Genomic DNA, 71,926 nt, shown 5'->3' on the forward strand with positions numbered 1-71,926 from the left:
TCTGCTGCACTGCCCACTCCCACCCACTGGACAACAGCCTCCACGGAAAGGCACCTTTATATATAGTCACCGATCCAGGGGACCACGTCCCAGGGTTGCATGCACTTGCCACAAACCGGCGAGGACTGGCGGGCACCTCACTCTACCGGGAAGCAACTCTAGAAAACCGAACCACAGGCCCGTTAGGTCTGAACTTAACTTCCGCGGTGATCTGAAGAGCTATTTTCCACAGGGAAAATTTTTAATAATTTATAAAAAGTGAAAATGGTAAAGACGTTTAAAAACAATCGTCACGGTGACATCAGAATGAACGCGCTCTGCTGATGAATTTAGAGGCTCCTCAAGATGAAAGCCAAACCAGCAACAGCGGTGAAGTTTGGAGTCAGTCCTTGGCCATTTGGGTTTTCGGGGTGATTCCTCCTATATTGCGGGGGTGATCACCGCCCCTCCCCATTGCGCAGCTGGGCCACAGACACTAGACTATGCGCGGCGGCGCGATTCCTGCAAACGTTGGACTCTTCACGGCTTCCCTGGTTGTTCCAGCTTCTGGGGCTCTGAAAGTGCTTTTTGCTTGAAATTTCACCAGATAAAAATAAGTTTCAATGAGTTAAAGGCAGAAAGGGAGGGGAGGGATGAAAGCGTCCAAGTTGAAGGAGGATCCCCACCCCTTCCGCGGCCAGTCCCGAGGTTACCCGCGGGTACCGGGGACTCCAGGGCGGCAGAGGGCCCGCCCCGCGCCCTGAGCGCCCGCTGGCGCCAGAGTCGGATGCGTTTCCCCGCAACCTCTTGGAAATGACTCGAAAGCCAGTGCTCCGTGGTCCCTTCCTTCCCCTTTTGGAACACAGGGACCCCCTGGCGTGGCGGGGAGGAGAGGAGCCAGGCCCGGTCGCAGGGGTGAATTCGTGGAACGGTCATCCTTTAATGTCGGGACTTGAGGGGTTCTTTAGCGGGTTGCGGAGAGCACGCTTCCCGCATCCTCCTCCCCAGGCCCTGATTCTTTGATCAGTCCTTAGGAGAGCACTGGTTCCGCAGACCCCGGTCCAGGATTGTGGTGTGAACACCAGGCTCCATCTGGTACACACGGGATTCAATAAACAGGTTGCTTTCCATCCTTCTCCGGCGCCCCTTCCCCTCCGGATTGCTCCAACTAGGTTAAGTGAGGTCGGAGGCTCAGGCCGGGGTTAGAGCCTGGATTCCGGGCAGAAGGACCCGGAGCCTCTGAGACTCTCATTAGCGCGCGCACACACGTGCCCCTTCTCGTCCTGCTCCCCACCCTCGCTCCGCTCCGGCCGGCCGGTCGGCTCCGCGCGGCGCTACCCCGCAGCCCGGCGCGCACCGATGTCTCCCCCCAGCGGCCGTGCGCGTGTCGCCGCAGGAGCCGGGCGGCTGGCGGGCGGCGGGGAAGCGGCGCGGCGCAGGCAGTCCCGCGGCTCCGCCCCGCGCCCCCCTCCCCGGCCGGCAGGACCGCCCCCTCCGCGCCGCGCTCGGCTCAGACTGAGCAGACGCCTTTGCAATGTCAGCAGCCGTGGCGGCGGCGGCGGTCGAGGCCCCGCGGTAGCGGCCAGCGCAGCACGGCCCGGCGGGCGCGCACGGCGCGAGCCCGCGGCCGCCTCGCTGCCTTCGGGGCGCTGCGGACGGCTCGGCGCGCCCTGAGGCGGCGCTCGGACTCGAAGCCAGCCCGGCTGCGGCCGCTCACAAAGGACCGCGGACACCAGGCTCCGGGGGGCTGCGCGCAGGGACTGGCCGGGGGACGGCCCGCCGCGGCGCGTCCCCTCCACGCTTCCCCTCCCCGGGCGGCTGGAGCCCGAGCCAGAGCGGGCCCCGTCATATGACAGCGGCGACCCAGCGGCCGGCGAGCGCGCGTGCTGCCCGCTCGGCTGCGCCACGGCCGCCGGCGCCAGGGGGGGCCCGCGCCGCGCCCCGCTGAGTGGTCGCCGGTCGCTGCCGCCCCGCGCCCCCCGCGCCCCGGCTCTCGGGCTCCGGGGGCAGGAGCCGAGGGGAACCCCGCGCCGGCGCCAAGCCTAAAATGGCCACGCTGCTCCGCAAAATCGGGCTCATCCGCCTGCACAACCGGGACACCGAGGACCCCAAGCATCACCACAACCACCGCGGCGGCGGCGGCGGCCAGCAGAGCGCGTCGCTGCGCGGCAAGGGCGGCGCCAAGAGCGGCGGCCACAAGCCGCAGCAGCAGCATCCCGCCGGGGGCGCGGGCGACACCAGCCCCGGACCCGGCAAGGGCAAGGGCAAGCGCGCGGCGGAGCTGGCCCAGCGCGACAAGCCGCCGCAGCCGGCGGCGGGGGCGGCGAGCGGCGGGGGCCCCCGGGAGCGCGCGGCGGGCGCCAGGGCGGGGCCGGGCCCGGCGGCGGCGGCGGCGGCGGCGGCGGGCGGCAGCCTGGTTCCCGCGGCGCGCCAGCAGCACTGCACGCAGGTGCGCAGCCGGCGGCTCATGAAGGAGCTGCAGGACATCGCGCGCCTCAGCGACCGCTTCATCTCCGTGGAGCTGGTGGACGAGAGCCTCTTCGACTGGAACGTGAAGCTGCACCAGGTGGACAAGGACTCGGTGCTGTGGCAGGACATGAAGGAGACCAACACCGAGTTCATCCTGCTCAACCTCACCTTCCCCGACAACTTCCCCTTCTCGCCGCCCTTCATGCGGGTGCTCAGCCCGCGCCTGGAGAACGGCTACGTGCTGGACGGCGGCGCCATCTGCATGGAGCTGCTCACGCCGCGCGGCTGGTCCAGCGCCTACACCGTGGAGGCCGTCATGCGCCAGTTCGCCGCCAGCCTGGTCAAGGGCCAGGTAAGCTGGGAGGAGGCCGGGGGCGCGCGGGGCTGGCCCCTCGGCGCTCTCGCTCCTGGTGCGCGCGGGGCTGTGTCTCTACCCCAGCCTGCCAAGGGGAGACGTTCCCGAGCGCCTCCGCTTCTCTTCCCTGAGCGTTTTCTTCTTTCCCTACTTTTCCATCCCGTCTCTGCGGGTCTCCCGCTTGTTCCCGGTCGGTCCCCATCGCTCTAGAATACGCTCTCTCCCTCTCCGCACACCCTCCTCTCTTTTCTCCTCTGCTGCTTCTCCCCTCTGGTTCTGCCCCTCTACCCTCTGCCCTGATCTCCCGACCCGCTGTCCCCATGTGCCCCTCCCTTTCCTCCTCCTCCGCCCCCGCCCCAGGCTTCCGCTCTCTCCCCCTCCCCCTCCCTCTCCCGTTTACCCCCTTCTCCTTTTCCTTGGCTTCTCTCCATCTCCTGACCCCACAGTCTCCCTGAGGGTGGAACTTCACGTGGACTTAGGAATCTAAGTATCCAGCCCAGTTTATTGCCCCCTTCCCTGCCACACACGCAAAGTCCCCCCCCCCGCAACAACAACTCGGGGGGGCTCTGCAGGTAGGGGGCTCTGCAGGGGGCCTGCTGCCTGCTGGTGAATCTGCTCCCCTGCTCTGCCCCCTCTTGACCAGCATGTAGCGCAAAGGTGAAAATTTTGCTCTTGAGAAATTTCACTGGAGAGGCAGAGGTGTGGTTTGAGTGTGACAAGGCCAGATGACCTCAAGGGAATGCATGGTACCTGGCTCCTTCCAGAACCATCACCTTCTGGGTAGTTGTTCAAGGTCTTGGTCTCTCTCAGACCTGTTTCTTCCTTCCGGGTTACCCCTGCCCCGGGGGGGTTAAATCCATTATCAGAACTAAAGATTTTTAACTAAATACTGAAATCAGGGGCCGGCGTGGTGCCTGAATCTTCTCACCTATTGCACCAGACGCAGCTTTACCAAAAGAAACCCCAGAGAACTTGAGAGCAGAGAATGAATGAATCTTCTGAGATTTGTCCCCCCCCCACCAGCTGCAGGCAGAGGCATGATGGTTTTATCTTCCCACATTATATGCTCCTGATCATGTTCAAGTTGGTTGATGTTTTCCCAAGTCGCTATTGAACATTACTTAATAAAATTATAATTTTATATGGGTGTCTTTTAGATTTATGAAGAATCCCTGTTTTGTTTAGGAGTCCCGAAATGACCTCGATTTGATCTTTCTACAGCTAGCATTTCAGAAGCCATCAGTCCCCCGTCACCTGCCTCTGTCCCTTTCACGGCAGGATCTTTCACACTAATCACATAATGCTTGTTCTGCCAATTTCACTAGAGGTGGAGCCCCTGGGATTCCAGGCAAATCGCATTGTGACTCCAGTGGAGAAAGGCACTTCATTCTTGACTGAGGTCTGTTGTTACCAAGTACTATCTGGCTAGTCCATCTTTTCTGGGGTTTAGCTTCCGCTTATTTCTCGCGTTCGAAATAGGAGGGACCTGGCGGCTCTAGAAAGGTGAGGTTTAATGCTTTAACATCAGAAATGCAGTCTGAAGCCTGTGGTTCAGCGCTGGCTCTGATGTGAAGAGCCTGTGATTCGATACAAGCCACGGGGGTGGGAGAGGGTCCCGGTTTATGTTATTATCAGGATTTATACAAATGATGGGGAAAAATATTTTGCAGAAATGCTTCTGTTATTTTTTCTGAAAGCACTGCTAATCAGAACTCTCTGGAACACTCTCTTACCTTCTTTCATTCTTCACAGAGATGACTTTGGGGATGAAGGGCAGAGGAATATCATTTTGCCTTATAATCACAGAATCATAGCATTTAGATTTGGAAGAGATCCTTAACCACAGCCTGCATTTTGAAAGATGTAGGAAAGTAAAGATTTCAAATGAGAAATAAGGACTTTTTTTAAGGAGAGATATATGTCAGTAAGTTAAGTGTTTTCCATGTTCACATGAATGCTGTGATTGACAGTTCTCTTGGTGCCCCTGCACTTCTATTAAATTAGGCAGGTCCTTGTGTATATATGTCTTTTCTTTGTAATCCAAATTGAGAGTCTTCATACAGTCAGCAAGTCAGAGACCTTATTGTTGAAAGTAATTATCAATATTTTTATTTCTTAATTTCAAAATCTTACTTAGTTGAACTTAGGGCCCTCCATGTAGCATATTGTGTTATATCACCTATTCTAAAGTCTAGTTATGAAATATCTGAAAGAGAGGTGAGTACTCAGCAATTTATAAAAATACCAGTTCAGTTTCTTTGCACTTTTCGTGCTGACTTCAACATCCAGAAGAGAGTCGTGTAGGATATACACAAACAACTTGAAATGCAGTGTAAGAACAGGAGGAATGAATGTTCATCAGTGTTTCAGGATGCTGTGCAGGAAAGGATCCTAATAGTGTCTCAGGGCCCTCAGCGTTATGGTGCCTTTCCTGCTTTTGTAAATTTCCTACCTACAGGTTGTTCATTGCACTTACTGCAGTTACCGAATTATTTCCGGTAGCTGAAGGTAGTTAAAGGACTTTGGGAAAGCAATCAAAATACCTGATTAGATATTCAAAGAGAACCAAGAGTGCTACCAAACCAATGATTACTTTAAAAGGCAGAACCGTTCCGTTCTAGTTACATTCCTCCATCTGTTGGCCCTTTCGTTTTTCTTAAGCAATGGGATTAGAAAAGGCTCGTTTTCCTCTTTCGTAACTACTAAGCGTAACTTTCTGAATTGGGGATATCCTAAGTTGATTTTGTTTCTCTACCTTTAGAGAAATCATAAAATACTTTTAAGGGTTTCATTGGTAATATTAAGAAAAGATCTGCTTAACCATTTTGTGTATAGTATTAATGTTTGCGTTTATCTCACGGTGTGACAGATTCAGTCATTTCACGAGACCTTTACCTGACTTTTGGGGCCCATGTTATCAAAATCTCTCTTGTGCTACCTTATGGATTGTGGTTGTTTAAAATTAACTTAAAACTTTCTTGTAGGATATATTCTTTGTAGAGATAATGACATACATACCTCGCCTATTTGTTTATTACCGAATCGTCTTCTGACTACAAAGAGACATTTTAGGTAACTCTTGGATCCTGCAATTAAATGAAAACTCCCCGTACCTGGGAGGGTCCTGCCCAGGCTGGGCCTCGGCGTTCACTGGCATGTGTACCAGGTCTCGCACCTGGGATGATTGATGATGCAACAGAGACCCTCTCCTTGCAGCTGTGTGAGCAGAAGGCACCCAAGAGTAGCTTGAGGGCGCACTAACTCAGGGTTCTACTTTCACATCAGCTCGCCTCCTGAGTGCCCCCTTTTTAATTAGTTAGACATCGCCAGGGGCAGGGAACCAGACGGCACTTGGAAGACAGTTCCTTACTCCTCCTCTGTCCGCTCAGTGCCAACCATGCGCCTCAACCCAGCATGAGGACGATGTGGCAATAATAGCAGTGGCGTTTACTGTTTGCTCCATGCCAAGCTCTGGGCCAGCAAAGCACTTAGGGTGTTAACCTTACCTGATTCTACTGTTTCCGTGGTCACTGTACAGGTGAGGACACCTCAGCTCCACACGGTCAGGTGAAATTAATGCAGCCTCGTGTTCTAACACTAGCAATGAGTGCGAGCCTCTGAATACCAGTCCACATTAGTAAAAGTCAGCGACGGCAGAGTCACACCCAGGCCACCTGAGCCCCTGGCCGTCTCCAGCCAGTGGTTGGCGGTGACCGGTGTGATCATCATTTGTGTCCACAGAAGACAGGTACACAGTCAGCTGTCAGCAGAAGAATGAAAACAACAGGACTAAAACACCTTCAGTTCTTAGTGTTTGAATTTAAAATTGCTAAGCGATTCCGGAACAGTTATGTTTCCTGACAGCACTAGTTTCTGGAATTTTTGAACACAGAAAACTGGTAGATGTTGCCACGTGTCAGTGTGTGATGAAGAAGTAACAGGCTCTGCAGATCAGCTCTGTTTGACGATAAAGTGCATCTCTGAGGTCGACTTTAGGGCTTAAAGTGTTCTGCACCATGGGTGTCACTGAGAATCTTGCACACACACACGCACACACACACACACACACACACACAGCCTGTCTTCAGAACCTCTTCCAAAGTACTAGGCCTGGAAATAGCTTTTTACTTATGGGTACACAATCTCCAGGTCTTATCAGGAAAAAGTAATGAAGATAAACAGCCTTGTGGGTTCCTAAGGTTTATTGGCTTCTGAACTATTATAATTCACACAACATTTTTGAAAGCCCTGTGTGAGTGTGCTAGGGCTACTGTCACAGAGTCCCACAGACTGGCGGGCTTCAACAACAGACATTTACTTCTCACAGTTCCGGAGGCCAGAAGTCTGAGCTCAGGGTGAGAGCAGGGTTGGGTCCTTCTGAGGGTGTGCAGAGGATGAGCTCCAGGCCTCTGCCCTTGGCTTGCAGACGGCTATCTTCTCCCTGTGTCCTCACGTGGTCTTCCCTCTGTGCCTGTCTGTGTCCTAATCTCCCCTTCTGGTGAGGACACCAGTCGTATTGGATCAGGGCTCCATCCTAATGACCTCAGTTTAACATGATCACCTCTGTAAACACCCTGTCTCCAAATACAGTCACCTTCTGAGGTGCTTGGGAATAGAACGCCAACATATCAATTTTGAGGGATCACAGTGCAGCCTATAACAAGCCCAAACAGGAATTTCTTAACCAATCCAACCTCTCATTTCTCTAGAGGCTATTACTGGTTTGCAAAGTAACATAAATGATGCCCATCCGTGTGAACACAGGACCACACCGAGGAGGCCCCAGGAGGGCCTACGTGGAATAGAGAGATGGTGGCCGCTTTAAAGGGAAGCTGGGAGAACCTAGCGTGTGAACCGTGACAGCCAGGGGGTGGGTCCTGCCGTGTGACTCACCGAGGAGAGTGGATTTGTGGAGGAGTCTTATGAGTCAACCGTGTCGTTGTGTCCTGTGCCCATGTGTAGGTGAGGGAGGTCATTACCACCCAGGATGACTCTGCAGCTTGAGGTCTCCATGTACTCGATGGATCGGAGAAAAAAATAGCTTGTTCTGGTATCAAGTGGGACGGGGCAGGAGGACGCAGACAGGACTCTGCATCCTAAAAATAGTGCCGCGCCAACTTGGCAAGCTCCCACGTGCCCGCTCCCTGGCGAGTCTGCTCATCCCAGGGTTGACGGTGCAGTTAATAATAGTAGTGGCTTACTTTACCCAGAGTTGTAAACTTTTGAGAATCTAAAGTTGCAAAAAGAGGATGCAAATGCATTTGTGTTTACTTTTCTGATTTATAGTGAAGGGTGTGAGAGGATTGTTTTCCTATTTAAGGGTCAGGAGAGTTTGGGGGGGGGTTGTTTGTTTGTTTAATGGAAAGTACCAACATGAACACTAAGTTGAAGTTTGTTTTAACCCAGAATCCTGCCCTTTCTCATCCTCACGAACAGGCGTGTGTGAGTCCAGGTTTAGAAGGAAGGCAGCCTCAGTGGTACCACTCTGGGGACAGCTAAGGAACCAGCCAAATGGCTTTCATGGCTTTTTTTTTAAGCAGCCACTAATAGTGGGTTCTTTGAGCCACATTTCAAGTCTCCTGAATCCTAGATTTTTGCTGTGTTGATAGGGTTGTGGGGAGATGGGGCAGAGGATGGGGACGAGGTAACTCCTTTTCTCTCTTTCCTTTACTTATGGCTACACAATGGCCGGTGGTCCTCAGCCCCAGGTTAATTAGATGCTTCCGGGAACCTTTAAATTATTCCAATGCCAGGCCCTTTCCTCGAAGATTCACACTTCTCGAGGCTAAGATGAGGCCCTAGTAGAGGCCCGTTGGAAAATCTCCTACATTGATTCTAACGGACAAACCGGGGTTGGAAAAACCACCCTGGACCAGAATTACTCATCACGTCTACCATCGTCGGTACATCCTCCCACCAACAGCCAGAACAGGGAGCTTCAGGTGATGGTGGCTGTAACGAACCCCTTGCCTTCCCCCCTCCCACCTTGATTGGACTCACTGTCCTGTGTCCACCCCGACTAGCCCTCTGGAAGCCCTGCTTTTGTAGAGGAGCTCATCATACAACCCAGTCCTTCCTCCCTGGACCGAGAGGGAGTGTAAACCCTGAAAACAGAAATGTGTTCAAGAGAGTTGCTCACCCCCGGATCAGACACTGTTGTGAGGGCTCGGTGCGCGGGCCGCCCAGAACTGTGGATAATTAGCTAGTTCGCACAGCACAGGTACTGAGCGTCCACTCTGTATCAGGCACACACTGGGCACACGTTGGTGCATCAGATTCACGGAGAGCACCAGCCACGGAGAACTGACTGTCTAGTGGGGATGAAGTGCAACCCACTCACATTTGTCTGTGATGTACCAGGCAGCTCCGCAGGTACCGCTTGCTTAGTGTTTGGGTGAGCGCCCATTCACTGGTGCAAGTGGCCTGTGGGTGCGCCAGGGACTTGAGAGAGATGGGGTCCTGGGCTCAGCAGCGTCTTCCAAACTTCTGGGTGACGTTCCCAGAAGGAACGCTCATTGTTACGTGATTGTCACACTGAGGGTTAGCCTGTTTCTCTGAACATAGTTTCCCTGCTAATAAATGGGACGGTCAGGCATTTCCCAAAACAGACAAAGGAGTCATTGTAATGGCAGAAATATTTCCAATAGCATCTACGCTTTCCTACCCAAGGAGTCAGCAAACTAAGATAAGGTTTAATTGTTTAATGCCCCATCATCACACACTTCATTCCTTCTTTCCTTCCTTCATTCGGGACCCGTTTGCTGAGGGTCTACCATGACTTGGGCACTGAAGATGCATGGTCTTCAGCACTCCCGTGGCGACCTTCCCCCATTCTGTGGGTCGCCCCTGGTCCTCTCCGCTAAGGACAGGAGGACCAAGGCCCCCAGATCGAGAACCTCTGGGGAGGAAGCGGAATTGGGACCAACCAGGTGGCAAAGCCTTGGGAGAGGAGGGCGGGGCGGGAGCGGGGAGCCGGGAGTAGCGCCAGAAGGTGCCCTTCCCCACCCGGCAGACCTAGGTGTGGTCAGGCAGCAGACTAACCGGGCCTCCTCGGTCACGTTCCCAAGCCTGGCTTTTCCTCTCCTCCCTGCCCTCCTGTCTCCTTAGAGGCTTGTCATCCCCTGCTTGGATTCCTGGGATGCCCCCGTCCAACCTCTCCGTCCCTTTCCATCCTCCCTGCCGCCACCTTCCTGGGTCCTCTAAGACGCACACCTGGTTTTCTCACACCCTTGGTTAGACGGGGACAGAATACATCCAAGCGCCCCATCGCTGCCCAGCCTGGGTGCAACTCTTCCACCTTCCACAGCCCCCAGGAAGCCCTTCTCCCACCAGCCCCGCCAGCCACGGCACACCAGCAGGTCTCCACGTTTGCTGAGCTCACAGGTCCGCCCCCATCGGGAAAGCACCCCCTCGTGCATCAGTCGAGCCCTGCCATCCCTCAGAACCCTGCCGAGACGTCTTAACTCCTGCAGAAGGCCCCGCAATCCCTCCTCCAGTAAGGGCATCGGCTCCCTCCTCTAAACACCTCTGCATTGTCTGGAAGGTGTTCATTTCTACTCTCATCCTGCTAGACCACGTGTACCTATTTCCAGCTCTGTTTCCCCTTCCCCTCGCCCAATGCCCAATACATTGTATGTGCCGAATAAATGTGTCCACTGTGCAACTTGCACAACTGCACACACACCCCATCCCCTGCCCTCGCCCCTATTTGGAATACGGTAAGATTGTGAACTTACCAGGTGCTTGCCGTGGGCCAGCTGCTGTGCAAAACGCTTTAGTGGGTCATGTGATTAAATGCTTTCAGCAGCCTATGGGGTGAGCGCTGCTGTTATTCCCATTTTACAGAGGAGGAAACCAAGGCTCACTTAGCCTGGGGAAGGCAGAGCCCTGCAAATCTGCGGGTTGGGGTCTTTGGGAAGCCCCTTCCTCCAGTGAATGCCTGAAACTAACCCAGATGAGCTGCCCGCAGTGGCCACTGTGATCCCTCCCCTCACAGAAGTGCTTGTTTTTCCTTTGATCACCTTTATAATGTATCCTATGAAGTATCACAATCTTAGAGAGCTCATGAAAGACAAAGCTTCTCTAACTGTAGGATCAACCAGTAAAATTACATAAAGCTGAAAGGAGGTTGGTTTAATTCATAACTAAAACTAAGCTAATAAAACGTGACTTTGAATTCTGCTGGATTGAATTACAGTGATTTTTGTTTTAGTAATTTTATTTAAAAGGGGATCCCGGCATCTGCCTTTTCACTGACAAGAGAGATGGATGCCTCTTGGTTATTCTCTCAGATCCGAGAAGAACCAGAGGCCCCTTCCTGCCACCTCTGACCCCAAAGGCCACCCCCAGCATCTGGGGACATCTGAAGACCGCTCCTCAGAATAATGCTTTTAAACGCACAAAATAATATTCATAGGCTTTCAAAGGAAAACAGTCATGCTTAGAAATAGTTATTGCTATTTTAAAAAAATGATGAACTAAAATATGAAATTAAAAAGCATGTCTTTATTAACACATTTAATATCAAGGTCTAGTTACTGTCCTAACTGGACATAGGAAGGAGAACTGATGACGTTTCAAGTTGTCTACAACAACTGTCATATGATTTTTAAATGTCTGGGGTTTCTGTTGGTGATAAAATCAAGGCAATGCTAAATCTCTGCTTTGTTACTTCCAATCGCAGTTAAATGAAGTGCTGGACTACAGTTAGAGTTAATGAAAAGAAAGACATTTTTTTCCATCCAAGTTTGTGTTCCCTGGGGATGCACGGCCCCAAGAACCCCAAGGTGGTAGATGGCTCTAAGTGTTGACAGCTGTCTTCGGAAAGAACTTAAAGTTTATCATGCAGCTCATGGCCAGAACCTCTGGGAACGAGGTTTAGGATCCCAACATATAGCTCAGTCCTGCCGTGATCTTGTTGGGTGGTCACAAAAATCACAGGGTAGCCTCCTCTTTGCCCTCTCAGAACTGCCACCTCTCCTTGTGGACTCTTGTCATCACCTCTGTGGACTCTCCATCATCAAGTCATTTTGCACCATCAGGTGTCAGTTTCAGATAAGAACCATGATCATGTTATTGACCAAGCACAGATCTGAGAGCTGTGTTTTCACCTCCACAGCCTTGCTCTCTAAGAATCCTATTTGTTAGCAGTATCTTTAAATTAGCTTATATTTTTGCTGCCGCTAAGTTAGAAAATTACATAGAAGAATGTAATTATTTCAAACATTTACCTTTATCAACGCACACATTGATACTGTTCCATATTGTTGAGATTCTTTCTATATTACAGAACACGATGTTCACTTGAAAACTTTTGAGCCACCATTTTGTTTCAAGATGAAAAGCCGGTTCAGAAATCAAACGTAAAATTTTTTTCAAATGCTGTGGGTTCCATCAGTTATCACAGGTCACACAGAATGAACACAGATTGCCTCAGTACAACTGAAAGAGAATTTCACTGAGTCAGTGATCCTTTGCCTGACTGAGACCTTTAGGAAAGGCTTTTTTCTGTAATGAAATTCAAGAGAAATCTAGTTGAAATGTTTGACCTACATACGTATATGTGATATTTTGACAATTGGAGACTAATCAACAAAGAACACCAATCTTCTCTTATTGCTTAGCAGTTAAGGCCCTGAGCATCTAGGGTAAGTCTTCCTGCATTTGGTAGGAAAGTGACTAGATGTCTCCAGGGTTCTTTCCAACTCTTAAGAGTGAGATGAATGCAGCCAGCATTCTCACAGGGAGCGGGAACAGTATACGGTTCATTGGTCCTCCAGGATTTTTATGCTGTTTTTGTTGTACACTCACTGATTTCCCCATAGTTTAGCAATATTGAAGTCTGAAATTCGACCTCTGAGATCACTAGAGACATGAAGCATCCTCCTGTCCCCCGGGGTTCTCAGCCTGCAGTGTGTATCATTCTGAGAAGGGGTGTTATCTTCTTCGTGGAAGTGGAGTCTGTAACAATATCTAAATCAGTGCGTGGGCCTGGGTGGTGTTGCCATAACTACCACGTTAGGTTGGTAAAGTTTTCAGCATCATAGTCAGCAAATAGAAACGGTTCTACCCAGCACTGCTCAGGTTGGTTTTTTCACATTTACGTATGTCTCTTTTTCCCACCTGTAAACTAATTATTTGGCTATCATCAAATCTTTTGACTGAGGTCATTTCAGTCGCCCTACCCTAAGAAAAACATCCATCTGCAGCTTGGCCCTGACCATGTACCACTTAGAGTCTCAGAGGCTGGCTGGTCTCCCCATTCAGGTAAGGATGCACCCAGCAACTGTTGGTCCACACCTGGGCCAGGATGCTGCACAAGAAGAGGTGACCCTTGATTAACCCTTTCAGGCCATTTGAAGAAAGGATAGATGGTCTCACGCCATCTCTGTGGCCAGAAGAGCCCCGGAGACTTCAGAACTGGGTCTTGGTCAGTGCCCAACCCAGAAAGACACCCATGGCCCTGAACTCTAAACCCAAGTGTGGGAGGAGATGTATGAAGGATGCAGCCAATGGCAGGATGTAAGAGGCATGGGTCTGCATGGAGGAAGGAGTGAGGGTGCTGCCAGCAGGTGCTGAATGCGGGTCTGTGATTGAGGTGGGCAAAACAGACCCCCATCCTGGAGCAATACTTGCGTCCACTGTTTGCTCCTTACAAAGCACTTTACCTGTGTGGTTTCCTGGAGGTCCGAGACGGCGGGGAGTCCAGCTGGGGAGCCGGGCAGGCTGGCAGCCCGGAGGGCACAGCAAGTGCCTGTTTTCTCGAGCTCCCAAGGGCAACGTGATTGAACCAGACCATCATTCCTCAAGTAGGAACTAGGGGGCTTAGTGAGAATTTCCAAGGGGCATCTTCTCTCCCTATTGTCTCATTTTGTAGCATCATTAAGTAGAAGTTGTCAAATATTCAAGTCTGAAGGACCACTAACTAGAAAGAAGACAGTCCACCCTGAAGGGCTGGACAGAATGAGCTTGTTACAGAACTCGGGGAGGTGAAAGAACGCCCTTGCTAGTGTGCATTCAGGACAGAACGAGCCTCGTCCAAAATTCCTGGGGACAGTCCCCATAGAGTCAATGAAAACTTACATACTGTGCCATTAAATTAAGTTGCCCCAAAAGGCTGAGGGAAATATTAAAATTTCTGCTGCAAGGAAATGCTTCTGACATGTCTGCCTTCGAAACCTACAGTGAATTTTGTAATTTGTTTGGTCTTTAGAACAATGCAGTGATACTAACTAGTCTTAGAAGTCAAGCATAGTTTGAGTGAGTGATAGAAAGGAGAGTTTTTCATAAGTAATCTTACCTTTCAGACATATGAATGTCTAAATCATCCATTTGTTTGCTACTTAGTATCTTCCTTTCCTTTTCATGTTATTTTCTTTACCTAATTACAGTGAATATTGGTGCATTGTACCCAATCTTTATTTTCTTCGTTTCTTGCCAGTCTCATTTATCCCACTACTTTCTGCTACTCTTCTAAGTTAGTAAGTCACAATATTTACAGGTCGGTAGCATTTCAGAAAATTTTTCAGAATGTTCTAGAAGGTTTTACTCTGAGGTTGGGTGAGTGAATCCTTTAAAATGTATTTCTTGCAAACCTTGAGCATGTACCATGTGTTAAATTTATAATACAGTGATTCCAGTATTTTTTTTACTTAAACAGTAAGACTTTTACTTATTACAGATTTACTTATCTAGTTTACTTATTACAAACCAGAGCCATGTACAACAGAGAGTCTGGGGAAAGAATACGGGTTTAGTAGTGACTGGAAGGGAAAAGAAAGCCATCAATGAAGAGGAGGGTAGTGTTTCCTCCGAGCTGGGCCTTGGGTGGGGTGCCCCTCCATTTCTCTGCACTGGCGTAGACTGCAAAATTGTAGGCCTGCAGTGTGGCCATTACCTGCTCCCACACTGCCCGGCCCTCAAGCCATGGTCAGGCCGTAGAGACTAGGTGTCAGGCCTTGATCCAAAGATCTCCCCAAACCTAGTTAGGCTTAGCATTTGTGCTATGATTTTTTTTTTTTTTTGGTGGTACGCAGGCCTCTCACTGTTGTGGCCTCTCACGTTGCGGAGCACAGTCTCCGGACGCGCAGGCTCAGCGGCCATGGCTCACGGGTCCAGCCGCTCTGCGGCATGTGGGATCTTCCCAGACCGGGGCACGAACCCGTGTCCCCTGCATCAGCAGGCGGACTCTCAACCACTGTGCCACCAGGGAAGCCTTGTGCTATGATTTTATGCTGAATTTTTGTTCCAGAATATGCTAAGGTTTTTTTTTTTTAAACAAATTTGTGGAATCTTAGGATTAAGCAGAGCTGGGGAAACACATAATCACAGATTTCAGTGATGCTTATTGAGCTGTGATGACATTGGCATTTCCTTGCCATGCAAAGCAAATTCTGTCCCCAGTATAACATGGTTTAAAATCCTGTGCTAGGAACACTGAAGCTACAAGAGATTTGAAATCCTGCATCACACAAAATTCCAAAGTCACGGTGGTGAGTTGTCTCATCCATGAAAAAGAAATGGGAAATAGCCCCAGTCAGTTCCAGTAGAACTGTTTAGCACACAGATTCTCCATTTGTTTGTTCGTTTGTAAGGTTCTGAAGTCCTTTATCAGAAGTAGCTGATTTCACTCTCTCATATGTGAGGGTTCTTGTCCACTTCTGGCTGCTTTTCTCAGTTACAGCTGGACTGGACTGGTTATGTGGAGGTCAGAGAGAAAACAAACTCCTACCAGCCCTCCCTGGGGCTCAGAGGGTCTGGGGTCTGGGAAGGCCACCTTTGCAGGCCTCACTGCTGGACTGCACAGCCCTGCCCTGAGTGTACACACAAGCTTCCGGTCGCAGCCAGTGGGATGCTAGCACCTCCCCAGGAGGAGCATCTCCCCACAGGGGGAGCAACTCCCCATGGGGGCAGCAGTTCCCTGTAGATGGAGCGCCTCTCCTGGGGCGGGGGGGAGAGCTATTGGGTGGGGCTCCCAGGGGGCGTGTGGGATCCAAGGGGACTAGCCCAGCCCTTGACCCTAGTAGGCAGTCCACAGCTGTTGTAGGATGAAGTTGAGTTTATGACCTTCAGGTACCGCAAGACCATGAATCATCAAAGAAAGATTAAGGGTGATGAGTGCACTGTAATTGCAGTGTCGGGAAAATGGACATTTTTAGCAATGGGCACTCAATCAAGATGGCGTTTTCTGGTTGATGCTAAGTACCAAAATAATTTTACCCTCTGCACTGTGACCATCCCATGTGATTTAAATTTTTTGTTTTTCTCTAAACACTGAATTGGTTGATCCTGGTGTCTTAGTAAGTGAGAATTCATTTTATGAGGTTTTGTTTTTGATCATGTGCCCTTGAAATGTCATTATTCTATTTGCCAGAAAATACATCAGGCTGGTGTTTAGGGTCCAAGAGACAGTGGGTGAGGGTCCCTGCCCACTGTCTTCCGATGATCAATCCACACGTAGTGTTCCGTGATTATTTTGTCAAGCAATTTTAATAGGAAGGAGCTTCCCTGTAACCATCTCTTTTGTTTCTCTGTCGTCTTATCATGATTGGAGGTTTCCGTGTTGCCATATAAATTCATTCTCTCCTCCCTCCCTTCCTCTCTCCCTCCTTCCATTCAGCTTATCGGAGCCTGTAATGGCCTATATTATTATTGGAGGGCACACACCTAGTCAGGGTGGCTAAACGACAGACATTAATTTCTCACAGTCCTGGAGGCTGGAAGTGTAAGATCAAGGTGTCGGCAGGGTGGGTTTCCTCTGAGGCCTCTCTCCTTGGTGTGTGGACGGCCGTTTCTTCCTGTGTCCTCACATGGTCATCCCCTCTGTGTGTGTCTGTGTCCTAATCTCCTCTTCTTACAAGAACACCAGTCAGGCTGGACCTGGGCCCCCTCTACTGACCTCATTTTACCTTAATTACCTCTGTATAGACCCTGTCTCCAAACAGTCACATTCTGAGGGGTTAGGACTTCAACATACAAATATTGGGGGACACAATTAAACCCATAACGGATTCTTCCTTTCAAAGCATGTAAGTTTTAGCCATTTGTTTTCCTCTCCTGACGTTGACCTCCGATTCCGCATCTTCCCGTCGTTGTCCCTGTACCTCCAGGCCCCTTGACTGAGTGACCAGACGTTTCTCATCTAAGCAGCTCCTGCCACATCCACAGGTTCTCCTCATCACTGTTAGGTTTCCCACGTCTCTTCGTTTTTCCTGGCATTTTCAGAATCTTTCTTTTCTACTTTTCCCCAAAGATGGCAATTGCCTTTGCTTTGTCATGCTTTCCTTTTCTTCTCCACCTGAAGGGTTTCTTCTGGCTTTGTTTGCTGTGAGCTTCTCCCCCTACTTTTATTAGAGCCAGTGATCAGGGGCTCCCCATCTTCTCTGGCGCCCTCCCCCAGCTCCCCCTTTATCCCTGTGTGCCTTGTGAGTTTTGCTCCACTTTTCCACTTCACAGCTCCTGTAAATCTCCCCATTCCTGCTCCCACGTTGCTCCTCCCGTTTTTCCGCGGTTGACCGGAGTGTTCTTTTCTTTCCGTTCTTTCCAGCCGTCACTGTCTCCCGCACCCGCGTCCACACTGGAGCAGCCGTCCATCCTTTTGCCTCTCTCTGGTTCAGGGTTCCCTCTCCTCCGCTTCACCGGGGTTCTGTGCCTTCTTCTCCTCCCGGTCATCTCAGCCCTGGGGGCAGGCGGCTGAGGAAAGGAATGCTCTGCTCCGTGCATTTTCCTGGGGGCCTGTAGACAAAAAGAGGACTCTGGGCAAAGCCACGTTGCAGAGGGGATGGTGTCAGGTGGGCAGTGTAGACATGCCGGGTGGACCTAAAGGGAGAGATGCTGATGGGTTGATGATTATTTCAGATGATGGCTTGGGATTCAGTGATCCTGGAAGGCCGCACTAATGGACCAGTTGAGGTCAAAATTATAGTGAATATGCTTTAATTCAATTGATTTTTATGCTGATACACCCAAGTTGATGCATGTTTTTAATCAAAAGTGATTTTTATCATTTTAGATGTCTTTAGATGTAGGAGGCTTTCTGAAAGCCCTCATTTCCATTCGTATGGTATTTTATTCATTAAATTTAGTATGTGAGAAAACAATTCTTCACTGGTAAATTTATTGATCATGTCTGAAACAAGCACTTAAGAGTTTGAGGGATACATCAGATCGCAAGGCTTATCAGGGAGAACAGTTTTATTCAGCCATTTGCACTGTGCATGCATTCTTGTCTTATTGAAAAGTAGAGGAATTCATTAAAATATCCCACAATATCTCCACCAGCCTGAGAACAGGCTAGGACAGCCCCTCGTGATGATTCCCGGCAGAGGCAAACGTGATTTATACACACAGCCATCCCCGTCTCCTTCCAGCATCCTTGAACTCCTCTTGTTCAGCTCCGGTCCACCTAAATGATCCCTCCTATCTCTGGTCCTCTTGGAACCTGGAATTCTGTAGAGCAAGACAGGCTTGGTTTTATCACCAGCCTTGACAGAGGACAGTAGCACTGTTTGAGCCCTTCCTGCATCTCTTCAATCACAATTATGTTATTTCTGTGGATCCAGACGAAATGCATTGCAGATGACACTCAGCATCTTTGCCACGATTGATTGCCAAGGCCAACTGACCCCAGATGTTACTTGAGTGGAGGGATTTTTCCACAAACTTCACAAATATCAGAGTCTAACAAAATGTCATGAGACTGAGCCCTTAATACATATAATCCTAGGTTTCTTATAAAATAAAAATGCATGTTTAAAGTTTTAAGGTAATTTTCTTATTCAAACAGCATACACTTAGAGGTTTCATTTTAATTTCAGGATGATATCACCGACTTTCACAGGATCATAATTAAAATGATCGGTGGGTTTTTTTTCTTCCACTAAATGCATTTAACCACAAAAAGCTAATTAAATGAGAAATAACAAATAGGTTTTCTCTGTTGCTACTGACTTTGATCTTCCCCCATGATGATAATGATTTATTAGAGAAGTAGATGGCTTTAATTCGGTTCAATTTAACAACAGTCATTGAGTTGGAATCAAATGCCCTTCTGCGATGAAAGTGAGACCAGGAGATGTTTTATTTTTTTATCTTTATTTTTAATTGACTTTATTGACGTATAGTTGATTTACAGTGCTGTGTTACTTTCTGCTGTACAGCAAACTGATTCAGTTCTATATATGTATATATATACATATGTATGTGTGTGTGTGTGTATATATATATATTTTTTTTCTTTTTTATATTCTTTTCCACTGTGGTTTATCATAGGATATTGAATACAGTTCCCTGTGCTCTACAGTAAGACCCTGTTGTTTATCCATCCTATATATAATAGTTTGCATCTGCTAATCCCAAACTCCCACTCCATCCCTCCCCCACCCCCCTCCCCTTTGGCAACCACAAGTCTGTTCTCTATGTCTGAGAATCTGTTTCTGTTTTGTACATAAGTTTATTTGTGTCGTATTTTAGATCCCACATATGAATGATATCATATGATATTTGTCTTTCTCTGTCTGACTTACTTCACTTAGTGTGATGACCTCTAGGTCCATCCATGTTCCTGCAAATGGCATTATTGCATTCTTTTCAATGGCTGAGTAATATTCCTTTGTGTATATACCACATCTTCTTTATCCATTCATTTGTCAATGAACACTTAGGTCACTTCCATATCTTGGCTATTATAAATAGTGCTTCCATAAACATAGGGGTGCATGTATCTTTTCAAATTAGAATTTTCATCTTTTCCAGATATATGCCCAGGAGTGGGGTTGCCGGGTCGTATGGTAGTTCTATTTCTAACTTTTTGAGGAAGCTCCATACTGTTCTCCATAGTGGCTGCACCAGTTTGCATTCCCACCAACAGTGTAGGAGGGTTCCTTTTTCCAGGAGACATTTTACGATAGACGCTGAGGTAAGAGCCCGCATTGGTCCATGGCCATCACAGGCCAAAAACGCCAAGGGGAGCCGAGGTGCAGGTGTGTTTCTGTGCACCAGCACTGAGTCCAGGGACTCGAAGGTCCTTAGAAGGAAGCACATGGTGTAATGCCTTTGTCCCCTAAATGCAAGATGGTCCCTCAGAAGACTGTCCTTCCCAGAGGGCAGTCTGGGAATGGCCTGTGTCCCCTCGAGGCAGGGACTGTGATGAGCTGGTTATAAGATGCTATTACAGCTTTATCATCATCATCATCATTAATTTTTTCGATTCTTACCATGACTATCAGGGGCGCAGGATTTCCTGAAGGGGCCACGAAATGCATAGATTTTGTGGCAATGTGCAAAATGTTAATGTTGTATGTTATTCTGTTTAATGTGTAAAATTCTTAAGTTTTTTCTGATTATAGAAAGTAGTACATGCTTATTGTACAAAATTCATGCAGTACCAGAAAGTACAAAATAGAAAATGAAGAGATCCGGAATTCCACCTGCCAGAAATAATATTTTTTTACACACACGCACACCACACATACACATACATACACACACACACACACACTCACACACACAGTTACACCAGTGTAACAACTTAAACAGTAATGGAATTATGCTCTGCGTGATGGTCTGAGGTTTGCACATCTTTTCTCGCCAGTGCATTGTGGATGTCTGAATATTAGGCCAGCTGATCTAGATAGAGGTCGCTCTAAAAGGCCACGGAGGACTTCCCTGGTGGTGCAGTGGTTAAGAATCCGCCTGCCAATGCAGGGGACACGGGTTCGATACCTGGTCTGGGAAGATCCTACATGCCACGGAGCAACTAAGCCCATGCGCCACAACTACTGAGCCTGCACTCTAGAGCCCGTGAGCCACAACTACTGAGCCAATGTGCCACAACTACTGAAGCCCGAGGACCTAGACCCCATGCTCCACAACAAGAGAAGCCACCGCAATGAGAAGCCCGTGCACCACAGCAAAGAGTAGCCCCCGCTCGCTGCAACTAGAGAAAGCCCATGCGCATCAACAAAGACCCAGTGCAGCCCAAAATAAATAACTTTATAATAAATAAATACATAAAAGCCCACCGAGCACCTGGGTGTGGAATCGTGCATTCCTGATCTGTCCTCTGGGCAGCCTTCCCTCTTATCTTTCCTGTACATCACAGTCACTCACTTGCGCTTCCGTTACCATGAAAGACACTCCCAGAAGTGGGTCACTGGATCAGAGGGTGTGGACACTCACATATTGATGGGAGAATGTTGTCAAATTGCCTGTCATCAAGGTTATGCCAGGTTGCATCCCATCAACAGCATGAACTAGAAGCCTCCCCCCACCTCAGTAACTATTACTCCAGTCGTACTTCCTAATCTCATTGACGAAACAGATCTTTTATTTTCTTAAACTCTACACTTAACTGTCTCCCTATTTATTTATTTATTTACTTAGTCTGTGTATTTGTGTTTTTTTTAATTGAAGTATAGTTGATTTACAATGTTGTGTTAGTTTCAGGTGTACAACACAGTGGTTCAGTTATATATACATATATATATATATATACACATGTATATGTATATGTATATATATATATTCTTTTTCAGATTCTTTTCCCTTATAGGTTCTTACAAAATATTGAGTATGGTTCCCTGTGCTATACAGTAGGTATACAGAAATGTGTATCTGTTAATCCCAAACTCCTAATTTAGCCCTCCCCGCCTTTCCCCTTTGGTAACCATAAGTTTGTTTTCTATGTCTGTGGGTCTGTTTCTGTTTTGTAAATAAGTTCATTTGTATTTTTTTTTTAGATTCCACATGTAAGTGATGTCATATGATATTTCTCTGTCTGGCTTACTTCACTTAGTATGATAATCTCTACGTCCGTCCATGTTTCTGCAAAAACAGATCTTATTTTTAAACTTATGTATTTCTTATTTTATTGAGGTATAGCATCTGTGTTCATTTGCTAGGGCCACCATAACAAAATACCACCGACTGTGTGACTTAGACCACAGCCATTTATTTTCCCACAGTTCTGGAGGCTGGAAGTCCAAGTTCAAGGTGTGGGCAGGGTGGGTGTCCTCTGAGGCCTCTCTCCTGGGTTTATAGATGTGTTTCCTCCGTGTCATCATGTGGTCATCCCTCTGTGTGTGTCTGTGTCCTAATCTCCTCTTCTTATAAGCACACCAGACCTATAGGATTAGGGCTCGCTCTAGTGACCTCATTAACCTCAATTACCACTGCAAAGGCCCTATCTCCAAGTAGAGTCACTTAGAGATTAGGGCCTAGATCAGCTGAGGAAGACCTGATGGGGCGAGGACCTGCTTCCAAGATCACTCACATGGTGTTGGCAGCGTCCAGGGGCCTGGTGTCTGCTGGCTGGGCCTCCCCTGTTCCCTGCACCTGGGCTTCTCTCTGGGCCAACTGGCTTCCCTCAGAGGGAACTGCTGAGAGAACGAGAGAGAGCCCGAAAACACAGAGGCATCATCTCAGAAGGGGCATCCCATCTGTTCTGCCATAGTCTGTTCATTAGAAGCAAGTGACAGGTCCTACCCACACTCAAATCACAGGGGCATGAACACCAGGAAGGGGATCATTGGGCCCAACTTAGAAGCTGCCCATCACAGGATGGGCAGTACTTGCTGGTTTTGTCAATATGGCTTTTTTTTTTTTTTCTTGCGGTACGCGGGCCTCTCACTGTTGTGGCCTCTCCCGTTGCAGAGCACAGGCTCTGGACGCGCAGGCTCAGCGGCCATGGCTCACGGGCCCAGCCGCTCCCCAGCATGTGGGATCTTCCCGGACCGGGGCACGAACCCGCGCCCCCTGCATCGGCAGGCGGACTCTCAACCACTGTGCTGCCAGGGAAGCCCCAATATGGCCTTTTTTGATTACATTTTCTAAACATGTATTATTGATATATAGGAAAGCTATCAAATTTTCATATACACATGATGTATTTACATAGATATGTATCAACTTACACCTCATTTTTACTGTGACTTTTTCTTTTTGCCTCAGGTGCAGAGAGAATTAGGTTAATCATGGCCCACCAGTCTTTCTCTCTCTTCTTTTACTGAAGAAATGATCGCTAATTTTGAAGTAGTTTCATTCATCCATCTTTTCACGGCAAGAACTGTTTGTTAAGACCCATTTCCTCACCCTATGTCACAAGATACACCCCTATGTGGTCTTCCACTGGCTTTATGACTTTACCTTTTGCATTTTAAGTGTAACCCGTTTGCTTTGTGTGCCATCAGGTAGGAGCCCAGCTTCTTCATGTACTGAAGAACCACCTGGCCGTCTTCCACTGTCTTACTTTTTTGCCATTTTTATCGTGTACAAGTCCCATACAGATGGGATTCTCTTCCGTTCCACTCATCTGTCTCCCTGCTCCTGCACGAATATTATTCTGTCTTAGGAATACGGCCTCCTAGCCTGTCTAACAGCGGGTAGGTCAAGACCTCCTCTATGCTCTTCTCAGCTCTTTGTGGATCACTCGTGCTCCATGTGAATTGTTTTCAATTGTTCGTCAAGAATTTTATCATAGTAGTGAGCTCTCGTTTCTGCAAGAGAGCGTCACACATCACACATCACGCATCAGTATCACACAATGGACGCGTATTTCCTGCACACACTCTGATGTGGGCTGGTGCCCCTCTCCATCTTGTAGCATCTCCATCTGGAGCATGTGAAGCAGATTCCCAGATTCCCAGCAATGGAGGCTGAGGATGGGTGAGAACAGCAGCTCTTACTGCCCACACTCAGAACGGATAGGCCCACTTCTCACCGTCCACTGGCCAGAACTAGCCACAGGGCCACAATCTGATGCCAGGGAGGTGGGAATGTAGGAGAAGCATGTGGCTGTTTCTGGAGACCCAATGCTCTCTACCACATCAAGTTCCTCAAAAATAGCCATATCTCAGACTCTCCAAGTTGTACACGTTTAAATACGTACAGCTCGTTGCATGTCAATCATACCTCAAAGTGGTTGAAAAAAATTGCTAAGCCATTAGGATTTTCTGCATAGGCAATTGTATCATCTACAAATAATGAGGTCAACAGAATATTGCATCCCATGGCACAGAAAACCTCTTAATACCATGAAAGGCAGGCAAGCAAAGCCAGAGAGAAACGATTATTTTTGCCGCTTCAAATATCAAGATTGAATAAGCTTGGGCTTCCCTGGCGGTGCAGTGGTTGAGAATCTACCTGCCAATGCAGGGGACACGGGTTCGAGCCCTGGCCTGGGAAGACCCCACATGCCGCAGAGCAACGAAGCCCGTGAGCCACAACTACTGAGCCTGCGAGCCACAGCTACTGAAGCCTGCGTGCCTAGAGCCTATGCTCCGCAACAAGATAAGCCCCTGCAATGAGAAGCCCGCGCACTGCAAAGAAGAGAAGCACACACACAGCAACCAAGAACCAATGCAATCAAAAAAAATAAAAGAAGGATTGAATAAGCTTGATTTTTGTATATTTGAATCTCAACACAAGCCAACATAAATATTACATAACAGAGCCAGGAAGTTTTGAAAAATTACCCTTTTACCATTTAAAATATCACTGCAAAATATACCTGAGATTAACTTTCCCATTACTGGGAAAAGGGCAGTTTTGCTGATTTACTCCTTCACTCCCTTTGACGTGTGATTAGTGCCTCCAAAATAAACCCTCCCCCAAATTATTGACTGTAAACATGTCAACCCGTTTTATGAGGTACTTCCAGTAAAAGTGAAAGATTTTACTTTGAAGTCTGTCTTCGGAAAATGTCAACTTTGTTGAAGATTCCTGTTGGAAAGCTCTGATCAGAACTGGCCTGCTGGTTGGTTTTGAGCCCGCAGGGCTAATATTGATGTTGGTCTGTGCTCACAGTGTCTGGCTGGTACCATCCACCACCGCAATCTGTGACTCTGTGGAGATCACCCATCCAGCATGGAACGCTAGTTCTTAGGCTGTTACTAACGACTGGTGCAAGCAGGAGGCAGTATGGTGGGAATGGGGTATACTGTGGTCAGATAAGGTTGGAATATCCTGGCTTACTCAGAGCCATTAAAACTTCTTAGAGCCAATAACATGATGATATTTCTTGTGAAAGTTCAGAAGCGGTTCTACGATGCAAAATTTGGCATCGTGGGTTTCAGGTCTAATTCCGGCAATAGTTGCTGAGGCACACTTCCGTTTACTACCTCTGCTGCCACAAAGAAGTGATTTGCCCCTTCATTCTCCACTGGATCATTTGCCAAAGGACGAGTGTGTCCATCTCCCGGGTGAGGATCAGATGAGCCAGTGTGTGAAATACCGTATGGGACAGGTTTTGGGAAATGGCAGCCCATGTACTACCTTTTCTTTGGAATTCTGGCTGGGACGTAAAGGAGCCTTCAGATCAGTGCTGATAATCCTATAAGATCGCTCATTCCCTCCTCAAGGAGTGTGCTGGTGCACACGCTGGGTGCCGGTTATGTAGTTGTGTGATGCTTTCATTGAGGCCTTGGGTACCCAAGACAGTGAGTAGAGATGCCATAGCCTCACACGTTCATCCTGACACGTAATGAGAAGTGGTTTTGTTCACCTCCAGCCTGTGCCCTATGTTCACAGGCATACGAAAACAGGTGACTGTGGGAATAAAATACATAATCATAGCTGACCTGAATTTGCCTTAGAGACTAAATCCATACATTATATCCATGGTTAAAATTAAGTATCCAAAATTGAAATATAATTCCCTTAACTTACAGTAGGCTAGCAACTGACAGCCAGCATGGCTTTCTCATTTCTTCCCACAAATGTTACCGAACAAAACTTGGGTCTGGGGGCTTCCCTGGTGGCGCAGTGGTTGAGAGTCCGCCTGCCGATGCAGGGCACACGGGTTCGTGCCCCGGTCTGGGAAGATCCCACATGCCGCGGAGCGGCTGGGCCTGTGAGCCATGGCCGCTAAGCCTGCGCGTCCGCAACGGGAGAGGCCACAACAGTGAGAGGCCCGCGTACCGCAAAAAAAAAAAAAAAAAACTTGGGTCTGCTCGCCCGCACGCGGTAAAGCCAATCCACTGACACCGGGTTGTGGTGAAGGAAAGCACCGTGTTTTTTCCAAGGCATCCAACATGGGGCCGAGCAAGGAGAATGGGTAGCTCGTGCTCAGAAGACCCGAAGTCCCCGACGGCTTTCAGGGAAGGGTTTTTAAGACAGTGTTAAGGGTGAGGGTCAAAGGGTGCCTGATCAGCTCATGGACATTATTTTATTGGTTAGAGGTGAGGTAACCAGGTGGTATTTCAGGAGTCAACATCACCAACCTTCTGGTTCCAACCGGTCTGGGGTCTAGGTGCTTGTGGGCAGCATGCAGTTAATTTCTTCTACCTGGTGGGGACTTAGTATCTGCAAAACAGCTCAAGGATATGGCTCAGGATGTTATCTGTAGCTCTTGAGAAGGAACTAAAAGTCCTTGACTTTGTATTATGGCTAAACTATTAGTATTTTGTCTTGCTTGACTGTTTTCCTTTGTTTCTGCATTTTTTCACTTCTCTGAGTAGATTTGTTCTTTGGGACTCAGGGAGGGCCTAGAAGGCTAAAGCTTTTCTATAAACAAGAGGCGGGGCTAGGGGAGAGAAGTCTGTCCCCCAGAAGGCCCTGCAGTGTCCAGCTAGGTTTCAAAAACTTAAAAGTAAGAATCTTCAAAATATTTGATGTATGCTGTTGTGTAATTAGAAATCTAATTTATAAAAACTGCATTATTTAATTTTATTACATTTTAGATGTCTTGAGAATATATTTGTACTCAATTTATATAGTTTTTATGAGGTTTAATATAAAGTCTGTCATTTAAGAAGAGTTCATGTATCTGCAAAACACAGTTTGTATGTGTCGTGTGTGCAAACATACCTCTAGGATTTTTTTCTCGAATGCTGTGTCTTTATAGAGGCACCATTGGGCTCTCTGTGGCTAAATCCGTTTTCTTGGCTACATTAATTGTTATTGTGTACAATTATATTGACCAAATAGTTACCCAACTTGATCTTAATAAAGAAAACTAAAGTAACTGGATTTGCCATGGTGTAGTCTTGACCTTGAGATTATGTTGCTAATGATGTATGAATCAGAGGGTCCTTTTGGTCTCACTTCTAAAATTCCCCAAATCTGTGGGGTTTGGTAGCACCTAGGAAGCTGCTGCTTACTGCCTTAGATAATGTGGGAGGAATGTTTAGGAATCCGATGGGGGTCCCAGCTCCAGCCCTGACTCCAGCATTTCTTGATGGGGTGACCCCATTCCCCACCTGCCAGCCCCCACTTCCACCCTTTTTATCACGGAAGGTAATAGTTGCTCTCTCTGCCACACCAAGAGTGAAGATGCAAATGAGAAAGGTCAGTTGAAAATGATGTAGAAACCATAGCAAGCTTTGCAGGGATTGTCCTCAATTTGTAAAACGGGTCTCGTTTACACAGCATTGTAAAGCAGAAGTAACCCGCAGGTCGATCGTAAGTCAACCTGGCAATTCTGTCTCCATTACAACGCCCGCCCTTTGTGCTTTGGCGTGCTCCTTCAGCAGGGATGTGTCGCACACGCATCCCTGCGGGTCTGTGGCTGCAGTTCTCAGCACTCACACGGGTTTTGATAAAAGACAAGCTCCCCGACCCGTCACGGGCAACAGCAGGTTCATATGCTCATGGAAAAGGACTGGAGGGAGGGAAAGACTTCTTCCTCTGGCTCCAAAGCTCAGTGCCTTCGTACAAAAGAGGAAAATTAATTTGGGGAAACAGTGAAATGACACAAATATAATCCTGATTGAGATGAGAGGAGGTGGTGGGGCTAGGAAAGGACCTAAGAGTCTGCTATAAATAAATAGTCTGATATAAATAAATAAAATGATCTTTTTTTTTAAAGGGACTGGCACAATTGGGCATATTGCCTGAAAATTCTATTTAGCATTTAAATACGATTGTGAAATGCTCAATTAAAAGTTGAACCAATGTCATGCAAACCTGCTGATAATCTAGGCATATATGGGGCTGAGCCACTGCAGCAAACCACCCAGTATGTATGTTTCCATCACTGACAGCTGCTTTCTCTAGAGCACTGAGGGGCAGGGACTCTGGAATCCAACTGTGCCAGTTCAGATTCCAGCTCCACCACCTACCTGCTGTGTGACCTGGGACAGTTTAACTCCAAGCCTCAGTTTCCTCATCATGATGGCTGGTATAGTGATCTCTCTGTGGTGTGGATTGAGCGAGTGTATACATGGAAATCCCTCAGAGCTGTGACTGAAACAAGTTTTACCTATGTCGTATGACAAAGTATGTGTTGTTTGAAGATTCCCTGTGATGTTTATAAAAATCACTGACTGAATTCTTCTCTCTGCTCATTATGATTCTGAGTTCATCAGAAGGAAAGGATTCTGCAGCAGCACGCGTATACAGATACAAGAGCTGAAATCAGAACATCCCTAAAGTGATGACCTAAAAGTAATAATAGCCATCCCAGGTGCTTGTAGAAAATCACTTTTTAATTTTTATTAGGTCAACCAAAATCAGCCCCTCAGTTTTCTAAGCTTTTCCAACAGAGACCAGAAATTTGAATTTAGAACCAACTTCCTTTCTTGATTACAATCTTGAGACTATTTTCTGGGAACAGAATACCACGTTTTCCAGAAAGATCCCCACCCCCTTGCTTCTCAACACAGAGCAAGCTCCTTCATGCCATGTTGTTGCCCTGCCTGTTCTCACAAACAGAACAAGCGTGTGTTGGGTTTCCTCTGCACTGGAACCAACACGTGTATGACACCAGCAAATACGGATGACAGTATGTAGCCCTGAAATGGTTTGCATGCCTTACTTTTATCCAGGTCTTCGTAGCACATGGCTAAAGGGGCTCTTTGCACCCCTAGTGCTTTCTTAATTTAACAAGAAAATGATGCAAGGAAGGCAGTGTAGGGAGGTGGGATGGGGGAAGCCAGGGGAGGCAGGGGCACGATGCAGGGAGCAGTAGACTCCAGCCTTGGATGTGAAATGCTGGCTTGTGATAGATGCTCGCGGGGCAGAAACGCATAGGCTTCCAGCACCCGCCCCAGTTATGGGTGCTGCATTTCACCCCAAGACCCACCAGAAAGTACGCCTGATGAAACGCATGTAGCTGTTAAGCTCAAGTGCACTGGGATTCCTGTGTTAGGGTAAGGTCTTCACACCCATTGACGTGGCTCCTGGGGAACTGCCTGCTTGGCTATCTGGGGAGTATCTGCAACCTCGGAGCGAGGGGGTGGGGGAGTGTTGATCGCGCTCACACTTCCCTCCTGCCAGCCTCCCTGAGCACTACCTCTGCCCCCAGCCCTGCCCCTCATTAGCACTGCATTGACAGCCAGCGCACAAGACGGTCAGAGTCAGTTCTGGGGCAAATACACCAGGCGTGGCTCAAGTTTACTACAAAGTGCTTGCTTATTAAATGTTTTCCAGCATGTAGCTGGCCACTTTTCCCACGGGCGAAAGCACCCCATTTTTTTAATTGGAGTGGAGTTGATTTACAATGTCGTGTTAGTTTCAGGTGTACAGCAAAGTGATTCTGTTGCACATATTATTGTTCAGATTCTTTTCCCTTATGGGTTATTACAAAATACTGAGTAGGCTTCCCTGTGCTGTACAGTAGGTCCTTGTTGGTTTTCTCTTTTATATATAGTATTTGTGTGTGTGTTCATGCCATCCTCCTAAAGTATCCCTCCCCTGCTTCCCCTGTGGTAACTATAAGTTTGTTTTCTATGTCTTTGGGTCTATTTTGAAAAAAACCATTTTAAGACCATGGGGGGTTGCTCGGGGGTCAGGGAGCTGCTGTGTAGGCGGGACCTGAAGAAGGATGGGGTGCAGGACCCCACTTTGACTCATTATGGGATGGAATGGAAACTTGGGGTCCCCCTGAAGAGGCACAGGTGCATCTCACAAGTGTGCAAAACCCACCCCAAACCTACACCAGTGTGTGCGGACATGCTGAGAAAGGAAAGGAGCCCCGTGAGTGACACGTTCCTGGTGACACTTTTCTGGCTCTTTTCGTTGCTTGGAATAATGTTTCAGGTCACATCCTGTTGGCGATGCCCACCTGCCCACGAGTCTCCTTATTTTGCATTTGTGCAAGCAAACCACGATTGTCTTCGCTGGACGCTAGTTGCCCCCCTTAATGGTTGCCTTTCACTGGGCAGGAGCATCCCCCCGACCTTGGTGTAGAGACAGGTGTAAACATCTCTTCCCCAGCTCCAGGGGCTCAGAAATCCCTGCTCTGCCCATCCTCGGTGGGTGGTCTCACCTGTGAGCCCTGGGACCACCGGGTCACGTCGGTGCTGAAGGTCCATGGTCACATGGCGGGGCGGGGCAGGGCCAGCAGGGCAGACCCTCCCACGTTCCCTGCACCCCGATTGGCCTCCTGCCACAGACTGAGTGCCTGTCTGCCCGTCTGCCACCTCCTGGGCTTCTCCCCCCACCTCCGAGTGCCCTCCAAGCCTCCCCCCGCCTCCCAAACAGAGCTCGGCTCAGGCCATGACCCCTCCCAGCCAAACTGATGTAGGAGGTGATGTAGGACGCTTTCTCAGGCCAAGTTCATGGGCTCCTGGCTTCAGCGCCATTAGGGATTCTTGGTGCACTGTCCCCAGCACCCAGCCCTCACACAGGCCACCTGCTGAGATTCAGGGCAGGTGCACTGGCCTGAGGTGGGGCTTACGGGGAGCTGCACACCTGCTCCCTCCCAGGACAGGGGTGACCAGAGCCCCCAGCACCTTCAAACTGGAAGGGCTGGCCCAACAGACCTCCTAGGCTGAGGGAGGGGCTCTGGGTGACGTTCCAGACTTTGAGAAACTGTTGACTAGAAAGTTGGCGGGTTTTGTGCAAATTGGGGAAGTGGGAGGTACAAGCTATGCAGTGTAAGATACACTCAGGGGGTGTATTGTAGAACACGGGGCATATAGCCAATATTTTGTAATAACTGTAAATGGATAATAACCTTTAAAATGGTATGAACAATATTTTTTTAAATTTATGTATAAATAGAAGGTCAAAGTAAAAATAGGGAAGTTAGAGAGAAATTCTTTAATCAGGAAGGTAATGAGTTGTATCCTAGCAGTGTCCACACAGAGGCAGCAGTGGCTGGCCTGCGGCACGTGTCCAGCCGGAAGTGACCGGCATCTGGGAGGGAAGGGGAGGCTGAGGTGTGGACTCCAGGGACCCCGCACAGGGCACGTGTGAACCATGACCTGTGGACTGGAGACCAGTCTGTGTGGCCCTTTAGAGACAAACTGCGCATTCAGGGCTACTGTCCAAGGCTTCATCCACGTCCCATCACAGTCGTTTCCATCTTTATCCAGTGCTTCAAGAAAGAAAACCAAGCTGACCACAGACCCTGTCCTCTTGTGCCCATCCTACTAGAACCAGGTGAAGGGCAGGAATGAGGCCTCTCCCGTGGGCAGATGCTGAAATTTCACATCTCTCTGAACACCACTCCTTTACTGAAAATCAGTAAAGTAGCAGAGAATAAAGTAATCCACACAGAGTCTTTGTCTTGCTGTACTTTTTCAGCAGAAACAGACTCTTCTCAAAAGTAATATATATTAGAGAATTTGTGCTCAAATCATAACATTTTCACCTTTGAGTTTTTCTGGAAAATACCTCTTGCGACTTCCAGTGATTCCAGAATGTCATTTATTTTTTTAATGTGGCAGAATTTCCTTTAGCACTTTGACGTTCCTGCACCAACTGTGTCGTGCGGTGGGAACTTTCTCTGTCACTAGGTCACATTGCTCGTGGAAAACATTGATGCTGGGAGATGTCACCATAAATCGCAAAGACGGACGTGCCTCCTGAAACTAGAAACCATCAAGCCATCCCGGGAGTGAAAGCATATGTTACCTTGGTTGCCTGTGAAAGTCTTGGGTTACTTCTTGATGTAATTTTTCTAGAACAACACAGTTTGGGATTATTTCATCAAACTCTTGAAGCTTCTGCTGGCAGGGCCGAGGGCAGAAGGCGGCTGCCCTCTGTTTTGACAGGTTAATTCCCTGAGCTGATTCTTGTCACCTTTCCTAGTGACAGTCTCAGTCTCCTTTATTTCTCTGGACTTCCCACCGATGGCATGGCCGTAACTACTGTCTGTGCTCACACAGAATTGCTTCTGTCGACGGGAGTGGGTAACGAGAGTGTCCAGGTCACCTGGTTTACTGAGGGTCATAAAATCAACAGCAGACCCCCCAGAAGGGCATTGGCTGGAAGCAGATTCTCTCCCCCCAGCCCTGTGCATGTGGGGTGAAGCTGCAGGAGTGAGCGGCCCTTGTCAGCACGGCCGCTTTCTCTCGGGAGGGCACGGGGGCACGAGGTGTGGGGAGTGGGTGTCTCCTCCCGCTGGCAGCCGTGAGCTCTGGCCACCCCAGGATAAAGGAAGACCCGGCCTCTCCAACAAAGCCCCCTCCTGCCCCAGCCCATGCACCCCTTCTTGCATCTCCCCCAGGCAGCAGCAGGAAGAATCCGCATCCCCAGTGTCTGGTCCTTAAATCAAGGCTACGTGGCGGGACAGGGGCAGCCTCGCGTGTCATGGGGCCCCAGTGAGTGAGTGGCCGTAGGCCGGAGTCAGTGGGGTCCCACCCCCAGAACAGGGGGCTGCAGGGAATGGACAGGTGGACTCCAAAACCAGTGGGGTGCTGGGGGGAGGAACCACAATTCTCGTCCTTCTCAAAATGTGTTCCCAGAAGGGAAAACGTGGTGCCCTTGGAAGGTTGCCTGTGTAGGACAGAGGGTTGGATTCTGACCTGAGAAGTCCAGTTGGGTAGGAGAACACCACCGATCCCTGTTCGCTCGCCGGGTGCAGGGCACACATGGAGCTGTCCCAGTAAGAAGGCTGCTAAGTGACCGCGTGCTTGTCAGTGGAGCCAGCTGGGGAAGCGCGCCCATGATGAGCTGCCCCCGTGGGGATCGTCCGGCAAGGCAGAGGGCACACTCGGGAGCTTTTCTAGAACACCACATGCCGGCGGCCGGACTCAGCTCGCAAGTAGAAAATCTGGAAGCTGTGGTTGTGTTGCATTAAACAGGCACTTCAGCCTTGAGAATGGAACACGCCGCCCTCGGCTCGGCCTGTGGCCAGCAGCTCTGCCTACGTCCTGTGTGCAGCAAATGGAAACCGCAGGTGGCCGGCGTCCCAGGGAACAGGGCGTGTGGGTGAAGGAGGCCTCGCAGAGCGAGGCCCCCAGAGTTGGGCAGGGGCCCGAGGTCCACACGACTGTGGCTGGAGGACCAGGCTTTTGGTGGTAAAGGCAGATTCGGTGCTGAACGGCTCGGGGTTTCCACGTGGGATGGAGGCCCGGAGCTCCACGTTGAAAGGAGGCTGCGGTGCAGAGGGATAGAGGGGTTCAGTGACCCCGGGGCCCACATCCAATGAGGGAAGGCCAGGCCGGGCAGCGTTCTCTGCAGCGGAGGGTTGGTATCTTGTTCTCTCGCTGACACCTGCGAAACTTCTCCATGTTCTGAGAGGCGACCTGGCTTTGGGGTTCAGGGCGTGGCCTCCGGTCCTGCGTGGGGATCCTGTGTGGCTTCGAGCACGTGATTGGCTAGTCTGTGCCTGTCTCCTCATCTATAAATCAGGGTTGACGGTAGCGGAGCCCACCTGGCGGGGCTCCAGAGAGGGTTTAAGGAGTCTGTTCGAGCCCAATCCTGAGAACACTGCCCAGCACACGGCAAGGACGAGACACCATCACCGAGATTGCCTTTAAAGAGTACGTCCAGCTGCCACTGCCTGTGTCCCTACACAGCTAGTGAAACCCACTGGGACCCAGCCACTTAAGCAGAAGTGTTAGTGGAATCTCCAGGAAACATAATTTCGAAATGATTATCTGATACAGTTTAAAGTTTTAGCAAAAAGTTCCTTTTCCCCTGTCTGCTTCTTCCAAGAAAATATAATCTGTCTTAAAACAGATTCCATAATTGCTAGAACTTTCTTTAAAGTGTAGAAGAAAGAGATGCTTATGTTTTGCAAGAATCAAAAGTATCCATGAGGTATGCCTTTGATGCTGCCAGTGGCTTGAGGATTTTTTAGTGATAATGAAGTTGTCCCTTCGTATCTGCAGGGGATTACATTCCAAGGCACCCATTGGATGCCTGAAACCGCGGGTAGTACCGAATCCATATACTATGTTTTTTCCCATGTACTACGTGGAGATGCTGGACAAAGGGATGACTCACGTCCCAGGTGAGATGGAGTGGGACAGGCACACTTCATTTTATTGCAATTCATAGATGTGTCTTTTACAAATTGAAGGTTTGTGGCAACCCGGCATCAAGCTAGTCTATCAGTGCCATTCTTTGTCAACAACATTATTTTTTAATTAATGCTGTTTTTAAATGTTTAATTTGTTTTTTAGACACAGTGCTGTTGCACACTTAATATACTATAGTGTGGTGTAAACATAACTTTTATACGCACTGGGAAACCAGAACATCTGTGTGACTGTCTTTACTGCAATATTTGCTTTATTGCGATGGTCTGGGACCAAACCTGAAATATCTCCAAGATCTGCCTGAGCGTGAGATTTCATCTCACTATTCAGAACAGTGTGCAATTTAAATCTCATGAATTGTTTATTTCTGGAATTTTCCATTTAATATTTTTGGACCATGGTCAACCAAGGGTAACTGAAATCACACAAGGTGAAACGGTATCTAAGGGGGACTACTGGGTTAAATAATGTGGTTTCACTTTAATTTCTATTAAATATTAATATTATCCAGGTTATATAAAATTGATGCTGACTTTGTCCTCCTGAGAGGTTCACAAAAATCAAAAGGAAATATCTGAGGACATTTATCGCCTAATAATTGGGAAGCTATTTTAGAGACTGTCACAGAGAGTCTGTCCTTCCATAAGGTTTCTCAATGGACAATTCTAGAATGTTCCACCAGGGAAATATTCCTTCTTGACTGCAGTGGCTTTGCATTCTGGGCATTATTCTCATCCTTCACCCAGATGAGCGTCAGTGCCGTGGAAAGATGGCCTGTGGTCCTGCCGGGGAGGGAACACGAGTCTGGCCCGTGGCACTCATGTGTTTACTCCTTCATGCATTCCCACGGCTGCTGCCCACGAGGCCCAGGCCAAGCCCTGGACATCTCCCTCACCTGGCCTCACCTGGTGTCTCCAGCAACCCGCACGAGGTCTGTTCCGTGGCAGGCACTTATTAATCTGTGGGAAATACAGGTTGCTCTTTTGGGACTTTCTGATAGCTAAGCTGCACTTTTCCAAAGAACCAGATTTTTTTTAACATGCAGTGATTGCTAAAATATAAGGTCGAGAAGAGTTTTTAAAGTTCTGATTTTATGATGAATCAAGGGAGCATCACACTTCTGAGATGGCTGTTTCTTCCTGAGGGCTGGACCACAGATGCTCTTCGGACGCTCGCAGGCACCCTTCGTGGACCGCCATCTGTGCCCGCCTCCCCGAGGTCCCCTTGCTGGGTCCAGCTGCTAAGCCCTCCGCTTCCTGCTTCTCCTCTTGCCTCACCTCCCACCTGCTCCCAAGGGCTCGTATCTTACCCTGGAACCCTGTTTCCTCCAGGGTCAGAAACTTGCTTCCTTCCCTCAACGACAGATCCCTCCCAGTCCTGCAGGCGTCGCCCGGCTGCTCTCAGCCCCTTTCCCTCCCCATGAGTTGCCTCTGTCCCGGGCCAGGCCCTTGCCCATCTTCTCTGGGCGGTGGCAATAAGGCACCTGGCCCCCACCCCGTACTTGACGGCCACCCACCTCCCAAGTGACCCATCCCAGAGGAAACCCGGACCCTGCACTCTGTCCCCTCCAGGAGAGATGCAGGTGCTGACCTTTCTGTCAGCCTTACCTCCTACAGTGGGGACAGTTGTGCCCCAAAGGTATATTGAAGTCCGTCCCCTCCCTCCCCCGCCCCCCCCAACCTATGAACGTGTCCTTATTTGGACACAAGGTCTTTGCAGAAGTAAAGAAGAGATCATCCTGGGTCAGGATGGGCCCTAATGCCATGACCAGTGAGTGTCCTGGTAAGAAGAGGAAGGGTGACACAGAGACAGACGCATAGGGAGAAGGTCACATGACCTGAAGGCAGAGATCGGGGTGATGCGTCCACAAACCCACGGACGCCTGTGATTGACAACAAACCACCAGAAGCCGGGGGGAGGCACGGGACAGATTGTCCCCTGGGGCCTCCCGGATCAGCCCTGCCCACACCTTGGTTTTGGACTTCTGCCCTCTAGAACTGAGAGAAAATTAATTTCTGTCCTTTTAAGGCAGCCAGTATGGCCCTCGGTTACGGCAGCCCCAGGAACCAACCCACCTCCCATCCCCGCCTGCTCCGTCTCTGTCCTCCCGGGAGCACCTGGACACGTAGTCCCCGTGCTCCCCCGTCTCCCTCCCTGTGTCCTGGATGGATCACTCCACTCGTCCTTGAGTCCAGCTCCTGAACTGCCTCCTCCAGGAAGTCTCCCCTGCCTGGCCCTCCAGGCCAGGTTTGGCGCTCTATCTGCACCCCGCACAGCATGCTCCTTGCATAGACTAGAGCAGGCTATCTCAACGGGAAGCGATTCTGTCCTGACCCTTGGGGACACTTGGCGGTATGTGGAGGCATTTGTGGTTATTACATCTGGCACAGGGCCGCTATTGCATGCAATGGTTAGAGGCCAGAGATGCTGCTAGACCTCCTACAATGCATAGGACAGCCCCACTACCAAGAATGATCCACCCCCAGATGCCAGTAGTGCCCAGGCTGAGACTCTCTGATCTAGAGAACACTCGCTTCTGAAGAGATATATTGTATGTTTCCCTGCTTGTCTACACCAGTCCTGGTGGGGACCACCCTATCACCCACGGTTGTGGCCCAGGTCTGCCCGCCACATCACCTCCCTTCTCATAATTGGGCTACAGGTCGTAACGTCAGACAGTCTTGTTGGCATCCGTAGGAGAAAATAAGCATTTAACCTCTTGGGTACAGTCCCTTCCGTGTCGACGACTTTGATAGACCCAAGCGTGTCTTTAAGGATGGGTCAACCACAAGGGTGACGCCCCTGGACGTGTGTGCAGTGAAAGGTTGTGTCCTGATGGGCAGAGAATCACAGCTTCCTTCTGGGTGTCCCCAGGGGTTCACTCAGACATCTTTCCAAAACACAGCATCACCTGCTGGTGCCCTGCCTGCCTCGGGTGGACACACGCAGCCCACGATGCACTGTGAGAACATTTCTGCTAGGGAGAAACTGCAGTGCCTTTCTCCAGCAGACGGTATATCCACGTGCACATGTGCGCAAAGCTTTCATCCTGGTCCCTGAATGGAGGATCCTGGCCTTTCCCACCTAAAACCACCCAAGAGTGGCTCCACTCTGTCCACCTGGCAGTGCGGCCCCTAGAGCTGCTCAGCACAAGTGCCCTGTCCCCAACACCTTTTGTTCCTATGGAATGTTCTAGTGGTCTGTCTTGAAACTTGCTTTTCTAATAGCCTTTATGTGTGTGACTGTGAATTAGTGCCCAATGTCAGAATTATAAAACAGACCTTGTGTCCTCAAGGTGTAACTTCCAGAAAGATAAACTTAGCTTTTTGTTTCTGAGGTGAATATTTTGAGTTGACAGTTTCTAGAATCTGCCTTACAGTCTTTTTTTTTGTGATTTATATTATAAAAATAAGACCTTTAATATATAGTAGAATCCTTACAACATTTTGTGACGAGGATATAGAAGTTTGATTTTTTTAATTGAAGTGTAGTTGAGGTATAATATTATGTGTTACGGGTGGTCATTATAGTGATTCACAATTTTAAAGGTTATACTCCATTTATAGTTATTATAAAATACTGGCTATATTCCCTGCATTGTACCTTGTAGCTTATTTTATGCATCATAGTTTGTGTCTCTTAAACCCCTCCCCCTCTCTTGCCCTCCCCCCCACAGCGGTAACCACTAGTTTGTTCTCTATATCTGTGTCTGTTCCTTTTCTGTTATATTCACTAGTTTGTTTTATTTTTTAGATCATACAGTGTTTAACTTTCTCAGTCTGACTTATTTCATTTCGCACAATGCTCTCCGAGTACATCCACGTTGCTGCAAATGGCAATATTTCATTCTTTTTTATGGCTGAGTAGTATTCCATTGTAGATATGTACCACATCTTCTTTATCCATTCATCTGTTGATGGACACTTAGGTTGCTTCCATATCTTAGCAATTGTAAATAATGCTGCTATGAACATTTGGGGTGCATATATGTTTTTGAATTAAAGTTTGGGGTTTTTTTTCAGATATACACCCAGGAGTGGATTTGCTGGGTCGTATGGTAGTTCTATTTTTAGTTTTTGTATCTCACAAAAGGTCTTATCAACAAAATCTGGGAGACTTCCCTGGCAGTCCAGTGGTTAAGACTTCACCTTCCAATGCAGGAGGTGCAGGTTCGATCCCTGGTCGGGAAGCCTAGATCCCACAAGCCTCGTGGCCAAAAAACCAAAACAGAAAACAGAAGCAATATTGTAACAAATGCAATAAAGACTTTAAAAATTGTGCACATCAAAAAAGAAAATCTTAAAAAAAAAAAAAAAAAACAGGATCTGGAACTAAATTACAAATAGCTAGGGTGGGGTGAGGGGATGCCGTTAAATAACTTTGCTATAGGATGTCGAAATAATGGAAGCAAATAGAAACATGAGCTTCTGCTTAAAACCCAAGGAGGGCACAGGGACCTGAATGCCCAGCAGAGGGATGGGACGCAGGGAAGGGCTGAGCCTCCGCGTCTTTGGACACACTGATTGCCTGGAGGGAGCCCGCCAAGCCCCTCCCACCCCCACTAGCAAAGCCCTTTCCCTGGCGGGTTCTGTGCCTCCTGCGAGCCTGGCCATGACGCATCTTTCCCTGGTACTTCGACCTCAAGGGGCCTCCGGTCATCACCCGGTGGTCTGGAGGAGGCAGCTGTGCTTGGGGGGATGAAGTTGATCAGTGGAAGCCCACTTTCCTGACCAGCCCTGATGATCAAGCTCAAGTGGAGTGTTGTCTGTGGGAGTTTAATGAGATACTACGTGTGAAAGCGGCCACACCACTGCAGCACATCAGCAGACGTGACCAGACGTGGACCAGATGCCATCGCACTTGTGGGCAGAGGCCACGTGGGGATTCAGGGCGTTTCACGTCGAAACCCAACACCAGCTCGTTGACGGCGTGTCCCCACCGCGCCATTCTGCCCCCCACTCCCTGCCCTTTCAGCAGCCTCTTCTCCTCCCCACTTCGGCTGGTGCTGGGTGGGACCCCTGACAGGCAGCAGGTCTCCCCCCTGTAAACTCACTGTCCTCCTATTCGACGTATGAGGCCCGGGGCTTCCCTCGGGAAGGTTACTCTTGGGTTCCAGTCACTGCAAGGACCCTCACATCTCTCCCAACACTATAGTCTCACACACACACACACACACACACACACACACGTGTGCACATACAAACGCACATGTGAATGCTCGTGTACATACAAACACACACATGCATATGCACACTGGTATGCGCACATGTGAACATGCATGCACAGAAGCACATACACACGTTCTCAGACCTATGGTAAGGGCTGCAGAATCATATCAATGCATTTCCACCCCCAAGTGCTTCTCTTTGGTGCTCCATTGGAGAGATCCAGCAGAAGTCCCTCCCTCACTGGTCAGTGGCTTCAGAGTCATTGTTTTGATTTGGGAAAGAGTTTCTTGGAAGCAGTCTCAACCGTTGTAGAGTTTTATCTGTCCTTCAGAACTTGTAAGTTGATCTACTTTGAACAGCAGACCTTAAAAGAGAGGCAAAATCACTGCTGTCTCTCTGAGCGGACCTCCTTTCAAAGATGCTTGTTCCTGTGCTTTCCTCAAGCCAAGCGTGTGACCCATCTGAGCTTCTCCTCCACAGCCAGCGTCCTGAAGGGAGTCCACACTGAGCACAACACATGCTTGAAACCGGCGTCAGAGGGGTAAGGGTGCGTGAGCGCTTTTAGACTAAAAATTACACTTGCAAAGACTTTAAAAACAAGTAGCAGCAGCTCTATAATTCAGCCCAGGTAATGAAATCCAATGCAAAATATTGGATTTGCCTGAAGATGTTTTTGTGACCAAATAAGCCAAGTCATAATATCCTCACGAAAGACAGAGAATTTTGTGTGTGTGTGTGTGTGTTTTTCCAAGAGGGCAGAATGAAACTAACTTTGCCAAAGAATAAGGATGAGCTCCTCTGTGATAGTTTCAAAAATAAAAATCCACATTTATTGTGTTCATCATGTGCCTGGCACTGTGCCAAGCATCTTATACGTTTTAACGTATTAAATCCCTATAAAAATTCAGTGTCATATAATCCTGTGACTATGCTTATTTTGCAGATGAGGAAGTTGAGATTCAGAGAGGTTAAGTAACTCACCCAGGGTCACACAGCCAGGAAGTGTTGGAGCAGGGATTTGAATTCTGTACACCCACCGAACACACACACACACACACACACACACACACACACTGTGCCCTAGCTTCACCAAGTGTCTGCCCATCCTCCTCTGAATACAGCTGCATATTTCAACCACCACTTTTGGACCACTTATCTTCACCCACCATGACCTGATAAACATTTACTACCCGTATTTCAAGGCTCAGTTCAAGTGTCTTCAAATGTGGAAATCTTTCTGACCACACAGACAACAAACACTACCCCTTCTCTTTTCCTCTCCCCCAAGGTAGAATCCATCCTCCCCTCTGAGCTGTAAGTTCTATGAGGACCAAAATCGTTTCCAGTTTAGAAAGCCCTGCAGTCCCAGTAACCAGCACAGTTCCTAACCCGGGGAGGACTTGTAGCGGTGAATAGAGATGGACTATCTCCTCCTTGCTCTGGGCCGTCTTTATTCCATATACCAGTGGCTCTCATTCAGGAGTGATTTTATCTCTGAGGGGACATTTGGCGATGTCTGGAGACAGTTTGGATGTCATAGCTCAGGAGGTACTGCTAGCATCTAGTGGGTGGAGGCCACGGATGATGCTAAACATCCTATGGTGCACAGAACACCCCACGACAAAGAGTTATCCAGCCCATGTTGTCAACAGTACGGGGGCTGAGAAACCCCGACATACCCCTTCTGTCTCAGCAGCGACAACACCCTGGATTCTCTCCCCGTAATGATTCTAAGGCCCTACAGGCAGGGGCCAGGATCATTTTGTCTTTCTAAGCCCAGCACCCAACATACTGAGTGAGTGAATGAATGAATAAATGAATGAATGAACAAGAGGTGAAGAAGTGACAGAGCCAGACTGAAATTGAATGTGCACATCAGGGTAATGAAAGCCACATAAGACCAGGTGGCCTGTCCGAGGACCTGAGTCTGGGGTCGCTTGTTAGCTGTGTGGAAATGTTTTCATGTTGATCATTGTGATTGGTCCCCCCAAAAAGCTATAAGCAAAAAAAAAAAGGTCAAACCAAAGCACCAACTAATGGTTTTGTTTGACAGATGCAGCCCCAGAGAACTGTGTTATCATTAGAATTGCTTGGCATCAATATTACTGAGAGATTTTGAGATTTTTTAAGGTTTGTTAGGTCAGAATCCTATGGTTGCACATAACCCTACGTTTATAATCTGGAACAAGACAGACTGATTGTAACCAGGAGAGAGAGTTTACTTTTCTAACCTCTTAATGCTTGCACAGAGCTATCACAGTGGGCTAAGCAAACTGTCACATCAGGTCCTTTGGCATTAAATACAAGTATAGGTATTTTAGGGAAAACAAGAGTATTTTGAAGGAAAATCTCCAGAAAAGACTCTCTGAGTATTAGTTACATGGAAATAGATAAGAGAGAAATATCAATGTTAGGAAAATAAGAAAAACTGTTCTTAGTTGGTTGTACGCACCTTAAAATTCTCAAAATGTTTTCAAATTCAATATCTTATCTGACATTCATCATGATGCTGTAAAGTGGGTTTTGTCCCTGATTTATAGAGGAAAATACAGAGGGTCAGAGGAGTTAGGCTGAAGGTTTCCCCAAAATCCAGACTCTAGGAGACTGTACCCGGGAAGGAAGAACGGAGCTGCAACCTTGCTAATCATTAGAGGAAAGCAAATGAACACTACAGTGAGGCACCACCTCACACCGGTCAGAATGGCCACCATCGAAAAGGCTAGGGCTGCCCTGGCGGCGCAGTGGTTGGGAGTCCGCCTGCCGACGCAGGGGACGTGGGTTCGTGCCCTGGTCCGGGAAGATCCCACATGCCACGAAGCGGCTGGGCCCGTGAGCCATGGCCGCTGAGCCTGCGCGTCTGGAGCCTGTGCTCCGCAACGGGAGAGGACACAACAGTGAGAGGCCTGCGTACCGCAAAAAAAAAAAAAAAAAAAAAAAAAGTCTTCAAATCATAAATGTTGGAGAGGGTGTGGAGGAAAGGGAACCCTCCTGCACTGTTGGTGGGAATGTAAATTGTTACAGCCACTCTGGAGAACAGTATGGAGGTTCCTTAAGAAACTAAAAATAGAGCTACTGTATAATCCAGCAATCCCACTCCTGGGCATATATGCAGAGAAAACACCAATTCAGAAATGTACATGCACCCCAATGTTCATAGCAGCACTATTGATGAAAACCAAGACATGGAAGCAACCTAAGTGTCCATCGACAGACAAATGTATAAAGAAGATGTGATATATATATATATGCAATGGAATATTACTCAGCCATAAAAAGAATGAAATATTGCCATTTGCAGCAACATGGATGGACCTAGAGATTATCATTCTAAGTGAAGTAAGTCAGACAGAGAAAGACAAATACCATCTGATATCACTTATATATGTGGAATCTAAAATAATGATACAAATGTACTTACTTCCAAAACAAACAGACACACAGACCTAGAAAAGAAACTTACGGATACCAAAGGGGAAAGGTGGGGGAGGGATAAATAAAGAGTGTGGGATTAACAAATATACACTACTATATATAAAACAGATAATCAACAAAGACCTACTGTACAGCACAGGGAACTATATTCAGTATCTTGTAAACCTATAATGGAAAAGAATATATATATAATACACATATTCTGGGAATATATATATATATATATATATATATATATATATATATATATATATAACTGAATCACTTTGCTGTACACCTGAAACTAACACAACATTGTAAATCAACTCTACTTCAATTAAAAAAATAAAGAAGTTCCCTGGTGCCCTAGTGGTTAGGATTCAGCACTTTCACTGCCGAGGCCTGGGTTCAGTCCCTGGTCAGGGAACTGAGATCCCACAAGCTGCATGGTGTGGCCAAAAAAACAAAAAAGAAAAAGAAAGAAAAGAATGGGAGTTGGTTCAACATGAGTATGGCCCTGGACCATCAGAGGCCCGGGTTGGACCGAGTGACACTCCCCTTCTTGGTGCAGTGGGCACCTCAAGGGCATTTCAGCAAGAAGAGCACAGCCGCCCTGGTTTTCGAGCCCAGGGTGTCGCTGGGTGATGCTTAAACAGCCCATCAGAGGAGGACAGGTGACCTATGAAAAGATATTTGTTAGCTGCAAATGAGGGTGTAGGACAGGGGGCGAGATGGGAGTGCTTTGTGGCCAGCTGAGTGCGGTGAAGATGCTAAGCCCTCCGAGCGCCACACACGGTCTCTGTCTCCCGGCTGCTGAATTGACTGAGCGCTGGTGCTCTATGTTCATCATTCTTCTCGGGAAGAAGAGGCAACAAAGACTGGTCTGTTCATCTGGGGGGTTATCTGTTGTTTTCCGTAACAATTGAGACTTTCACAAAGAATTAGCAAAGGCTGTGTCCATGCCAAGAGCGTTGGAATATTCCAAGATGATTGTGAGCTTGTATTTTTCTGGCTGCTTTTAGTTCAGAATTCTCAAGGCATACCATAAATTTTCAGTATTATAGAAAAGAATGGTAGAGATGGTTAGAATTTGCATTTTATACAAAACAATAGCCCTTGATACTTGCTCCCACTTATGTAAAAATTGATGCCGACATCCCTGCAAAGATGCATTCGCCTGTGTTTAATGAAGTAACGTTGGACTTTGATCTTGACCCACATAATGATGATTATAAATGTATTAGCTTTTCATAGTCCCTTTTTATAAGTGTAACTACACCACATAAGCAAAGCAGGAGAGACGGGGAAGTTTCTGTAAGCCAATAAATGGTGGTTTCCTGTCTTCTTTTCCAGTTTTCCATCACCCTTTAGCAGCTCATTTCTTGTGCACCAGGCAGCTAATTAGAAGCGGTGGTCTTGCCCTTGATTGGCGGATGGAAAAGCTCAGCCAGAGGGATGTCCAGAGCAGCCAGAGCAAAGCAGTAGCTCTGGGTTTCTGACTCGCCACCGCCCCCCCCCATCCCACCACCAACTGGGCTTTGCTCTGAGTCTCCACTGTTGAAAAGACAAATGTTAAAAAGGAACCATGAGCTCTGAATTTAAATATGTGGAACAGCCTCCCGTTCCCAGTTTGTAGGGATCTGGTGCCATTTCCCCCGTGAATGAAGACGTCTTCCCAGGGGAGTTACGGGTGGGTTATCAGAGAGACCCAAGATGGGAGGATCTTGGTCCCCAGGCCACACAGACCTGGGTGGCTGCTGCCCTCAATTCTGTACAAGGGAACAGGTATGTGGTGTAGCCCAGCCAGGCCCTGGGGGTGAGGTCCAGGTCCCGTTCAGGTCCCCTTACACAGATGGCAGATACCCGCAGTGTGCTGTAACAAAAATATTACATGCCGAGGGCCTGTCCAGAGAGCATTGTTAGTGAAAGTTCATAAACAACAGGAGACTGCTGAGAATGGTGTGCACGCGCTTGCTAGTGGGTGAAACTCAGGGTGTTTCCATCCCACCTACAAAACACGTGTGTGGGATGCTCGGGAAGACAAGCAAGTCTTCCAGGACGGGTGAAGGGAAGTCAAGTGCGAGGAATTGTAGCTGAGAGACTAAGAGAGCGTTTCTGTTGATGGGCCGTGAGGAGGCGGCGTGGGGAGCGGCTGAGAGTGGTGCCAACTCATCTGATGGAGGGTCCGGCTCTTCCCAGCCCCTCAGGGTCCTCTGTCTGCCCATTCCCTCTGATGCCAAGTGTACCGCATTCCCCAGGGCTCCCTGGAGGGGTGGCGATGGCCCGAGACACGACCACCTCAGCGGTGTCTGCTGGTCCCTTCTCGCTCATGGTCTAGAGCCTGCGTCCATCCTGAGATGAAGCAGACCCTCTGGTCTCTGCAGACCCAAAGGCTCCGTCCTTCAGACCGGAGCATCGCTGGTCACTGTGAGGGGAGTGGACCTCTCCTAGCACCACCCCCCTACCACCGGCGGTTGTGTGAGGAAGCATTGGCCTCCCCTGGACCCCTCACTGGGGACTCGAGGACAGGCTTCCACCTCCGTGGAAATGGCCCTACCATCTTCTCAGGAACTGGTTCCCTCATGGCATGAATTACAAGAAAGTCATTCATTGCTGCTGAGCTTGAACATAAAAAGTTGGAGTTGTAAAGTGTGTATGTGAATCTATAAATATACACATCTATACATAAACATGTATCTCTAAGTTATCATTAAAGGCATTCTGTGGTGGGAGGGAAGGGAAGTTAGAACAGCATTTTGCCTCCAGGATAATGGGCTCCGTTTTGCATCGATGCTCTTTTGATAAAGCTGGTCCTCCCCGCTTGGGCATGGGACCTGGAGCAGTGGCCGCCTTCCAGCATCCTGGGTTGAGCTCGTTCTGAGGACGCCAGCGGCCCGCGTGTCTCTCTCTCCCCAAAAAGCTTGCCCGCCACTGGACCCCTCCGTCCATTTGGTAACGAAGCTGTGATGTTCCATATCTCCCCTTTCATCACACCGATTCAGACATCAGAAATCCCCGCCACTTTGTGTGTTCTTCACAACGAGGGTGGGAATTGGGATTGCTGATGGGTTCTAACCTGCTTTATCTTTCCTCTCACTCAGGGGCGGATCTGTAGAAAAGCGGGCAAATCAAAAAAGTCCTTCAGTCGCAAGGAAGCCGAAGCTACCTTTAAGAGTTTGGTGAAGACTCATGAAAAGTACGGCTGGGTCACCCCGCCCGTCTCTGACGGCTGATGTTTGCAACGTGGGATAGACGCTTCAGCCGCCTCTGCACACACACAGATACCCGACATCTCCTCCTCCACGCTGAGCATCCTTCATCCTTTTTCACTCCAGCCGGAACTGAATCCTGAATGCCAAGGAGACTTTTAAGTTATTTATGACCAGATGTGTTTACAGAGAGAAAGAGGGAGCCAACGCTGTTTGGGATTAGGTTTCAATTATAAATGAATGATCATCTCTAAGTCACTTTAGAACAAACGTCAAGATGGTGACATTCCCCAGCCCGCCTGCCCCTCCGCCCGCCCCATCCCTTTGGCCCTTAGCTTCTTTCCATGACAGCAACTCCAAAGAGCAGGCAGGAAACTCAGTGCCCTATTCTGGACCCGTTTACATGTAAAAGGCGCCGTTCATATGTAACAGGAACGCCCTGCATCACCAGTACATGTTTGCTGTGCTCTGTATCTCTGTTTCTCTCCCTGGCAGGTCAACATAACTTGAAGACGTGTCTTCCTGTGGCCCCATGTCATGACATGTAGACCTCATTTGTGCTATGACCTTTGGCTCATGAAAACAAAAATTTAATATTGCCAGGTTCTAGTGATTTAAAACAGCAACTGACCACTTGGTTAAACCGTGCTCCCAATGCCGACGCTGCAGTGTGTGTGTGTGTTGTCCACAGCTCAGCCCGTGCCCGTGGGTGAAGCCGGGCGTGCTGTGGCCATGATGGGGCACACACGGTGCAGATGCCAGGGGCGCCCTCCCTGGGGCTCAGAGCAACGGTGGTGAGATGCGGACAGTCTCTTCCAATATCCTGAGATGCTCCTACGACATTTGTGTTCCTGTCTTCTCTCTGCTGGTCAACCCACCACCAAAAGCAAAAGACAATGTCCCATTCACTGAAGTCACCTTACTCACTTTCTTCTGTGTGCTCGTGACAGGGAATGCCAGAACTGCCAAAGGAGACCCAGTGACCGTACGATGATTTGCATGGCCCAGTAGTCACTTGTGTGTCCCCGAGGCTGGGATGCGTGAGCACCCTTGCTAGGATATAAATTTCTGTTATTTAACTCCCCACAATTTCATTTTTCTCTTCTGTTGAGTTACTTAGAACTTTCTAAGAAAAACCATGAAATGAGGAAACACTGTTTATAATAATATGCGGAAAGAGGTTAAAATGTTCATTCCAAGTGGAAAAATCTTATTGGACACATTTTAAATAAAATCATGCATACCTGAATCCAGTCATTGTGGGCTATCCTTCCATTTAAAATATTTAATCTATTTTCAGAATTTAATATTTCAAATACTACGAATACCATGACAGCATTCTGCAACAAGGTGCAGGAAAAGAGTCTTAGGAACCCATGGTCTTTGCAAAAATCCAGTGGGTTAAAATCGCCCCCAGAAGCAACCAGGGAGACAATTAGAAACTAACTGGAAGCATTAAGGGATGGTTTGGCCAAACTCTGATGTTGCCAATTATATTTTGCCACTATGAGGGAAGGGGAATTTTCTTTGCTGATTGTATTAAATTCTTCAGGCAATTTTGGGTATTCAGAGTTTTGGGTTCACTCACCAAGGTGATCAGAGATCTGAGACACCATGCCTCAAAGGACGGGGGTCAGCTCCTCCCAGCAGGTTTGGTCATTCCTCTAAAATCTACCCTTTATTGCTACTTTTATTTTTTTTTTACAATGTTCCGATGTGCCCCAGATACACATGCAGTTCTGTGCGGCCAAAATGCCTGACCTCCAGCTCAAGTTCCCTGTGAGTAATAATAGTCATGAAATTTGATGACAATGAACTTAAAGTGTCCATTCACCTGATCCTCCACAGCGGAATTCTCCATCCTGGAAACCTGACGTTTAACCCATGGTCTTTGGGCCCCTGGGCTCCTGATTGTAATGGAATTACACGGTGGATATTGTAGATCTAGGGCAGAAACACCGGCAAGGCAGAGCACCTGAGTTTCTTTCTTTCCAGATAGTTTCCTCTTCCAAATTTTGAAATAAAAACAACTTTCTTTTAGGAATGTATGTATATATTTGGACATATGTCTATATATCCACAGCTGGGTCACTTCAGTACTGCTTATTAGCTGATTGAAGAGCTTGGCCACAGTTGGTTCAGGTGTAGCCAGGAGGTGACTTATAACCTAAGGGTGGGAGAGATTACTGCCAACAGCAAGGGGGAGGGAGACCATTGGCTCAATTTCAACCTCTCTGTACACCCTAAACTTGACTTTTTTCCATGGCATTTCCAATAGTTTTTTTAGAAACTGGAAGTTATAGAAAAAATACTCTTTGGTAAAAGAAATATTATTTTTCACTGAAATTCATAAAACTTTCTTATTTGAAAAGCAGCAGAGAAGAATTTAAAATTCAACTATTGCTTTGACTCTTAGTCTGAAGCAAGAACTCCCTTTCTGGGGGCTGGAGAAAAACATGACAGTGTTGGCCAAACAGCAGAGCCCTCTGGCCATGGAAGTTTCCCGATGACCCCGCATGTGGGTCCTGCTGGGCTCACATTCCCACACAGGCCAAGAAATCCATCCCTCTCCAGGCCAGCAGCAGGGGAGTAATTGGACGGGCCTGCAGATGTTCACGGCCCACCAGCTCCACAAGCCCGCTTATGGAAGGAACTTGAATCCAGCCAGTGGCCACAGAAGCAAGGGAAGGAGAAACTACAAGCTCACATGTGCCTCCTTTCCGTTCAGCAGTTTTCCTGGACTGACTGCCCTTACTCCTGGGTGTCCCCTCCGCAGCGGGCCAAGGGCTGTGCGTGGGACTGCACGTGGCTCATCGGCTTCATAAAGATCAAGAATTACTTCTGCTTAGGAAGTTCTCTGTGAGCAGTAAGGTTCCACACTCACACACACACACACACACACACAGTCCCTGGAAGACTCACAATATCTAAAATTCACTACGCAGAAAAAAAATAGGCCTCGATTTTTCAGCCCCCAAGTTTACTCCATTTTTCACAACTCAGCCTTATCTCATGAGAGGAAAATCTGTGGCCTCCTGAGAAAGACCTGGTAGAGAAAGACAAACGCCCAGTGTCTGTGTGACACTGGCAAGTCACGTCACCTGCTTGAGCCCCAGTTTCCTCGGCCGTAAACTCCTACCAGGTTGGCGTGAGAATTGACTTAAACAATGAGGGAAAGTGCTTGGGAACCGAAAATTGTCATATGAACTTTATGTGTCATTTTTACAGTATGGGAAAATTATAATAACAACAGGATTTCACTAGAACACACTTGGATAGAGACCCAGACTGAGCAATTACAATGGTTCAACTACAATTATCTTATAACCCTACACTGGCTTTCTGTCCCCAATCCCTTACTTTAAGTCAATCAACCAAACTTAGCATCTCTCTACCCACTCAGATACAGGGAATGTAGAAGTTAAAGACATGGCTGTCTCCTGGAGAAACTCATAAGACAAGAATAACACACAGATAGCTAAATGCTAAATTGCGTTGCAGCAGTTGGCCACGTGGTGCAAGGCCAGAGGCTTCCTGACTGATAACTAGGGAAGATTTCAGAGTGAGTCAGATTTAAGCTATGGCTGGGGGAGTGGGAAGGACAGGGGTCAGGCACGGTCTCCATCCACACTGGCCCTGGAGGGGGGAACTGGGCAGCCACTTGTCACTTCTCCCCTGCAGGGACCCTGTCTGCAGATCTGATTTCAGGAGGCAGGACAGAGTTCAACCCCACAGCCTAACATGGCTTGTGGGGCTGGCCCCTTCCCTAAGAACTGGATTTTCCGTGTTTTATCTGAACCCTCCTAAAAGCATGCAGAATTTTCATGGAATTTTCTTTCTAGAGAAGCAGGGCTGCTTCCCAACTTCAGTGAGGGCAGACCCATTGACTCTAGGAGACATTTAGTCTAACTTTATACACCCTACAGTGGAGGCCATAAACCCAGAGAGGTTGGGTGGCTTTTCCAAAGTCAACTGGAGAGGTGAAGATAAGCCCACTGTCTGGGTGGTGCTTTCTGGTCCTTTTTGATGCTTCCTAGGGACCATTTGGCAATTCACATGGACCACATCCAAGTGCACACCTTTTAGCCCACTGTTGGGTCAGAAGAGCCACAGGTCTTCCAAGCTGGCTGGGACTCACCCAAAGTCATCCACTCTGCGTTGAAAGCAACTTGGTGCAAAGGGCAGTTTCCACTCCCTACTGTTTTGGGAAGCCATGGTGAGGGGCTTAGAGCTCAGTCCATGTGGTCACAATCAACCTTTTTTTTTTCCCTCCAAAGACATTAAAATAAAATACAGCTTCATTCCTTAACTTTATGCTATGATGCTATGTTCTATCTTATCTGTCTGATTTTTGCAGCCTCCAGTTCACGTAGTATTGAATATCACTCAATCCCAGGGCCCATCTGACCTGCAGTATGTGACCAACAAACTGGGAGAGCCAAATACTGTTGTCATAGGGAAGGAAATAAGCAATGTTAGCTCTGTTCCAGAAGAAACACAGGAGCAAAGTGTGCTGGCCAAAGAGACATAATCAAGGTAGAGTATTTGAAAAGAGTGTAGATCCAGAAGTAACCCAGATTTTATCACAAGGTCATAATAGCGCTAAACAAATAGTAGACTGGACCTTGAGGAGTCTAGTTCCAAGGTCGTCCTCTTGGGTCATGAAGGCAGCATGTGGTGAGAAAATAAATAACCTGTACTCCTTCCCACTGCAGATTCACCCTGTTTGTCCTGCAGAGTTAAAACAAGGAGGTGCTTCCCCATTTCTTCTATGGGAGGTAAATTGGCTGCCCTGCTTTGTAGACATGCAATCACTTTGTATCTCTAGATCTTGGGCAATCACTTGTGATGACACTAACTGAGCTAAAATAGAACGGTTGTAAACTGATATGCTTGGTTTCACTTCCTGCTTGTCCTTTTTACCGAAGTGATTTTTTTCATGAACGTTGTCGCCATTTTCACCATGGTAGGATGCTAATCTACATGCCATAGGCTACTGGAAACTTTCAAACTATCACCACAGTTGTCCTATTCTGTGATGCTCAAAAGGGTGGGTGGAATTGCATGTGCCGTAAAATAAATAGGAAAGAAGTATTGACTATTCAAAGGAGGTGAATGCACGGATCACATAATCTAGAGGCGTTGTCCTCGTGGGGAAAACAATGATGCTGAAAAGACTTTAAAACCAATAAATGTCTTTCCACGGAATGTTGGTTGTGTTCTTGCATGGTCTGTGTTCAGGATTTGTCAGAATTTCTCTGGGTTTCCATATGTGTTATCCTCTGTGGTCCATTGTGAGCAGCTCTCTGTCACGTGGTCCCCTCTGATTTGCTTTGATTTATTTGTGGTTTGCCAAATGAAAACTCTGAAGCATGTCACAGGTATTCTGTATAAAAGTCAATGAAATGTAATTGAACCAAATCTAATTAAGCATTCGTGTGATTTAGAAGATTTCTCCTTCAGCTGTCATATGCATTAAAAAGATTTGTAAACGTGTTTGCTGATGATTCCCATTAAAGTTTCTTAACATAATTGAAATTGTGTGCTTAGCACAATACTGTAGCTTAAACTAATACTGAATTACAGAGATACTTCTTTGGAAAACTCTTATAGAGTAACTCTAGAAAGCAACAATTTTCACATAACCTAAGTTCAATTTATTTAAAAGATACTTCAGCCAACTTTTCACACTAGCTGGCTTTCAGTTTTTATTTTATACTCTTTGTCAGAGAAACTTCTCAGCCCTGTGTCAATATTTGGAACTGTTTTCCAATCAAGAGCATATTTTTCTTTTAAAATCTGAAAATATGACTATTTTGGTACTGAATAGGCACGGGCTTTGGGATCAAACAGCCTTGAATCCCGTCTGCCTCTCATCACATGTAGATAAGGAACTTGGCCACTCAGACACTGTTTCCACTTTCTAAACGAAAATTATGAAGTTACTTTTTACAGCTGAGGCTGCTGTGATGAGACAAGCAGCACGTCTTGAAGCCCTGCGCCTGGCAGGTAACTGATACTCAATACATTCTTTTGGAAACAACAGAGATTGATCTGGTATGGTCAATCAGACAGCTTGAGCTGGCTGTTAGGATCTACTTTAAGTTGTTCACTTCATCCCAAGTGAATTTGCAACCTTTCCTTTTGGCAAAGGCATGGAAGGTCCTCCATCAAGTGGGCACTGGCTCTGCCTTTCTCTTGACGATGGAGATGGAGGACGTGTGTCCAGTCACACTCTTCCCTGAAGTGTATCCAACCCCAGCTGGTGGGGGAGTTGACTGTGGTGGCCTGGGTAACCTGTGTCCAGGGACATGGTTTCCTTAAGGCAAAAGTTAAAGATCCAGAAGGATTGCAACTGACCCATCACCCTAAGAGGTCAAGGTGTGGTCTGTGTCCTAAGGATAGGGGCTGGTCAAAACGACATAAAATGCGTGCTCTTGACCTCTGCTATGTCTGTCGCTTAGGTGTTTGTCCTGAGTTCTATTTCCATGCTAGAATAACTGTTACATGTTAATGGAAACAAGTTACTTTTACTTAAACACAAGGATAAGGTAGAGATATTGAGGTAGATGTGTACACAGTCTGTTGGCAAAAATGAAGTTTAAATCAATCGTGTTTAGTCTGGTCAGCCTTCAAGTGTAGGGATTGTGTATAATCTTGCAAGGATTGGTCCTTATAGAAGCAACAGGGTCAGAATATGGTGCATTTTGAAAGCAAAACTTTTTTGTTTAAACTTATCCCATAGTATTTTTTAAGATATTTTTTGAGTCATGAAAAGTTTTTTTAATAAATAATTTTGAAGGTTAAATCCAATCAAATAATTCTAAACAACATGAATAAACTTTTCCATGGGGAACTATTGCTTTTTTTTTTTTTCCTTCCCCTTCTTCTACATTTGCAAAGGTTTTAGTTTCTTAAAGACCTTTGAGAACTATCTTCTCATATGATCACCTTAGGCAACGCTTTGAGGTAGCTTTATAGGCAGTACTATGCCAGGCTTATAGATAGGAAGCAGGGGTTAAAAGCTTAATTGATTTTTCTAGTCTGATTTTACGTAAACGTGGTCAATTACTTTCCTGTGTCACTTAAACATTACATTAAGTTGATCCTAAAGCAACTCTTAAATCTCTAATTTCAAAGGATATTTCTAGCTACAACTTTTCAAAGTTTACTGCTTTTAAATGATACAGATCATTTTGCATTAGACAGTACTTCTTATTTTTACCAAATTCTGTGTGTCTACACACACACACACACGCACCTGATTTATGTAATCTTATTCTCATTGTTTCACAGGTTTTCTTCCTCCTTTACTCCAGTTTCTCCATTTAATGGTGTTGCTCTTCCCTAAAACATGTTAATTTCTGAAACAGTACACAATTCCATGCCACGCCACCTCCTCTCTGCCACAATCTGGAGCCTCTGGGGGTCTCCGTTCTCACCTGCTGGGGGGCTTGTGTCCTCTTTAGGCTGTCCTCAGAGCCCTGGACTTCGTGGCATCCAGGGTCCAACTTTCCCACATTCAAATGGTGGGAATAGAAACTGCTTTTAATAAATGATAGCTTGGAGCTCACTCATATTTACTCTAGAAAGTTAGTGTTGGAAATAAAAGCAAAGGCTCTGAATTCTAATCTTCATGCCAATCATTTATTTAATAAATGAACTGGAAAGGACCTCAGTGGTCACTGGGAAGGACCCCGGCATTTAATTTGGTTCAGTCGGCCCCAGGCTGAGTCCTCAGCTCAGAGTCCGTTCAAACACTTCCCTCCGATCACATAGGGGGTTTTAAAACTAGCCTGTCCCAATGACTTCAACTAGTGAAAGGACTCTTTACAACAAAAGAAGTGTAACCTAGGGACCTCACTTTTCAGAAGGGTGTTTTTAAGGCACAAGAAGTTAAATTCAGAACATCTTGAAGGTCTTCATCCAACACATCGTGAAGCTGGGACCAGAGATGAGGGCTTTGTTATTCCGGTCATATTGTCTTAGATGTACAAAATATATCTACACTCTCACATATGTGTGATGCACCTAAGAACTAGGCATTGTCTTGGAACATGAAAAAATATATATGCTTATAGCCATATAAAAAAAAATATATATATATATATGTAGTGGTGAGTTGAATAGTGGTCCCCCAAAAGATATGCCCAAGTCTTAACCCCCAGGACCTGTAAATGCAACCTTATTTGAAGTCTTTGCAGATGTAATTAACTTGAGGATCTCAAGATGAGATCACCTTGGATTTAGGCTGGACACTAAAGTCAATGGCAGGTGTCCTTATAAGAGAAAGGCAGAGGGAGATTTGAGAAACCGAGACACGGGGCGGGGTGATGTGAAGACAGAGGCTGCAATTGAAATGATGAGTCTACCACCCAAGTAATGCCAAGCATGGCCAGCAACACCAGAGGCTAGGAGGGAGGCGGAGGATGGATTCTCCCTCACAGCCTCCGGAAGAAACCAAACCCAGTTTTGGACTTCATGGGTTGGCAGATTATTAGATGCTGTCCTACTAAAAGCCGTCCCTTTGAGCGTCTCTCTTTAAATCTCCGAAAATGTAAGTGCCAAGATGGTCACGACATTGGCACCCTCTTCCCTCGGGGGCAAAGATCACAGTGGTGTGATGGTGCCGGGGTGGCAGGTATGGAAGGAAGCAAGCGGGAAAGAAACGGAAAGCTTGCGAAGGGCAGCCCCAGGAAGGAAGACGCTCCAGGTGTGTCAGCCGCCCCTGAAGGTGACTCCCCAGTGAGTCGCACTCTTGTACAATCCCCCCCCCCCAACAGTGGAGTTGGGGCAGACCGACAGAACATGGCAGAGGTAACGGGGTACACCCCCTGGTTATGTGCCGTTTCCTGGCAAGAATGAAGCAGTGGAGTCTAGTCTTTACCTGAAAGCAGAGATTCTCCTGCTGGCCTTCAAAAAGTCCACTGCCAAGTTGTGAGGGTGCCTCGTGGTGGGAGACTGCAGGGGTCTCTAGGAGCTGGAAGCGGTCCCCAGCTGACACCTACAAGAAACAAGAGGCCCAGTCCTACAGCTGCAAGGCCTGGGCTTGGGAGAATACCCCCAGCTCCAGAAAGGAATGTGGCCTGGCTGACCCCTGATTGCAGACTGGCGAGACACCGGGCACCGGATCAAGCCCAGCTCTGCCTGGACCCCACACCACCGCAAAACGTGAGATGACAGACGTACGTTATTTTAACAGCGAACACCTACGATAAAAATAGCAGTGAAAAGCTAATATACCAGGAGAACCTCACATTTTTGTCCTCCTCTTCCCCGATTGAGAGACGTTGAACTCCGTGGTGAAGGGAAGGTTCTGGCGGAGGACAGCGGGCCTGCAGTTGCCCAGATGTTAAGTGATGCTTTCTTTGGGGCCCTTGGGCATCGCCGTTGTTTCCTGGGGCTCCCATAACAGATCACCACAAAGTAGGTGGATTCAAACAGCAGAAGTGTAGTCTCTAACAGCTCTAGAGCCCAGAAGTCTGAGATCATGGTGCTGGCAGGACCACGCTCCCTCGGAAGGCTCTGGGGAGGCTCCTTCTTGCCTCTTCCGGCTTCTGGTGGCTCCTGGCATTCCCTAGCTTGTGGCTGCATTTTGCCAATCTCTGCCCCTATCTGTGCCAGATTCCACTCTGCCTTTTCTTATCTGGGCACGTGTCATTGGATTTGGGGCACACCCAGATAATCCAGGATGATCTCCTCACCTCAAGATCCTTAATTTTATTTATTTATTTCTTTTTTGCGGTACGCGGGCCTTCACTGTCGTGGCCTCTCCCGTTGCGGAGCACAGGCTCCGGATGCGCAGGCTCAGCAGCCATGGCTTACGGGCCCAGCCGCTCCGCAGCATGTGGGATCTTCCCAGACCGGGGCACGAACCCGTGTCCCCTGCATCGGCAGGCGGACTCTCAACCACTGCGCCACCAGGGAAGCCCAAGGTACTTAATTTAATTATGCCTGCAAAGACACTTTTTCCAAATAAGGTGCCAGAGGTTAGGACATGGACATGTCTTTTGGGGAGCTGCCCGTCAACCCGCTCCAGGCATCCCCGCCAATGATGTTGAAATTCACACGCACACCGCATCCCAGCTCTGTCTGCCCTTGACTCTGGGGCAGAGCCTCCGTCCTCTGAGTCTGCGGATCACCCTCTCCAGAGAGCACCGTCCTGCCTGCTCCCCCATCAGCCCACGCTCGGCACTGGAAGCCTGAGCTCGCGGGTCCCTCTTCTCAGCATCCTGGGCCTGGGGAGGGGGAGGGGACGGGGGCAGAGCTGGCAGGCCAGGTCACCCAAGGCCCTGCAGCGGGAGGGACAGGGGGTCCGCTGCTTCTCCAAATGAGACCTTGGGGAGGAAGCAAGAGGAAGGCCGCCATGGTCCCGCTTGGTCTGCGGATCCACAGAGGACAGCTCCAGGTCAGCGCATCTCATTAGGAAACCCCGTGCTGACTTCTCTGGGAGAGGCAATCACAACTTCCAAACTGCACCTTTCCCCTTGAACTGGATTTTCCTCTCTCGAACCAGCGCTGAATAATGAACACCTGCGGGGAGCTGTGTACTGAGTCACCAGCTGACACACCCATCCTGCCATTTGGTCCTGCAGACGCCCCACAGTCTTGACCCATCACCCTCCGCCCTCCTGGCTGAGAACAGACAGACGTCTTCCGGGACCACAGAGCATGAGAAAGAGAAAGGGAGGATTGATCTTGGTAGAAGAAGGCAAATCTTCTCCAGGAAGGGAAACCCCCAGCCCTGTAAATCCGTCACCAACAACTGTGAAGAAACGCCACCACCTTCTGGGAAGCAACGCTGCCTGGAGCTGACAGAGGAAGGCCTCGCCCTTCCCTCAGCTTCTCCTGGTCACCTTGGGTACCCCTTCCGCTCTCTTCATTGGCTGAAGGTTCAAACTTCTCCTGGACGGGTCTGTATGGGATTTGCCCCCAGCACTACGTTTCCCCGTGTTGGTTGTTCCTGTAGCCTGAGCCGCAACGATTCAGCCCCGATTCTGCTACGTCTGACGGGTGCACAGCAGATGCTGTAAGGTCTGCTGGCGGGTTAACTAGAAAGAGAGAATTAGAGGAAGATGGGGAATAGGGACTACATGCTCAGCATCATCCCCTTTTCCGGGCTGGCAGCTTCTGAACGGCATGTTCAAACGGGTGGGGGGTTCCGGGCGATGTAATTACTTTCCTTTCCAGAGCTCGTCCAGGCTGGGACTCAGTGAGACACCAAGTGGTGTTCGAAATAATCAATCTGCACTCAGATGAGATTCTCTACGGGGATTAGTTGGACCTGATTCTGACGGTTTCCACTGGAACCGATGGTCCTGGAGACCAGGCCCCCTCAGAGCCCTGGGGTACGGGTGAGTTTGCTGCAAAGGATTCGGGGGTTGGCTGGTGAGATGATCCTGCAGGAGGACTTGTCCCTTCCGATTCCAAGCCAAAAACAGAAGACTGGCATTTCTCAACCACAAACAGGACACCAACCAGCAACACAGGCAGGACCTGTACAGAAATATCCAACTGGAGTTCACCCTATAATCTACTTTCTCTGTCATAGGGAGAACTATACTGTTTTCTTGCAAGAACTTCCTTCCCTTCCCCATAATTCTGAATGTTGGACGGAACTAGGAGATGCACCAATCAAAGATTCCTGTCCTGCCCCAGTGCCTGGCCAGGATCCACGTTTCCGCGGGCCCCGCGGGGCCGTCAGAACAAAGAGGCCTCGGCGGGCTGGGGGTGGAGGGTGTCCTGCTTGGGCGCAGGAGGTACAGAATTCGCACAGATTGAGCTTCCTAAGCTTCCTTCTATTTGCGTGGCTTCTTTTTTTATCTTTTTTTTTTCCATCTTGGTAAGGAGGGAAAGCCATATATTTCCTATAATCTTTACTTTAAAAAAAGATGAGAAAACAGGAATGAAAAGGGAAATGCGTGGTCAGAGAGAATCGCTGTGAGCAAGAAAGGGGCAGAAATGAAAATATTTAACGTGCTATGGCTCCATCAGGACAATCGAGCGGGCAGACGCCGGGTGTACCTGGAGGCTGGGAAGGGGGTGGGACCGGGTCATACGGACAGGAAGGCTCCAGCCAGGGTGCCCACACCTGCCTCTCTGTGTGCCCTTCTCAGGGTGTGGGTCAACCTGGGGGCTGTCTTCTCAGATCCCACACTGAAGGCTCAGGCCGGCCTAGGGCCCACAGGTCTCAGTGCCCCGTTGACCCAGGGGCACCACCTTCAGGTGACCCAGGAGCAGAAGTCAGCGATGAGGACAAATCAGACAAGATGGCTTACGAACGGGGGCTGGGCTCACTCAGGTGGGGGTGGGACTTGACAGAGGACACACCTGTACCACGTGTCAGGCGTGACCTGCCCACAGATGGAGAGCTAGCACCAGGTGGTGAAAACCTGGGCCTGAACTAGTGTGGCTGGCAGACCTATGGCCCCTGAAGACATCGAATGGGCATCCTAACCCCCTCGACCTGTGACCGTGTGACCTCCCTTCCGCGGCAAAAACAACTTTGCCGATGTGATCCAGTGAAGCACCTGGAGGCGGGAGATGATCCTGGACTATCTGGGTGGGCTGAGCGTCATCACAGGTCCTTATAAAGGGTGGCAGAAGGGTCAGAGTCAGAGAAGGAGATGTGAGGCCAGCCAGCAGAAGCCGAGTCGCTCTGGAAGCAGTCACAGGAGAGGGAGGCAGGCGCCGCTAGAAAATGGACTCGTGACAAGTCCCCAACCTGTTTCCAACAAATGCGGCTGATGAAAGTGCTTCTCAGACGAGCTTGTGGATGACTCAGGGGAGAGTCTGACTCATCACGCTTGGAGCGGAGTGCTGGCGGGGGAGCAGAAGCTAGCCCCAGCCCTGCTTTCGCTCAGCTCGGTGCCTGCCCTCGGTGGAGCGCCGGAGACCCCCAGCCCTGGAAGTCGGCAGGAGACAGGAAAGCGAGCCCTCGGCAGTGTCTGGGGAGCAGAGCAGCGGAGAGGCTGGGTTCCTTCTTGCCCAGGGGGGATGCGATTTCCCCCACGGCCCCTGGGCCCAGCGCGGTCTCCCGCCACCCTAGGCCTCCCAGCAGGACCCTCACACTACCGGAGCACCCTGGGACTGAGGGTCTCCAAAGAGCCTCCGTGCTGCTCAGGGAACTTCCCAGAATCGGGAGCAGTGGGAGAGGCCGCCCTGGAAAGGGAGAAGGGAGGGCATCCTGCCTCAGGTTCCCCACTTATGTTCTGGAAACGGCCGCCTGCAGGTCCAGAGCACAGTTCTGAAACCAGCCCTGCCACCGTCGAGCCTGATCTCCCAAAGGTCAGTGTGATCGACCAGCAACGTGTCAGGGCAACACGGCCTCCTCTCCTCGAGGAGACATGTGTCCGGGGCAGAGCAGAGGCGAATGTGGCACATCTGGTTCTGGGGCAGCGTTCCCAAGCCTCTCACTGTGTCCCGTGGGCACAATTACAGAATCCAGAGTGGGCAGTAGCATCGCCCAGTAGATTCAAACCACTGGACAACCGTCCCCCTAGAGTGTTGATCACTGGTGAGATGTCCACCCGATGTGAGATGTCCACTGCTGAGATGTCCGTGTCCCTGAATCTTTCTCCATCCCAACGCCAGGATGAGACCTGGACACCTAGAAGGGTGGACGGAACCATGCCCTGAGAATCACCTCTGCAAATATCTCCCCCGGCCAACATCTTGGCCTGTGGCCGGGGTGAGCTATGGCTGGAATGCTTATGAGATTCGCAGAAGGCCGGAGTCTGGAGGGAAAGTGATTCCACACATCATGGACTGAAGGCCCACAGGCAAAGTCAGCAGGCGGAAGTGCTCGCCCAAACAAGCCAGGTGAAATTCGACAAATAACACTGCGAAATCCTGGATCCGGGCTACACAGGTAGAGGCTGAGAGGATTTTTCTCTGTAATTCACGGAAGAAGAGGATCCAGGATTAGACGCAGTGACACGCTTGCTGCCACCAACGCCAGTGCAGGCAGCCTCCTTTAGATCCGTGGCCGTCCGGGGACAGCTGCCATGTGGGCATTGCTGGGACCACAAGAAGTGAAATGATTTTAATTCCAGACTCCACACTTCTCTGCTTGACAAAATCTGGGAGAAGTGAAAAAGCTGAAAATCCTGCCATTCCAATGGACCTATAAAGCCTGGGTTTTATATATATATTTAAAAGTTTGTTCATGTTTAAATTCATAGTGAACAGATGAGAAAGTAAGGAAAGTTCTGAGAAGAAACAAATAAGACTGGACCCCAAATCCCGAGAAGTTAGGGGTCCCTGAGGCCAGAGGCTGATCCACGACACTTGTGATTCCTGTCCCCAGAGGTCTCTGTTAGTCTGGGTATGTGGGGATAGGACACAAGCTTTCAGTGAGACACCTCCCATACTTTTGTACAGGACACCCAAAGGACTCAACTCCTGTTACAGGTGAAGGAGGAAAAGCTGACTGATCGACATAGAGACACATGCCTAGGGGCGAGAGGAGAGAGACCAGGGTCCCCGGGGAACAGAGCCAGCCAGCAGATGCTCGGTGGTCACCCAGGTCACTGGAGGGGGACGGCTGGGCATCATGGGGGGGGCACCCAAGCGATGAGTGCCAGGTCGGGTGGATTTCCCCTGTAGGCCTGACATCTCAGCCACCACCAAAGGACAGGATCACGAGCCGCTGTGGGGGGAGGGGTCGCAGGCCTGGGGATGGGAGACAAGAGGGGTGATGTCCAGGCTTAGGGAGGTCTCACAGACGAGTCCATTTACAGTCTCCTTCACAGAGAACATGGGGCTCGGGGTGGGGCTCACAGAGGACTGGATTATTAGAAAGAGGACTGATCAGCAGACCGTAGAGGGTATTTCCAAGTGGGAGCCGAGCCTCACTGGCAAGGCTGATGCAGGAGGCGATGGTGAGTGACAGAGGGGATGCTGGGGCCCAGGTCCAGGTAGCAGTTAGACCTGCGTGGTCCCAGCAGCCTGCAGGGCCAGAAACAGAGCAGAAAACAGGAGGCGATGGATGGAAACCCTGAGACTTTAGAAACGGCCTATGCTTGACTCAACTTGCCTGGGCCATGGTTCCCAGTTGTTCTGTCAAACCTTAGACGCGAATTGCTGGTATTTTAGGTGTGACTAATGTTTACAGCAGTGGACTTTGAGGTCCAGCTCCATGGTGTGGGGGGGCCTCACCCAGTCAATACAAGGCCTCCAAAGCAAAGACTGGAATTTTTCCTCCTTGAGAAGAAGGCATTTGGCCTCAAGACTACAACACAGAGGGAATTCCCTGGCAGTCCAGCGGTTAGGACTCTGCGTGTTCACTGCCGAGGGCCGGGATTCGATCCCTGGTTGGGGAACTAAGATCCCACAAGCCACGTGGAGCAGCCAAAAAAAAAAAAAAAAGCGCTATAACATAGAAACCCTGTCTGAATGTCCAGCCTGCTGCCCTGCGGAATTCAGACTCAGGACTGCAGCATCCACCCTCCCCTGAGTTTGAGTCCTGTCTCTTTCTCTGGAGAGCCCTGATCATACACCCGTCTCTAAGTGGGGGGCATGGGAGGCTTCCCAGAGCACTCTATAAACCTGATCAGATACTTCAAGGACCACAGAGGGTAATGAAGCCCGGGACCCCACCGGCTCCTGGCGTCGGCGCCCCAGTTAGAGGCTTCATCCTGCCCCCGCAGCACCCTCACTTGTCTCTGATGGGGTGTAGTCACTCAGGTTCGGTTGTAAGTTCTACCTCAACACAGCTTAGCGGAGAAGAGCTGATGGGGCATGTGTGAGCCTAGCTGACTCCAGTCCTGTTTACCTTTGTTTCACGGGATTGAAAGGATTTTTTTTTTTCCACCAAAGTGCACATCTACGGACAGTTTATTTTTGTTTTTTGTTTTTGTTTTTTTCTTTTGCGGTACACGGGCCTCTCACCGTTGTGGCCTCTCCCGTTGCGGAGCACAGGCTCCGGATGCGCAGGCTCAGCGGTCATGGCTCACGGGCTCAGCCGCTCCGCGGCATGTGGGATCTTCCCGGACCGGGGCATGAACTCATGTCCCCTGCATCGGCAGGCGGACTCTCAACCACTGCACCACCAGGGAAGCCCCATTTCTAGAGTTTTAAATGTTAACCATAGAAGTTTCTTCCAGGGTTAGAAGATTCCTACACACTTTATAGTTTTTGTTATTGTGAGTAATGTCTTGCTTTTTAATTATATTTCTATGTTGATTATTTCTGATGTCAAGAAACATTGTTGATTTTTAAAACTTAATTAGATACCCATCTACACTGCTAAACTTTCTTCTCATTATAATCGTTTGCTGATTCTCCTGGTTTTTCTTATAAGATGATCATATAATTTGTAATTACTGGTCTTGTGTTAAAGTTACTCATGTATTTGACTCCTTGGAAAAGAGAATCCGTGCTTGACCCACCTTTTTTCACGCTGGCACCAAACACAGTACAAAGTTGTTCAATTAATATTTACTGAGTGCATAAACGAATGATGAGTCAAAAGAATGCAGTAAACATATTGAGACCATTAGGAAGTGAAAAATCCTATCAAATTGGGTTTTGAAACTGGGTTGAGTAAAACACATACATGTTTACTTGAATTGGATGGGTATGTGATTGAGTCTAACCCAGGGCCCATGCTCTGGGGACTTATTGTCAAAGATCAGCAGACATACAGACAGTATGGACAAGTGAATAAAGAACAAAAGATAAATCAACACGATGTTGCAGGTCAGCTCCACACAGAACTGCTGGGTCCCAGCGGTGCAGCCAGCGGCGCCTGGTCCCTCCAGCCCCGCCGGCTACCTCCCTTTCAGGAACCTGTCCTGGCTGCTGCTGTGGTTTCCATCCTGTGCGTCCCCTCCTCCCGCCCCAGCTCTGACCAGGCACTTCCGGTCCTCGTGCTTCTCCCACCCATCTGCTTGGCTTTCTCGCTAATCTCTCCTCCACCCACACACTCCCTGAGCTCCCACCGTGTCCAGCCCACCTCTGGTTGTGGGTGACCTGGGACACTTGGTCCGTTTGGGGCACTGTCGGCAGGTCTTTGCCAGGTGGGACTTGGAAAATCAAGCAGGAGGCAATGATGGAGGCTGGAACAGGCCAAGACAGGGTGGGACTGGGACCTCTGTCTTCTCCTGGGGTCACAAGCCTAGAACAGCCAATTGCTCGATTCCCTCCTGGTGCTGCTTTTGGCTCTGATGGTCAGGAGGAAACAGCTTCTCCCCTGAGACCCTGGAGCCACCTGGTATGGCTCTGGGCAAGTGTATCCCTGTCCACACGCTGGGGGCTAGAAGCTGGAGCACTTGGTCTCACCCTCCACGGGTCTCCTAACCCAGGGCTTCGGCTGGCATCACAGCCTTCACGGAGACCTTCACTTGGAGTTGCTGCCACTGCACTGAGTGGGCATTTGGAGAATATCCAGAGGCAAAGACCAGCCCTGTGGTTTTCCTTATCCTGGACCTTTGACCACAGAACAGTGTCCAGTGACACCTGGGCTGGCCGGCTCCACTCCTGCCCTCTGTCCGAAGGTGTGGACCTTCAGTCCTCAAGTTGTCCAGGGGCTCTGAACAAGCTCCATCACTTGGGCTTTGGGTCAGATGACAGATGGGCCCCCGAGCCACGGCAGAGCCTCCTCTGCCATCACCTGGTGGCAATCCTACAGCACGAGCATTCTGCATCCCTTCACCACTCTCCCCAAGAAAAACGTGTGGGCCACAGGCAAGACCCAAGCCCAGCTCTCCAACCTTCTTATCTAGGACTGGCTTAATGGGGATCAACGATCACTGGGGGCACCAGAGGGCAATATTTTCCCTGTTCTTTAATAGAAAAGAGAAAATGCCAGCAGATCTAATTTCTAGGCAGAGCAGATTCTCATTAGAAACTTGCAAATGTGAGCTGTTCTCTTCCCCATGTAGTGTGCATCATTTATCTTCTTCTGGAAAGGGATACATTGGTCTTTGCAGAACTTTGCTTACAAACAATAGAAAATAGCCCCAAACTCTCCCTCCGCACAGAAAAGGAAACTGGGTTCCTCCCGTCCATGGCAGACTCCCCCAGCATCACCCCCAAGAGGGAGAGGAGGCTGCGTTCGGCGTTCATGGCATCTACTTAGCTTCTTCCCCACGACTCAGGTCCTGAACATTCTTCATCTCAAAGAGTGCCTCTCAAACTCCATGACACCTGCAGGACAGGTGTGTAGCTTTTTGGAGTATAGGATGGTTAACTTTAAGTGTCAAGTTGACTTGGCCATGGGGTGCCCAGATATTTGGTCAAAAATTATTCTGTGGGCTTCCCTGGTGGCGCAGTGGTTGAGAGTCCACCTGCCGATGCAGGGGACGTGGGTTCATGCCCTGGTCCAGGAGGATCCCACATGCCGCGGACTGGCTGGGCCCGTGAGCCATGGCCGCTGAGCCTGAGCGTCCGGAGCCTGTGCTCCGCAACGGGAGAGGCCACAACAGTGAGAGGCCCACGTGCCACAAAAAAAAAAAAAAAATTATTCTGTGTGTGTCTGTGAGGGTGTTATGGATGATATTTACATTGAAACTGTTAGAGCAAATAAAGCAGATTGCCCTCCCTAATGTGGGTGGACCTTATCCAATCAGCTGTAGTCCTGAATAGAACAAAAGTGCTGACCATCCCCGGAGTGAGAGAGAATTCTTCCACCTTCAGGACCATAGAGCTGGGACATCAATTTTTTCCTGCCTTAGGATTCAACCCCAAACATGGGCTCTTCCTCAGTCTCCAGCTTGATGACTTACCCTGCAGATCATGGGGCTTGCCTGCCTTTATAATCATGAGGCCAATTCCCTGTAATAAATCTATCTCTCTATCCATACCCTATGGGTTCTCTTTCTCTGGAGAACTCTGACTAGTAGAGAACATTAACAATTTCTTTGTTTCCTAGCTTCAGAAAAGATCAGGTGCGTTCACATCCACCTCTGAGAGCACCAGGAATGGGGTAAGGACAGCTTTACCACCTCCTACTTCTTGATGGTCACCTTTCTGGACCTCAGGGCATACATCACTAACAGGAAGAGGTGAGAATAATAATCTTTTGTCTCTTCATTTCTAACTTTTTCTTTAAGTGTCATGAAGGTTGGACCTTGGTCTGTGTGTCCACTGCTCTTTATCAAGTGTCTGACAGAATACCTGGGGCGTATAGGTGGTGCTCAGTGAGCAGTTGTTGGATGGATGCATGTGGGGGGGGGGCGGTGGATGAATAAAGGGATGATGGAGGGATGGAGGGATAAAGGGATGTATGGATGCAGGAATGAATGGAAGGGTGGTTGGATGGGTGGAAGGATGAGTGGATGGATGGTGTGATAGTTAATCTTATGTGTCAGCCTAACCGCATTACCGGTATCTGGTTGAACATTATTTCTTGGTGTGTCTGTGAGAGATTCCAGAAGAGATTAGCATTTGAATCTGGAGCATTTGTGGTATAGTAGATTGCCCTTCCCAATATTAAGGTGCATCATCTAATCCTTTGAAGGCCTGAATAAAACAAAAAAAAGTGGCGCAAGGAAGGATTCACTGACTCTCAGCCTGGCTGAGCTGGGACATCAACCTTCTCCTGCCCTTGGTGCTCCTGGTTCGCAGGCCCTCAGACTCAGACTGGAGTCTACACTATCAGCTCTCTGGCTCTCAGGTTTTTGAACTGCACCACTGGCTTTCCTGGGTCTCCAGCCTGCAGATGGCAGATCATGAAATTTCTCCACCTCCATAATCATGTTAACCAACACCATATAATAAATCTCTCCCCAGATAGATAGATACATAGATGATGGATAGATGTGTGGGTGGTTCATGAATCCAGTTACTCTGCACCCTTTTTCTTTTCTCCACACTCATACTCTGGTCATTCAAATCAGTGCTGGAATCTTCAGTAGATCTTGCTGGGACCTGCCAAGCACAGCAGAGATTGGCATGTGTGTGTGCTGCTGTGCACCTGTGCAAGTGTACAGCTCTCTAACACAGGTAGAGAACGGGGAGACAGGAGAACAGAGACTGGACATGGGCTATGTTCTGGTGTAGATGCAGTCCTAACCAAGTAAACACCGAATGCAGGACCCATGGGTGTAGATCTTCTGAGTCAGTCTGACTGAGAAAAGAGATTCTCAGCAGCTGCGTTTTCCTGGGAAAATGCTGGCCCACCTGCCCCTCGGGGGGCCATGAGGGAATCCAGTCTTGGGCTCCTCTGGTAACAGGAACATTGTCCAGGCCAACCTTAGGCTTATCCTGCTATACCAGCCCTTGAGCCGCCTTCCATGACCCTTTATTTTCCAGCATCATTGCAGGTTGAGCTGAGACACAGAAATGGTTTCCCAGGCCAAAAAACAAAAAAATCTTAAATAATGTTTAGATAGAACTCTAAGGGATTTAGACGTGTTTGATGTAAGCACTAATACATGGATACTCACAGCCATACTCTTGAATGGAGAATTCTGACCCTGGTTACACATTGTGGTGATTGAGTGTGAGCTCCAGGAAGGCCGGTTGCCCCGACACCATCCAAATCCCACCCTCCAGTGATGTGGCTGCGTGCAGGGCAGTTGCCCTGGGAACACAGGTGGCCGCAACTTTTTGAGCTCTTGGTCTGCTTTGGATGATTTGGGGATCTCGTGTCATATTGCAGCTTTGGGTTTGAATCTACCTCCTCTGCCCCATTCTTATTTTCTGCATCCAGCCTGTGGCAGCCTGGAGAAGCAGCTCGTGACATTCATTGGAAATTTACCAAAAGTCAAAGTCACAAACAGGCTCTGAGTAAAAGCTGCGTGGACTCTTCCATGTTAAAAATACACATACGTGTAAATGCACATCAGCAGGTGACCATCGTTAACAGCGGCAGCATCAGCAAGATCAGTGTCACCACCAGCATCAATATCAGCATCGTGATCAACCTAGCAACAGCAGCATCAACATTGACATCAGCAGCAGCATCAACGTCGACATCAGCAGCATCAACATCAGTATCATCATCAGCATCAGCCTGACAGCATCAGCATCAACATTGATATCAGCATCAGCATCAACATCGACATCAGCAGCATCAACATCAGTATCTTCATCAGCATCAGCCTGACAGCATCAGCATCAACATTGATATCAGCATCAGCATCAACATCGACATCAGCAGCATCAACATCAGTACCATCATCAGCATCAGCCTGACAGCATCAGCATCAACATAATATCAGCATCAGCATCAACATCGACATCAGCAGCATCAACATCAGTATCATCAGCAGCATCAGCCTGACAGCATCAGCATCAACATAATATCAGCATCAGCATCAACATAATAGCAACAGCAGCATCATTATCAACAGCAGCAGCAACGTGTTCTTAACTAGCTCAGGGCCAGGCATCCCTGGTCATGCCTCTGCCCACCTGCATCGGAGAGTGGAAAGAGATTACTCTTCCTATGACAGAACGAGTTGTTTTGTGTGTCTTCCTGTGATCCTGGGCGTGTTTGCTCACCTCTGAGGCCCGGCCCCCCTGCTGAGCCATGAGACCTTCCTGCCCCAGGCCTGTCTCATCCCTGGCACATTCCTGCTGCCATGTCTGTTCTGCTCTTTTCTTTTCCTGAAGCTCCTCTGCTTCCCACCTCACCCATACAGGTCTGCCCACCTTCTCCCAGAAGCCTTGCACTCCCCTTGCCTTCACTCACCCCAATTCTCCACCTTGGCCTGTACCTCCCACCTTGGGAATTAGTTGCTACTGTGGCCTCCCAGCTGGTGATTCCCACTGTGTAAAGCTGGCAGGTTTTTCTTTGTGGCCTCCACGTACTGCCTCCGCCTCATGTCTGGAGCCACAGGGGTTCAGCTGGGGGCCCGCCTCACTCAGCTCTTCTCTCCAGAGACAGGGAGCAGGGTTAGGGTGGCCGTATCGCAGCTGCCAGCCTTGATATGACCCCTTTTCCCAGGGGTCTTGCCTTTTCCCTCACCCATATCCCTTTTCCCAGGAATTGTTTAATTCAGTCAAGTTAAATTAGTTACTGAGTTACCTGGTGCTGTTATTCACTATAGGTAGTTTATCACGTATTATTGACTCAGTTTTATTTGTATTTCCTTCTCGTGGCTATAATCGAATTGTTCAGAGAGTGTGCCCGTGACCAAGCTCTCCAATTTACTTTTAGGGACAGGGAGGGTGACTGGTGTCTAATCTTGCATGTCCCCCCGAGGCCTTGGGCAGCCGTCTGGGGAACTGAGTTTTACAACTAACTTACAGACCCTAAGGTTTGCCACAAAATGCCGGCGCAGGGTGGGTGCCCGGTCCAGGTGGGCCCTGAATCGACGGTGGTTCACTGAGCAGGTGAAGGTGAGAAGATGCTCTTTAATGGAGCAGAAGCCTCCAGGATCTCAGCGAGTCTCAACCCTGCCCTTGCAGGTGGGCCACGGAGCTGGCAGGCTCACCCCTACCTCCAGGCAGTTTCCTCATCCTCTTGTGTCCTGGGAGGATTGGAAGGATTGGTGGTGCTGGTGGTGTAGACAGAAACCTGAGGAATGTCACCGAGCTGCAGAGACAGCTCAGGACCCGAGACGGCCGCTGTTTTCGTTTTTTAACATTTACTGAGATATACTTCTCATACCACACCATCCACCCACTTGTGGTCTACAGTTTGATGGTCTCTGGTGTATTCACGGTTATATGCAATCATCACTGCGGTCCATTCTGGAGCATTTTCATCATCTCAGAAGAACACCTCGTGCTCTTTGTCTCCAGCCCCTCGCACCCCACCCCGACACCCACTAATCTACTCTCCACTGCCATAGACCTGCCCGTTCTAGATGTTTCACATAGAAGGAATCATTCCATACATAACCCTTTGTGTCTGACTTCCCTCACGGGGCACAGTGCTTTCAAGGTTATCCACGTTGTATCAGGATTTCTGTCCTTTTTATAGCTGAGTGATATTCCATTGTGCGGACAGACCATGGTTTATTCGTCCGTTTGCCCACTGATGGTCAGTGGACGTTTGGGTGGCTCTCACTTTCAGGCCGTTATGAACAATGGTGCTGCGAACATTGTGGATTGCTTCTTGTTTCGGCTGCTTCGTTGCTTTCTAGAAGAAAGTGAAACACGAAACAGTTTTTCCCATGGCTCCAGGCCCATACCCGCCGAGCACATGCTCAGAAGCACCCCTGCCAGGCACGGGATGATTCAGGGCCCAGCGACAAAGCAAACCCTCAGCTGTGGGAGGGAACCACTTGGCCCCCAAGCTGGGGGAAAGGGGCGTAGTTTAAGGACGGTGTGCTGTGGGGACCAGCGTGGCCCATCTTCCCTGGCAGACCCCTGGGCACCCCCAGCCTCCTGGATCAGAAGCGGTGCCGAGCTCTCCCCAGGTGCCTCAGGGTTAGCCAGGGAGGGGCCGTGGCCTGATCCTAGCAGAGAGGCTCAGGATTTGGATGGGAAAAGCATCTTGTACCATTTGGGCATCAGTAAGTGAAGCAGAACTTATGGACCCCTAAGGTCTGAGCGGAGGAGGGCCCCGGGGAAGGCCATGTGGCTGGAGAGTCTCTGCTTCATTCGCAGCCCTGAGCTTCCAAAGCTGGGGCAGGAGGGCAGGGGGCTGGGGGACTGGGTGCTGGGGGCAGGGTGGGGTTTGTCTGGAGTCCTGCTGGGATGCCTGGAGTTTTGCAGATCCAGCTGGGAATGTCACTCTGCCCCCTGAAGGGGGCAGCTGTTCAGAGTGAGACCCACTCCCCGCTGCTCCTGTTTCTGCTGTTAGAGGGGCTGGCTGTCGCCACAGTGACCCTGCCAGGCCTGCTCGAGTTACCATCCCTCCCTCCTTCCCTCCCATGGCCCCTCCTGCAGAATGAGTCACTGAGCCCAGAAGGACTGGAGGGTTCGGTCTCTCTCCCCCCAGATTTCTGGTAAGTCTTCTGGAATAACTGTTTTCTTTCTCCTAAGCTGTCAGAGCTTGGTGGGGGAAGAGCAGACCTGCTGGGGTCTCTGGGCTGCTGGCACAGGTTACAACCGTAGGCCCTCTCAGGGCTGGCCCTGTAACTCTGCAGGGTTTCCTCCTTTCTGGCAGGGATGAGTTTCCCGGGGAGGTGATAACCGGGCTCAGGGCTGTGGCAGGGGATGAACTGACACCCTGCTGGGCCCTCGAAGGCCCCGTGTGTCACGTTCACCTTCCCAGCCCTGGCTCCAGCACAGGGCTCTGCTCGTAAGAGACAGATGACCAATATTTGTTGAATAAACAAGTTTATTGATGTTTCTCCCTTGCCAAACAAGATCAGCTGTTCGGGGAACCTGTTTATTTTTCCAGATAGAAAATTTAGAATAGGGACTTCTATGGCAGTCCAGTGGTTAAGACTTTGCCTTCCAGCACAGGGGTTGCGGGTTCGATCCCTGGTCAGGGAGCTAAGATCCCACGTGATTCGGGGCCAAAAAACCAAAAAAACATAAAATAGAAGCAAAATTGTAACAAATTTAATAAAGACTTTAAAAATGGTCCACATCAAAAAATCTTTAGAAAAGAAAAAAAGAGAAAATTTAGAACAGCATCCAACTGGGGCATTGGAGGAGCCCTAGGGCTCATCTGGCCCGTGGTTCCAGACCCTGGCTGAAATGCTGATGCCCAGGCCTTTGTCAGGCCATGAAGTCAGGTCCTCTGGGTGGGGTGGGGGGATGTTTTAAAGGCTCCTGGGTCGCTCTAACATGCGGTGCAAACACCAGCCTTTGCACAGATGGAGAAAGCAAGGCTCAGGCAGGGTAAGAACTTGATGGGTGGCCGGGACCAGGTCTCTGGTCCTGACTCCCGGTTCATGGCTTCCCCGGCATGGTTTGCACACCCTGCCCTTGCCGGGACAAGGGGACTTTATAGACACCACCCCATGGGTCAGCAGCCACAATCTGCCTTCCCAGTCAACCTCCATGGCTTCTGCACTCAGGATGCACCTGTGCCCAGGAGGCAGGTACCAACACACTGAAACCTTGGTCCCCATAAGCACAGCGCCTCTGCAAAGAGCCACCGCACAGCCATGAAAGGTAAAACCCCGTGGACCTCAGCATCAGAGCGTCGGGTGGACACAGCCCTCGGCAGTGCTGGACAGGACAGGTCTGAGCATTTACAGAGCTGCTGTCTCCCATCTTACCTGCAGCCTGGGGACAGGGGCCAGCGGGTACAGGGGCATCGCTCTTGCAGGACGGCAAGGCAAGAGTGTCAGACAGTAGAGGTGTCTGCCAGCCTCACCTGCAGAATGTCTGTTTCTAACCAATGACTAAAGGAAAAAGCATCGCAGATGCAGAGCTGGAAACTGACCCAAGCGCCTAATGCGCAGCTGCATGATGCTGTCTGAGACCAACATGAGGCCCAGGTGGCTTCCTGAGTCTTTGCTACTTTTTATACTTTGATCAAGGAGTTCATGAACAAGGAAGCAGGTGGCAGAAGTGAAGTGGGGAGGAGGGAGCAGGGCAAGGAGCACCCACTGCCTCCTTGCTGTGTGACCTGCTCAAGCATCTGAGCCTCTCTGTGCCTCAGTTCCTTTATTTGTAAGAACCAGCTGAGATGACCACTGCCTAGGGCCACCATGTGTGTTACATAATTTAATCCGTGTAAGCCCTGGCATAAAGCAATGCCACGTGCCTGGTATCCAGCGGATATGAGCTGTGGCTGTGAGTGCCCTGGCCCTTCTCAGCCCTTACCTGCTTCACCTGCTCTTCCTTCAAGGAGTCAAATCGCTGCAGCTGTTGGTGCCGTGAGGGGTGGGTGTCCTTCACAGAATCATTCATTGTCTCACGAGCACGGACTTGACTCTGCCATGTGCAAGTGCAGGAGATGCTGTGGGTCCGAGGGTGGGCAGGACACATGGATGGACCGGACTGGCTCCCAGGGGAGGGTTAGCACATGTCCTGAACTCCTGCAGGGCATAGAGAGTGAGCTGCGATTCCTCACTGTGTGACCCGACCTAAGCCTGAGGTCAAGCCGGGGCTCAGCCCTACAGGAAATACAAGAGGGTTAAACTTGGATCTGAGCCCCTGCCACACCATCCCACTATTGGAGGGTCTTTCAAATCAGCTACTGGTTGTTTTACTAGCTTCTGACATGTGCTATCTGGGGCTCTTGCATATGACATTTAGTTCATTTGGGTGTAATTTGGTGAAATCCAACTCAATAAATATGAATTATGCACAGACTTACCATATTCACTTTGCATCACCATGACAGGAGGACAGTTTCCACAAGACACAGTCTTTACTGCAAGAGGG

At 49.0% G+C, this 71,926-nt stretch overlaps 1 protein-coding gene across 1 annotated transcript; it reads left to right on the plus strand.

Moving 5' to 3' along the window:
- The first annotated feature begins 1,956 nt into the window (after positions 1–1,956).
- UBE2QL1 (ubiquitin conjugating enzyme E2 QL1) lies at positions 1,957–46,968 on the plus strand. The gene is made up of 2 exons (XM_082651978.1): positions 1,957–2,800; positions 45,632–46,968. Exons 1-2 carry the CDS (start codon positions 2,027–2,029, stop codon positions 45,761–45,763), a joined length of 906 nt encoding a protein of 301 aa, XP_082508104.1. The 5' UTR covers positions 1,957–2,026; the 3' UTR covers positions 45,764–46,968.
- The last annotated feature ends 24,958 nt before the right edge of the window (positions 46,969–71,926 follow it).

The sequence above is a fragment of the Grampus griseus genome (genome assembly GCF_964374135.1).
Source record: "Grampus griseus genome assembly, chromosome: 3".
NCBI classification, from domain to species: Eukaryota; Metazoa; Chordata; class Mammalia; order Artiodactyla; family Delphinidae; genus Grampus; species Grampus griseus.

Bases quoted from the DNA above. Each gene is read 5' to 3' on its own strand.
- UBE2QL1 (XM_082651978.1), top strand. From the start codon at position 2,027: ATGGCCACGCTGCTCCGCAAAATCGGGCTCATCCGCCTGCACAACCGG. The intron at 2,801-45,631 runs GTAAGCTGGGAG...CCTCTCACTCAG, and splicing joins CCAGCCTGGTCAAGGGCCAG to GGGCGGATCTGTAGAAAAGC.